The sequence below is a fragment of the Phalangium opilio genome, unplaced genomic scaffold (assembly GCF_054372755.1).
Source record: "Phalangium opilio isolate 3A_F unplaced genomic scaffold, DU_Popi_V2 ptg000078l_1, whole genome shotgun sequence".
Classification (NCBI taxonomy): Eukaryota; Metazoa; Arthropoda; class Arachnida; order Opiliones; family Phalangiidae; genus Phalangium; species Phalangium opilio.
This window is the reverse complement of record NW_028324186.1, coordinates 1,657,591-1,729,679: the sequence shown is the minus strand read 5'-3', so window position 1 is coordinate 1,729,679 and position 72,089 is coordinate 1,657,591. Positions and strand designations below refer to the sequence as shown.

Sequence of the window (72,089 nt, the reverse complement as noted above, 5' to 3'; positions counted from 1 at the left end):
TAACTGACAAAGTTTATCTAATGGCTTATCCACTTTAGTGAGGTCATAATAAAACGGAATAGCCGGTAATAGAATTTCAGAGACTGAAACTACTTGGTTCAAAGTAAACGGAGATGTTGCTGTGTTCACTGTTCTCGCTATTGGTGATGTTGCTGTGTTCACTGTTCTCGCTATTGGTGATGTTGCCTTATCAATGCGCTCATTTGTCATTGGTGAATTAGTAATGGAAATGTCAATCCTCCCAATGGGTTCATTTACATTTTCCACATACACTTCAGGAAGTTCGGGCTCTAGTTGAATTGATGTTTCTGTTTCTTCAGAAATACTACTTTCATCTTTCTTACTTTTAGCATATGTATGATCCATCAAACAGGTACTCTACAAATGTATGATACCAATTATATAATGTTTCATAATTTGTAAGTTTCATTATCCTACCGATAGAGAAATTAATAAATTTTCATAAGTTTTTACGTCTTCCGGAAGAGGGTCTGGATATTCGCTTGTTGGACCTTTACCTCCCACAAAGTGTTTTGAACAAACATAGTGGTTTTTTTTTATATTTTCCGCCGTAAGACTCTTATTATTAACAATTTTCAACCATCTTTCGCACTTTCGATCGCTTTTTTTTAGGAAAAGGAATAAAAAATACTCCTATCTTCCTACTTTTCGTTTCATAGTTTTTACAACTCTTATATGTGAAGACCGTTCCAATCGCCCTGGTGTTGGGGTGTTTATTTATCTCCGTCAAGATTTAGTTTTTCATCAAAAAACTTCCCATGTGAGGTACTTTGAAGCTGTTTGACTTGAATTAAAACCTCGTTCCTCAACCTCCTGGATCATACTTGGCTGCATATATCGTTCTCCCAATACGTCTGTGACAGCCACCTCAAATCTCTACCAGGACATCAAGTCTTTTTCTACTCGTGCTGGGGAAATTATCATTACGGACGACTTCAACCTACCTATAATACGCTGTTCTACTTTATCATGTACCATAGGATCGAAAAAACTTCATCGAGCTTCCACGGCTCTCCAGCAGCATTTTAATTTCCCCACTCGTTAAAGCCAAAGCCATTTAGTGAGTGCCAATACACTAGACCTTATATTAACCAAACTTACTATAATACCAACGGTAGCCGCCCTCCCACCACTAGGAGGTAGTGACCACTCGGTACTACACGTTGAATATATCCCCTTCTTGGCACATCTCAATCTAACTCTGTCCATTTCACCCTGGACTTTGACTACACGCGTCCGCCATCTCCGGAGGTGTTTGTACTTATTTTAAAAATACACTCTTTGACTACATTGCCAAGTCTAACCCCCTCTTTAACCACTCGGATGCCCGTTCAACCCGTCCTTGGATATCGGTATCCACCAAACGCGCGATCCCCAAAAAAGAGAGACTTTCGAAGAAACTATGTCGGCATTCAAAGTCTGGCAACTCACTTCGTCATAATTTAACGCAAATGGCCTACAAACAAGAATCACGGCATGTCAAAAAACTCCTCCATGATGCTGCTGCAAAATCTCATGCAGCAAATGTTACCCTTATCTATAAGGGCTAGGGAAAAAAGTGATGCCGATAATTACAGACCTAATAGTCTCACTTATACAGTTTGTAAAATGCATTCGCGCCCCGCTGTTAAAGCTCGTTAGCCCCGTCCTAAGTAGTTTTGAGCACGGATTCCTTAGTAACCAGTCAGTGAAATCAAACCTGCTGTCCGCCTTTAATACCTGGTTGGCCGCCTATGATTCAGGCACACGTATTGATGTTGTATATCTTGATATTGCCAAGGAATTCGATACTGTCCCCCATTCACGGCTTTTGGCCAAGCTCGATTCTTTCGGCGTCCGTAACAATATCTTATGTTGGCTTAAATCCTACCTCCAAAACAGATCCCAGTCAGTGCGCTAATGCTTGACTTGGCAACCCCGTTCCTGTTGCTAGTGCGGTCCCCCAGGGCAGTGTTCTTGACCCGTTATTATTCCTGATCTATATCAATGACCTTCGGGGCACCTTAGCATCCCCCCTTTGTTTATTTGCAGATGACCTTAAAATTTACCGCGAAATTTCAGTGATATTAGTCTTCTTTAAGCTGCCATTACTCGGCTTAAGACCTGGTCTGTTAATAACGATCTTACCTTCAACAGTCATAGAAAGGGATGCACCGATTTCGGTGCAGCCGATATATCGGCCGATATTATCGGCCCATAAAAATACAGTATTTCTCGATGAATATCGTTTCCAAGAGTAGATCAGCATTATTTAGGAACTTTCACGTTTTTACTTTGATTTATTAGAGTCATGTGTCACATCTCTTTTGTTTAATGTGGTACCGATACATATTTTAGCCTTAACCCCCTTCCTTAAAAAATGGCACGGTCTAAGCTAAATCCTTGCTTGGTTTTTAGTAAAAATGCAGCTTCTTTCCTTGACAACATGAAGTAGCGTTATAAGCAAACTTATGGACCACAAGTGAAAAGTTCCAAGCGTAAATTAGTGACACCAAACACATTAGAGAGCGTCAGTGTCGACTTCGAATGTTTGCTGGAGGTATAGGAAATTACTTTCTCATAGTCGTTAACAACGGGATAAAACTGAGATTGTGTAAGACTTTGCATTTATAAAGCGAATTGTTAAATTGTGGGAATAAATTTGTGTGATGTGTTTCAATTAGTATTCATTGAGTACCTTATATCTTGTCAAACTTATCCCAGAAATATCGGTTTACATAAAGCCGATATTGGCCGATACCGATAAGAATAAGATAGGCCGATATATCGGTGCTTCCCTAGTCATAAATCCATGGTTATTTCAATTGCGCACGCCAAAGCTAATCCTGCGTTACCATCCCCGTACTTGCCGGGAAAAACATTCAACGTGTTAATGAATGACGGGACTTAGGTGTCCAGGTCACACATGACTCCACTTTCCACGCGCATATTAACAAAACCTTCCGTCGTGCCACGGGTCTACTTGCAACAATTAATTAGAGCTAATTTCCCAAAAAATTCAAATAAGCTGTTAACTATGCTCTTTCAATGCTATGTTCTCCATGTAATTGAATTTGGCAGCCAAATATGGAACCCCTATTACGTCGCTGTATTAAATTACTAAATAAAATCCAGGCCAAGGCCTCAAAAAGCCCCTTCATGTTCGAAAATTACCTCGTGAGGCGCGATTATCCACTCTAAATTGGTTAATTCTCGGATCTCGACCTACCTACCTATATTTCTTATAATTAAGAAGACTGTACTCTTCTTGAACGCTGCATCGCTGAAACCGAGGGAAAAGTTTGTAATTATTCAAGCTGGAGTTAACGGCTTAATCGGGGTGGGCTGATAATTTTGAAGCCAAAAGCTTTTGGTTTTTTATCTTATTAACCAATTAACAGCCGCAATATTCGAACAATCAATATTGACTGATAAACAAAACAGAAAGAAAAAATTTTAGACGTTCTCAAAACTAATGTAGTGACAAATAGAAGGAATGATTTATGGGGCGAGGAGAACGTAACCACAAGGGAAAAGTGCAAAAAGCTAGTAATAGATACGTTTTTCAATTGCAGAGCAAAAGCAATGAAGGATTTTTTTAAAAGAAAAGTTAACAAAGGACCATCTCTTAAAGAGAATGACCCGAAACTAAGGTTATAAATTTAATTCCTATTTCTATCTTTAGTCCAGTCATATTTTCCATTTAGAAACCAACAGGTTTAAGGTCAGTCAAAACATAACTGTCACATCTTTGGGTTATCACTCGCACCTTCATACGTCGTAGAATCTTGACTAATGCGTCTTGTATAATAGTATATATTTCATACATACTAGTATGATCTAAATTGTCCTCTTCTGACGAACTTGAGAGAATAATAGTTGAGGAGCAATTGGAAGCATTGGTTGATGGTTCAAAAGATCCAGAGGTTGATGGATTAAAAGCTCCAGAGGTTGGTCGTTCAAAAGAGCCTGAGAATGATGATCCGAAACAGTCAGAGGCGGAAGGTCCAAAAGAGCCAGGAGTTGATGGTTCAAAAGAGCCAGATGATGATGGTTTAAAAGCTTTAATTATAAGGGCAGATAGCTATCGCTATAAATACTACCCCATTGTAGTACATTTCTAAGTGACCTCAGTGGAATGATAACACTGTTGCCATCTTGATTGGTGAGGACGTTTTCGACACCATTTGAGTGATCAAGTAAAACAAGGTGGTAAAGCTGGTCTATTAAATTCAAGGGTCAAATGTGCCACTCTTGACAGAAATTCTGTGTATAAAATCCAGACGCTAAATATTGAGGAGCTCTAACTAGGCTCCTGTTATTGGTCAAGAAGACATGATTAGGAGCACGGCTGATGTTACCGGCAGCTTCAAGTATTGCCCGAGTATCACTGGCTTGGGAAAATTCCAATTCCATTAGCTTTTCTAAATGAAACTTTTCACTATTGGAATTGAAAATAACATCAAATTCAATCGTGTAATCGCACTTAGAAATATCCATTTGTGTGGATGGGCTGTTTGGATTTTATTTTTTAAAACGTGATTGTTTGTTCGTCCTTCGTCGTTGATTTCAATATAAAGTAAGTCGTTCTGAACCTATGGTCTGGTACCACGTTTTAACAATATATTCCCTCAGCTCGATCAAAGGGTGCAAGGCTTTGTTCTTAATAACTAAATCTTTTATTTCTTGAGTGAAAAACGTAATGGCTTTGGGAATTTGTTTGGCTGTAGTAGCGCCATGCCCATAATCATCTTGATAATTTTTTTGACTCTTGGTAATTTCCCTAAAGAACCTTGTTAGAAAAAACATTTTAGAATTTCTTCTTATAGCCTATCACAGTTAAATTTCATCTTGCAATTATTAGTTAAACGGCGTGGTTGATATCTACTGATGAATGGATACACATCTGACAATGAATAAAAACATATAGATATTCTGACAGTCCTAGGAAATACATTTTTAATGGCATTCATAAGTGCCGCCTCGAAATCGCTTATAGCCAGTTGTGGCACGATATTATGTAATTTTTCACGTATTTTTTGAAAGTTGGCTTCGTAAGCTATTACGCAAATTAAGCTCCCCCCTCGGAACCGCGTATCGGTAAGAATAGTTTAAAATTCTCCAATTCGTGGGTCTTTATACGCGTACTGGCCACCGTGGCCCTGGTTGACAATTTTTTGTCTCTTCTTACCTTTCAAAAATTCCGTGAATTTTAGTGTTATTAACGCCATCTATAACTAATAAAAAGACTTCATCCTAAAAATATATTTTCCAAAATTTTGTCCATTGTGGGACAATGTCCAAGATTTTTTGGTCGTATAAGTTGTACAATTCCTATGTTAAAGCATTATATGTGCACAGAATAAACCTTCAATTAAGGATCGCTTAACATGGTAAGAATATTTAATTTTTTACACCATATTCAAATATAAAATCCAGTATTTCTGACTTGAAAGTAAAAACTACAAAGTGCCACTGCCAACAAAGGAAAGTCAAAGGTAAGCTTAATTTGGTCATTTTCTATGCTAAACCCTGTTGGATAATGCTGAACTATTATTGTATGCCGATGCAATGAGAAATAATGAAAATTTAAGGAGATGAAGAGGAATTGTGGATGTTAGGTCAAATTCGGAATTTCAATCCACCAATGTATCGACAAAGATTTCATTTACGAAACCTTGCGGAAGATGTTGCTACGGTAAACTTTAGGTTTGTTTGTTTTTTCATTTCAGAACTGTTATTTTGTTTTTCATGCTATATTTATACTATGCAGATTTTCCATGGACGATATTTATGGGCTTGTCCAATTTTTGCGACTACCCGATTATATCATCTGCGAAAACAGAACCAAAGTTGACAATGTTGAACCTTTGTGCATTTTGTTGAGGAGGTTGGTTTATCCAAATCGCCTTAGCGATTTAACTCCGTTATTTTCTCGTTCAAAAGCGGAGCTCTCGTATATTTTCAAAGCTACGTTGAACTTTATTTATGATCGCCATAAGCACTTATTGCAAGATTTGAACCGACAATGGCTCTTGAAAGAGGATTTAAAGTGATACGCTAATGCTATAGCTTCAAAGGGGGCCCCTTTGAATAACTGCTGGGGTTTTTAGACGGCACAGCCAGACCAATTTGTCGTCCAAAATATGATCAACGCCTTTTTTACAGTGGTCACAAACGCATTCATGCACTTAAGTTCCAGTCCACCACATCCCCCGATGGGTTGATGGTAAATTTATTTGGGCCAGTTGAGGGACGTTGACATTCCCAAATGCTTCGTGTAAGCAATGTAATTCATGACTTGGAGAATGTTTGTGGTGCTGATTTTTGCATATATGGTGACCCTGGTTATCCAATGAGGAATGTTTTGATTGTTCGTTTTCGTGGTGCCCAGCTTTCCCCTGAAGAGGAAAGGTTTAACAAAGCCACGAGCTCTGTTCGGGAGTGTTGAATGGGGATTTGGGAAGATCATACAAAATTTTGCTTTCTTGGATTTTAAAAAAAACTTAAAATTGTTCCTTCAACCTGTCGGAATCTACTACATAGTAGGTGCTCTTTTGACTAATGTGCACACTTGTTTATATGGTAGCACATCATCGTCTTATTTTGAAATATAGACTCCAACTGTGGAGCATTATTTAGAGTTTGACCAAGATTAAAGTTATCCTCAATGAAAAGAAAAATGATAGAAATAGCCGAAGTAAATCTTAAAATTGTACAGTTTTTATTGCATGTTCATTAATTTAATTCCTCCAGATTCCTTGAATAATTTTCTGACTATTTTAGATGTTGGAATCGTTATGCTGCAGAAAGGTTTTACAAAATTTATTTAATTAGTATTGGTTGGAAGTCTAATTGTTTTAGAGTTTCGTCGGTAAAACTCATCAAGGTAGTATCATATATTTTAATTAATTAGTATAGGTTGGAAGTCTCTAAGTGTTTTCGAGTTTCGTCGGTTAAACTCAGCAAGGTAGTATCATACATTTTAATTAATTAGTATAGGTTGGAAGTCACTAAGTGTTTTAGAGTTTCGTCGGTGAAACTCATCAAGGTAGTATCATACATTTTAATTAATTAGTATAGGTTGGAAGTCTTTAAGTGTTTTAGAGTTTCGTCGGTTAAACTCATCAAGGTATTATCATACATTTTAATTAATTAGTATAGGTTGGAAGTCTAATTGTTTTAGAGTTTCGTCGATTAAGCTCATCAAGGTAGTATCATACATTAATTAGTATATGTTGGAAGTCTAATTGTTTTAGAGTTTCGTCGATTAAACTCAATTGACCTTATAATCAATTCGTATAGGTAGGCAGGGCAGTCTAATTATTTTATAGTTTTGATTAAATTTCAAACCATTTTCTCTATAGCTTGGCAATCTAATAGTATTGCATTTTTCAGCAAAAGAAATAGAATAATAATTTTTTTCTAACATTTAATTATAAAAAAACTAATTCACAGTAAGAAAAAAGTGCAATTAAGAAAAAGATTCAAGTTACAAAAACAATTTTTTGGAAAAAAAAGCATTCAAGTATACAATAAAAATCATAAGAACAATTCAACTAAAAAAAGTATTCAAGTTTACAACAAAAAAATCAAAAGAACAATTCTAGTTAAAAACAATTATTCAACTTTACAAAAAATGAGAAAAGTAAAACAAGGCAAACAAAAGGCCGAAGTTTTTGCCATTAATTGTTGAATTAAGGCTAACATAGCCTTTCCTTTCTTTCACTTTCTTCTCTCTTCTCTCTTAATTCCATTTCCTTTTCCCTTAAGTCCAGTTCCCTAGCTCTTAAAGCTATTTCTTTTTTAATTTCTAATTCAGAAGCATTTTTGCTACTGAGATATTGGAAGATATCTCTTTTTACCCTCCTTGGGTTTGAAGTTTCTGGACTGATGTCCACATCTATATTAAAGGATTTTATTTTATAAATGTATTTAAAGTGTCAAATTTAGCAATTTACCATTGGGATTTAAAGGCGTTCTAGAACGCATCGCTTCCTTTCTCAATTCTATTCCTCTAGCGGAGTCTTCAGCTTCTTTTTTTTCTTTTTCGGCTTGCGGCAGTTTTTTCCACTGTAGCACCAGCAGTTACCATTTTGTTTTCCCCTTCTTCTTTTAACTCCTTAAACTCTTGAAGGAGCTGGCTTCTCTCACTGAACTCCTCTTCAGTTCCTGATTTACGGAGGTGCTTGTTGTCCTCCTTAATGTAATCACTGAGGATTAAAGTTGTCCTTTCACGACAACGTCGAGGGCATATGTTTGGATAAAAAACCCATATTTTTTCGGCCACTGTGGCCCAAACATTGGACACTTGGTTCTCCAAGAACATACCTGATTCACAACATGGGTTTGTGAAGGGAAAATCTGTGGAAACCAATCACTTATCTTTCTTGAACCAAATAAAGCCAAAGGTCCTCCAGAAAGGGCAAGTTGATGTTTTATACATAGACTTATCAAAAGCCTTTGACCGCGTAACGCATCCGCTATTACTAAAAAAGCTTCATCACTACGGCATGGATGGAAATATGCTATGTTGGGTGAGGAACTACTTAACCGATAGACACAACCAGCTAAAGTGTAATGGGGAAATAACCTCCGTAAAATACGAAGTGTCATGTGGAATACCACAAGGATCATCCCTGGGTCCTCTTCTATTTAATATCTACATTGCAGATCTGCCAAATAATATTTCATGCTCACTATATCAATTTGCCGATGACCACAAATTAGCCAAAACTATATCAAATCTGAAAGACTGCTATAACCTACAAAATGATCTAAACATTTTAGCCGATTGGTGTCAAAGGAATAATATACCAATAAACCTAGATAAAACGTTTATTATCTCATTTACAAGGAAAATTAGATCGGCATTATTTAGCTGTACATTAAATGGGAAACCCATAAAGAGAGAAACATCCATTAAAGACCTAGGAGTGATTATCGACTCCAAATTACGATTTAAACCACATCGATCATACATAACACAGAAATGTAAAAGGACACTTGGATGTATCCTAAAGATCACAAAACCCTTAAACTCAGCAACGGCTTTTCATCGTCTCTACCTCTCTTTAGTCAAATCATGTCTTATATATGGAGCAACTACCTATAATGACAATGTAAAAACCAACATAAAGTCCATAGAAGCAGTCCAAAGGAAATATATAGAACATTATCTTACCCAATTTATCAAGGATGCATCCTATGACTACGAACTAATATTGAAGGAACTTAATATGGACTCAATCGCAGAAACATTTATAAAATTAGACATCATCTTGTTACACAAGATAATAACTTACAAACTCAAATGCCCCTCAATATTATCTAGCCTAAACTTCAATACCACAACCCACAAAAGTAGAGAAAGAAGTTTATTTCAGCGGCAACCACACGACATATCACCCATATCAAGAATAGTTCACAATTATCACACCTATGGAAAGTATATTGACATTTTAAAAAAAAAACCTTCTTCTTAAAGAATTGACGTTAACATAAAGAAATTAAAATTAAAATAGGGAATTTTCTCCCTTAAAAATAATTTATTCCACTATTGCTTAAAATTTTTAAAATAAGTCACCACCTAATTTTAAATTAAATTAAATTAACGACTAGACTGACGAATGTGTTATAACTAGTTGGCACGAATGTACTGTTTTATAACACAATAAACATTGTTATTATTATTATTATTATTATTATTATTATTATATTTAAGTGGAATTCATGTGATATCATTCCAAAAATGCGTCTTAACTTTTGAATGCGTTTTAATATGGTAGAATGAAGCAATAATATTTTAATCGTCTATTCCTTAATAATACTTACTCTCGATCCATTCAAGTTCTGAAACTTTGTTAACTAATCCTATAACTTTTGGATCAACCACATCTTTTCGTGTGGTTTTGTTTATTTTAGCGATATATCTGTGTTCAATACATTGAAAAAAATAGGCAATAATAACTCTGAATTGACTAAAGGTTTCTAGAATTACAAATTCTACCTTTGAAAGAATTCCATGGTTGAACGAGATGAATGTGGATACATTATATTGTGAATGTAGAAAGTCCCAAAGAGCATCGCCAAAGCTACAGCAAGTTTATCCACTTGAATATGATTGTTCATAATTTTACCGTCAGTTGCTAGCTTGAGAGCTACGGCTTCAGGCAAGCTTTCTCCTGGAAAATTACAAAGATTACATGGACATCCTAAATTTAAGTCCTAGCTGTTTCTACCAAAAACAATCAAACATGGGTGTAATGGAACACTTTTCAGCACAGTTTCATCGGTAGTACCTGGCTGTAGACGTAAAATATTATATTATTATTATTATCATTTTAATTTTATATTATAACTATTTTAATAATAATGTTCTGATTAGTTTCACCTCAAAAAGTGGGAAAATGCTTTTCGAACATTCTTTAAAATGGTTTATTATGAGCAATATGAGGACCCAATGACTGCTTTCTCATCTCTCACGTGTTTCTCTTTAAGCTCTTTAAGTTTTGCCAAAGTGGTCTTACAAAACTCTTTATTACTCTTAGCGAAAAATGAGCAAAACGTATTGCTTATTTTTAGAAAAAAGTTTTCAAAAAATTTAAAAACATCTTTTCCCACCAATTCCATTAAGGTGGACTTTCATTCCTGACGGCTCAAATAAAAATGGCCATTGATTTTTCAAAATTTCAACTGTGCTTCCCTGGTTAATATACAGCCTCTGAAGAGTAAATGTTTGAAGCATCTTTGCTTCAATAACATTTGGATTTGGCTCCATTTCCAAAGCCATGTTCATCAAACTTTCGCGAACATCCTCGTAGGTTTTTTTTCTCCTTCACTGATTTCAGCGCTGATTTTAAGCTTCGTTGTGGTCAAGTCAACTAACCGACCTTTTTTGTTCTTCTTAACATCCTTTACTCTAGGCATCACTTGGTCAACTTGTCGAGAAAGGTTTTCCAGCCTTGTGTACAATTGAACCACAAAGCTATAATAGCCTGTTCCTAAGACCTCGCCGTCAATTTCATCTTTAATTGCATAAGGAAAGCAACGCGTAAATTTTTCAGCAATTTTCCTCATATCACTACAACTAGGTCGATCGCATAGTTTTATAGCGTCATCAACGAGGTTTCTAACAATTATATTTCTGATTTTCGGTGTCAATTTGCCACTCTTTGAGAGATTCGCTCGAGTCTGCTTGTTAAATATTTCTTTATTCAAAACATAGTTGTCAGCCCATGTGTCATGGTTACTGACTGTGGTCCTCGACTCCAATAAAAATAAAATAATATCAGCGATACACCATCCACTGTTTTTAAAAAAATTAAATTTAGTAAATTACCAATAATGAATTGAAATTTGAAGCTGTATTGTTTTTTAGAGTGTTCATTGAGAGAACTATCTCCGTCTTGTTCAATGATAACAGTTGATCCGTTCGGTGATTGTCCTGAAATGTAAATTTTATCCATATACTATAAGCATTGAACTAAAGCTCAACATTAAAAGAATATAAGCTTATTTCAAAATGTTTTGATATGTATAATTTGCATAGCGTTTTCGTTGTTTCGTCAATTGCCACTTTGCAATACAGAAATGATAGGAAGAAAATGTAACTCAGGCTTGCTTATGTCTCACGAGTCTGTCTTGTGTTAAAGGAACAGATCCCGGTTCTACACATTATACCTTAAAAGAACAGCTTAACTAAATATAAAAGGGAAAATGTTAAAAAAATAATTGGCATTTAATATGTCTTAAAAATGTTCACTACTGCCTTGCCATTGGTTTAGTGGCGTCTTCTAGTTTGAGCTCCTTACCCCTACGGGATTGGTTGAAATAATCCCTTGCGGGTTCAGGCTAGCAGACGCTTCTAAAAATGGCGACTAATTAAATGCTAATCATTTTGTAATAAGAGATAATTTTTTTAATATTTTCCCTTCTATTATTAGAAAAAAAGCCGTGCTTTTAAGGTATAATGTTATTACCAGCTGTAGAAGCTCGTATACTAGTCGACATTCTCTACTAGTAATTTTCCATATTTAAATAGCTTAATAAGTACATCTTACCAACCTGTTTCTAATGATGGCCCGGTAAAAAGTGAGCTTATGGATCCCAAAAGTTTCCTTGATTGAATTGGTTTTAGAGAAGTTTTACTTAGATCCGCCAGAGTGATAAACTTCATATCTTCTATCTTTTCCACACCTATTTCGTCACTGGTTAGATATTGAACTATAGCTTCGATGTCGCTTTCTATCAAACTTGGCAACGCATCCAATAACAAAGTTTTAATTTTCTGCTTTTCAGAGGTTTCAAAAATATTTGTGGCCATCTTAAGACAAAAAAAATGCAATTTATGTTTTTTAATTCAGTATTTAATCTTTTGGTTATACGAGTTCTATATTCTATGAGCGTTACAATTATTTGGAATTGTGAAAAACTGGAACAGTATTGTTGAATATCAAATTAAATCATTATTTTAATAAAAAAATTTAGATGCTATTTTAAATTATGCTACAATGTATTATTTAAAATTTTTACTTCCAAAGTTTAAGGGTGGAAAACACTGTGTTTTAGAGTAACAGTTTTTTTCCCGAAAATGTAATAACAGGGAAGAGGGTAGTAATCCGATAGATCCGTAATCTTTACGATACGTTTTTCAGTAACTTCAGTTAATTCAAAGGCATGCAATTCCAAGTTGTGCGTGGAATGGAATAGAGAAACACAAATATAAACTTCATCAGATTCATTTTTATGAATAATCAGAATTTCGATACGTCCAAACAGTAAGTCATCATCAAATGACTCCAAAACCACAAATTTTCCGCGCTCGTAAAGAGTGCCTTTGTACTCTAGCTTTGTTGAGCAAACAGCGTTCTGGCTTGTTAACTCTAAAATTTTGATTTTTTCCATAAGATCCAGTGAAATTATCTCTTAACGAAAAGTCGTAGAAATATGACGTTTCATAACGGGTGTGAAGGGAGAACCAGATAAAAAATACGCTTGCTGAAGTTGATGTTTTTCGGATAATGTTTTAGTTATATTTATAAAGTTTTTCGTGTTTTCAGCAAATTTTTTATATATTGAATGCTTGCCTTCAAAACGTAGTGTCCATACCCGAATCAAGGGGCCAAAGTGTAAAATTAGTTCTGGGTAATGCCTAATCAGGTAATGATGCTTGGCTTTTAATTGAAAATTCGGAAATGCATTCAAAAGACCTTCATTATACTGCAAAAGCATATGTGCCAAAGAAGCAACTTCGTACTTTGATATCTTTGGCGCCGTCACGATCTCTACATTTTTTTAAAATTTAAATAAAGCTGCCATACTGGATCATTATAGTCCCTAATTTTCTCTCTAAAGACTAAAGATAATAGCCTTAGTAGGCACCTTATTTGGGAAGCATCTCCACATAATTTAATCCCACTAGCACTACCACTACATGGCTTATTGCAAACGTCATTTCCTTGATATTGAAACTGATTTAATGCCCAATTGTAATAATTCCACGAGAACCATTTTTTATCTCCTATGAAATATACTAAAAAACGGTGGAGATCGTACGCCACTACGCCTTCAAACAAATCATGTGCTAAGCAAAGCGCTAAAGCCGGTGTGCAAACGTGAAAATTGTTTAACTTGTTAAAAACAGAGTGTACCCGGACACCCTGGTCACTTTTCATGTCAGAGTTTAATCTGAGGGCATTAACATTTTTACTGTAGCTCTTTATCGTTCTCTTTGGAGATACTTTGTTCTCGTTTAGCTCAGATGCTTTTATGTGACAAAAACGACAAATGTAGCCTTTTGAGAAACTCATATTAAATCCTCCAATTTCGTGGTTGCCGAGGTTATCACCAACAATACTTGTTACAAACACTTTGTGGTTTTGGCCATTTGTCATTAATCCTTCGGTTTCTAAAACTTTAAGATCAGTTACCAGTTTCTCCAAGCATTTATTACTCCCGAAATTTTTAAAATTTGAACTTTTGCTTAGAATCATTAACTGTATATGATCAACTGTTGATCTATATTCTTTAGGAATGTTTAATATTGTATAATAAACACCAATAATTTTGTGTATATTTTTAGCAGAACCCAGTGGGTTCACAGTTTCAAAAGCGTCTTGGAATATGAGTAGATGTATAACGTTTTCATTCCCTTCAGTAATAATATTATTTTTTTGAAATATTTTTCCGTTACTAACATCCTCCAGTAGTTGATTTTGTCCATTCACGTATGTTGGTTTTGGGAAAATTAATAACTTTTTTACTTCCGTATTTGAAAGGAGAGCAACTAAAGTATCTTTTACGGGTACATAGTGATAAAATTGTTTTTTTCCTTTATGATATCCAATCAATATGGCAACAGGATGAATATAACATAGATTCGTTTTGTAAAACTTGTGCCTTTTATGAACTGATTTAAAATTTTCATTTGCTTTATCAAATGCAGTTTCTTCGGAACATATTCCGAGAACCTTATGTATTATTTCGTTAATAATCCCACTGTTTTTCAACTCAAGGGCTATTTTGTTAGACATGAAATGTTTCTGTAAATATTTCAGATTAGATATTTCCTCGGCTACAAATTGCACAGTTGAACTTGGCAAAACCTTTTTAGCTTGTAATTTTAAATAAAAGATGCCTAGATTGTTTGAAAACTCTTCATTTGGCAATTTAATCTCATCTACCAGGGAAATTGGTTCTGAAATCAGTGTTTGGTCATCCATATTTGGTTGCGTACGATAAACCGCGTTAGTATTTACAACTCTAAAACCAGAAGGTCCTTCCTCGTCAAAATCGACATTAAGCGAATTTACTCGTCTAGATTGAAGCTTATAACTTGATTTATGATTTCGACTAAAATGGCAACTTAATGACGACAAAGATTTGTATTTTCGTGCTACACATTCCTTAAACGGGCATTCAATTGCCGATTCAGTTTTAAAATGTTCTTTACAATGGAAATAAAATGATTTTAAGTTATGACATTGATAATCGCAATCAAATACTTTGCACGCAAAGATGTCTAAAACTTTTTCATTTGATACTGAAAATTCATTATCAAACGTGTTTAAAAGTTCTTTATGTAGTCTAAAGGCATGACTTTTGAAAGATCCAAAATTTGAAAAAACTTTTCGACATTTTTTAAAACTACAACGAAATTTCATATTGGGAAGATGTTTGTGCAATGAACAATGCCTGAAAAACGATCCATAAGCATTTGACTTAAATGAGCATTGAATTGAAGGACATTTAAAAATCATCCTTATTCCAATCTGCAAGTGAATTAAATTCTCAAATAAGTTCCATCTATTTAATGAGATGTTTCGAGGAATTACAATCTGTAAATTAACTGTCTAAACTAACTAAATTTCATATTTAATGTAAACATCTAAAGCCCGTCATACAGGGTGTTTTTGAAAAGTCCATCAATAATGAAGGGACGTGTTTAATGGAACATTTTGAGTCGAAAATGTTCTATGACTATTTTCCGTCCGAGCCACTGTTTTCAAGTTGGAATTGGAGTAATTTACGTATGACCCCTTAAATTTAATTAGAAAATTGAAATAGAACTGTAATTTAATTAAGGGATCATCACTAAAACATTCAAATCATAACTCGAAAACAGTGGCTCGGACGGCAAAATGTCATAGAACATTTTTGACTCAAAATGGCCCAGTAAACACGCTCCTTCATTATTGATGGACTTTTCAGAAACACCCTGTATAATTTATTTTTTAGTGTTATAGCGATTTCCACTGACTGCTCGCGGAGCGCTCCCATGGAGCCATATAAATGGGAGAAGTAGTTCTCGGCTTCGTTAAAGACTGTTTTTGCTAAATCAGGGTCTCCTATATTTATTGCTCCATGGGAGCGCTCCGAGAGCAGTAAGTGGAATTCGCTATTAATATCTAATAACAATAATAATGATCCAAATCAAAATCTTAAGAAATTGAAGTTAAAACATGGCGGGAGCTCTCTATTAAGCTTTGAACCATAAAAGAAGCAAACCAGTCAAAACTCCCAAGTTTAGATAGTATGGTACACTAGATTTTAAGATAAGAATGCATAAATCTGTATTATAAGTCAGTCTATCACTATCAGATTATAAGTTAAAGTGTTTCAAAGGCAGAGTGCAAAGGTGGAGGATTGTGTGATCATGGATAAAGAATGCGCGTGAGGAAATTTGTTTTCAGGATAGGCAACTCCTTATCTCGGACGACAGCTTATTCTGTATATACTCTGTTACAACATCGGTTGTCAGCACGCGCAAAGCTAAGTCTCTATGTAACGTAGCTTTGTACGTGCTGTCAAGACAAGAAAAACTTCAAGATTTAAAATATCCGCGAGTTTTTTTAGCTCGAGTGCACTGACCTCTAGGCCTTAGTTCAAATACGTGTAGTAGGCTGTAGGCAATTTCACGCGTATTTGAAACAGAATAAGCTGTCGTTCGAGAAAGGGAGTTGCCTATCCTATAGCGTGAAAACAAATTTCCTCACGCGCATTCTTGATCCATGGTAAGATGTTGTTAGCGCAAGATGTCCGTACATAAGTATATGCTATAAGTTTAAGACTATAGGGAGCTAAAAACTGGCTAGGGGGAAGAGATAGTCTGACGTCACGCAGCCCCCACTCTGGCTGGTATTTTTGCACGTAGAATACTGTTGCCAACCGTTAGAACTTAGAGGGGATGAAACTCCAGTAAGAAATAGAAGGGTGTGACGTTTCAGTGCCAGAACTGTTAGCTCCCTATACTTTAAATATAAAATTTTGTTATAAGGATAATGCTAAATTATAAGTGTAATTTGATAAGTGTAAGGTTCGTCTCAATTATAAGTCCAAGTCTGGGCTAAGTCTATGTCTATAATACGTCCATTTTATAAGTCTAGGTCTATAATACGTCCATTTTATAAGTCTAGGTCTATAATACGTCCATTTTATAAGTCTATGTTATAAGTCTAGGTCTATAATACGAACATTTTATAAGTCTATGTCTATAATATGTCTATTCTATAAGTTTATGTTATGTCTATAATATGTATATTCTATAAGTTTATGTTATGTCTATAATATGTCTATTCTATAAGTTTATGTTATGTCTATAATATGTCTATTCTATAAGTTTATGTTATGTCTATAATATGTCTATTCTATTAGTTTATGTTATGTCTATAATATGTCTATGCTATAAGTTTATGTTATGTCTATAATATGTCATGTCTGTCTATACTATAAGTTTATGTTATGTCTATAATATGTCTATTCTATAAGTTTATGTTTTGTCTATAATATGTCTATTCTATAAGTTTATGTTATGTCTATAATATGTCTATTCTATATGTTTATGTTATGTCTATAATATGTCTATTCTATAAGTTTATGTTATGTCTATAATATGTCTATGCTATAAGTTTATGTTATGTCTATAATATGTCATGTCTGTCTATTCTATAAGTTTATGTTATGTCTATAATATGTCATGTCTGTCTATTCTATAAGTTTATGTTATAAGTCTCGCTCTATTTTAGAAGTCTGTAAGTTGTCCGGTCATAAGTCTGTGTTATAAGTCTAGGTTTATTTTACAAGCCTATAAGATGTTGCCAGACAGTTTGCGAAACTAGAGACTGTAGAGCAAAAGTCTGGCAGTTTTGTAAGAATAGACCATTCCTGTAATTCCATAGTAAAAGTAAACAGCAAAAGGACCGGGCCGCCATATTAGGCTAGTTCTCTCGCGTTTAGAAGTACCGCACGCGGCAGTGTGAGTCGACTAGCCTCCCGCGTGTAGCGAACGCGAGCTCCATCTGGCGTTGCCTCTTGGAGCGAGGGAACTAGCCTAACATGGTGGCCCTTACCTTCTGCGTTGGTTTCTCGGCAATATTTAATGGAATGGTCTATAGGTTTGTTTTTCAATATATTTCACGGAGAACCTAACCGAAAGGCTGCACTGAATTGAATGCTGAAACGGAAGGAAATTTCTAACCCCTTTCATGATCAACCCTTTTCATATATTAAGTGTAAGAAAATTCTAGTGCGGAGTAATATTCTATAATTCAAGTATAGGCAAACAAAATGGCACCCATTTGTAAACGTCGCGAGCTTGGATTGTTTCAGTCTTTTAAACAACAACTTTCTATGTTTTAATTGATTTAAGGCAACTGACCTAAGTCATAAATTTATTTGTACATGTTAAATGACCTCATGTGTTAAAATGTATAAAATGATCTCATGTCTTAAAATGTATAAAATGATCTCATGCGTTAAAATGTATAAAATGATCTCATGCGTTAAAATGTATAAAATGATCTCATGCGTTAAAATGTATAAAATGATCTCATGCGTTAAAATGTATAAAATGATCTCGTGCGTTAAAATGTATAAAATGTTCTCGTGTTAAATGTATAAAATTATCCCATGTGTTAAAACTGAAAGCATAAAATTATCTCATGTGTTAAAACTGAAAGCATTAAATGGTCTCATGGGTTAAAAAAATTACAAATAATTTTTTTTAAACCTTAAAAAATATATAAAGTTATTGAATATTATCACCTTTGAGCTGTCCGTTACCCGCTAAGTTTCTACTGCTTCAAAAGTTCGCGCCTTAAAATTGATGATTTGTAACGCCATCTAGGTATGAGATGCCCTTTTCTATACAAGCTTCTGCCGCCCCTTACCAGAGCAACGTGCACCAGCCGTTATTTTATCTAGGGAGCCTTGCGAAAGCTAAGGTTTGAAAATACAAGTTGGGAAAACCAAAATTTTACCTCTCCGTGTCGAGAAGATTATATAACCTTAAGTATCCAATGAAAACGTCGACCTTTTTGCCCTCATCCATTCCCGCGCTTGCGCTTCCGCATTTCATCCTTACTCTCAACATTATCTTCCTGCATTTTACATACAAAAATCAAATACTCACAAAAAGAAGTGGCAAAAACCTGCTGGCTCTTTACAACCACTTAATTTGACTTAATATCCAAATACCAACAACAATAATATACCGGTAGTTTAATTGACAACCTACTAGCATCGAAATTCTCATTAAGAATGGCTCCCGCGGATAAAAAAGGGCAACTTTCAACTAGGTGGGCGTTATCTCATTAGATTTGAAAAATATCATCATGCCTAACCGTTTGGATTTTTTTAAAGCAATCTTAGCACCAAAAAATATTTTTTGATACAAAATAAATGTTTTATATCCTTATTAAGAACAAAACAAGAGGATAAAAAAATGGTCTGTCCTCTCGTAATTTTTTAAGCATTTATCATGATTACTCTATACAACAGTAACAAGGAGTATAAACCCATTAGTGGAAGCAGTATTTTTTTCGAAACAATCTCGCTTATGTTTATCCTCTCTAGACTTCGCTAAAAACGTATTACTCTTACGCAAAATATTAATAGACAGGCAAGGATTCATACCATTAAAGGAGCGCAATATTATCCATATTTTCATTTCATATACAGAGAAAAGAAATTATTATGTTTCTGAGAGGAGCTTCCCATTTTTGTTGTTGTTTTGAAAAATATATCGCAATGCACGGGCCTTGATTGATATAGGAGGCAATGAATGAAATATATCACAATGCACGTGCCTTGATAGATATAGGAGGCAATGAATGAAATATATCACAATGCACGGGCCTTGATAGATATAGGAGGCAATGAAGGAAATATATCGCATGCACGGGCCTATAGGAGGCAATGATAATCTCTCTCTTTGCACGAGAGGTTTATCTTTAATATTTAAATAAACATAATTATTTTTAATTATTTTTATCTTCAATAATTAACATTGATAATAGTTAAATCGTTTAAAATAAAGTTATACCTATTATCTTCTCAAACTTTGCTAATATTGACGTTTAAAGTGAAGGGTACCCCTCTTGCCCGCTTTTCTTCAAATTTTGGGGTATATATACGATTCGTTTCCATTATAATAGTAAGGAACAAGTTGGGAAAACCAAAATTTTACCTCTCCGAGTCAAGACGACTACTTACAAACTTATTTACCCATATATGAAAATGTTTCTTATGTTAAAATTTATGAAATATTAAAGCAGTATACAAAGCATAGCAAATATACTGTAAATCAGACGACATTTTACATTCAATAATGATATACTTGCACACATTAAAATCATCCGATGGGGGAGAAACGGGAAATGAAGAGATAAAACTTTGGAGGGATACTACCTTTACGTGTTTGTAAAGGCCCAATTTTCTACTCCTCAACTGTATGCCCTCTATGTTCAAAGCCATATTCACAACAGGGTTGCCATATAAACACTATCCTCTCGTTTCACCTCAACGATTTTCTTAGTTTGTCAACATGACTGTTAACGTTACATAACACCAAAGCTTATTTGTGGCTACACACACTGAAAGTAAATGCGTACCATAAAAAGCATGAAAACACGAAGCTATTATCCGATTACGATCAGACCTTTCACTGGTCTGGGCTGCGTTCAGCAGAGCTCACCAAAAAAGACAGCGGATTTTGGAAATGTTTACCGTTGAGCTCTGTCGTCATAGCTTTTCTCCGGTCATCGGCGTTTTATAAATGACGCTAGCGCAATAAAGCGTGCAAGGTACCAAGGCTTAACAAAAATTGTATGATAACATATTTATAGAGATAGATAACAACTTTTATAATTAAAATTAGAAACTAACATATCTCTTAAAATTCTCGCGTGATCAACTGGTTTCACGCCAATTTAATAGCTATAGTCCCATAGAGCTATTTGTATTAATTCCTCCATGGTTTTTTCGCCAAGCTGAGAACTACACGTTTTACGTCACGTTATCCAAAAAGCCGATTATCTTCTTTGAAGACCGCGCTAGCTCAGCGCTAAGCACCGTGACGTCAAAATTCAAAAACAAAATCCCGTTATGTAGGACACTGCTAACAGCGCTGGGCTCTGCTGAACGCGGCCCACATTTCCAACATGATTATAAAATCTAAGCCTAATTATTTAATAGTGTATTTAACTTTCGGCTCACTCTGAACCGTTAATGTCTCTGCATTACAGAAACGAAAACCAAACCCAAGCGTTTACTTTTTGGTTCACTAGGCCTATTGACAAATAAAAGTTCATTTGACCAACATAGTAGCGTTGGGCTTGTATTTACTTTAGGAAGGATTATCCTATAAACAGATGTAGTATAGCTTAAGTAATATATAAACATCCATTTTAAATAATAATATTAAAAACAACTTTGGAATATCAAAATGAAATAGAGCTTTAAAGCTACAAAAGTACTAAATGCATCATAATTACGAAAAATATTTCCACATATTCATTTTATATTATGGAAAACGGGAATATTAAGTTCTGAAGGATTTTTTTACACATCAAAACAAAACGAACTTCTAAAGCAGCGCACTAGTGTAACAACGGACGGACACATATAGACAAACACATAGACTGCTGTTTTACCCTTTCCGTATTAATTTTGAGTTCAGAGACATGATTATCTTAAATATTAAAATAAATATAATTAATATTAAATATTTTCTTCTATAGTTGTTCGCCTTATTGAGCGTTACATCGTTTTGAAAAAGAATAATTAAACATTCTTGTGAGACTTGACTAATATTGGCGTTTGAAATGAAGCATACGCCGGTTGCTTCGCCTTACTCAAATAGGTAGTATATAAGGGTGTCGAATCGCAGCTATGGATAAAAACAGCGCAATTGCGTGAACCTTTGGTGGAAGCCCCACCATTGGAAGGCCAGACGTTTCTCGTAACCCTGGCCGATCGCCACATATGTCTTAACCTTAACGATGATGATGGAGTAGAAGCCAGGTGTACAGACTGGTGTCCATGCGGGACAAAAACAATGACCAGAAGATGGTGGTGTGTAGAAACCAGTGTGTACAGACTGGTGTCCATGTGGGATGGACAAAGACTTGAAGATGGTGGGGATTTGAAGCCAGTGTTTACAGGCTGGTGTTCCATGTGGGATGGACAAAGACCGGAAGATGGTGGTGTGTAGAAGCCTGTGTGTACAGACTGGTGTCCAAGTGGGATGGACAAAGACCAGAAAATGGTGGTGTGTAGAAGCCAGTGTGTACAGACTGGTGTCCATGTGGGATGGACAAAGAGCAGATGAAGGTGGATAATAGAAGTGAGTAAGATGGACAAATGGCCTGAGGATAGTGGTGTTAGATAGGCAATGGATAATAGCCATTGTAAGTGGAATTCAATTTTCCAAATTTCCGGGAACTGTAAATGCGGTCCGGAATTTGGGAAAACGTTTGCTCCGATTTTAAAACTGCGAACGCGGTCCCCTGGGGTGTAAGTCAATAACAACAGACTGACACACAGACAGACAGACAGACACGTCGAAATTAGAACCTCTCCGTGACATACGTCACTCGGAGAGGTAAAAATTTATGAAATATTGAACCAGTATTCCAAACATAGCGAATGTACAGTAAAGCAGACGACATTTTACATCCCATAAGGATAAATCTTGGACACATGGAAATCAGTCAATGGGGAAAAGAACAGGAAATGAAGTCTACGCTTCAGCTATTTACCCTATATTCTGATAGCTACATTCACAACTGGTTTGCAGTGTAAACACTATCGTCACGTCTCACCTCAACAATATTCTTAGTTTGCCAAAATGAAGTTTTACGTTAAATAACACCAAAGCTAAATTGTAGCTAGACGCACTAATAGTCAATGCGCACCATTATGAGAATAATAAGTCTGTAGCTACTACCCGTTTACCATTAACCCTTTTACTAATCTAATTGCCACCATGATCTTTTCTTCTACTATAAAATCTTCACCTGATTATTTAAGAGTGTATTTAACTTTCGTCTCACTCTGAACCGTTAATGTCTCTTCATTTCAGACACGAAAATCAAAGCCACAAGTTTACTTCACCTCAGGCCTCAATTATTTACACTTTGTTTCACTAAGCCTATTGCGGATAATATTTATTATACCCGCCGGAGTCTAGGTCTTAGTCTTCTTTATGAAGTCTCTAAACCAAGGATTATTCTATATACAGATGTAGTATAGCTTAAGCAATATATAAACAGCCATTTCAAATAACAATATTAAAAAAAATCTTTGGAATATCAAAATGAAACAGAGCTTTAAAGCTACAAAAGCACTAAATGCATCATAATTACGAAAAATACTTCCACATATTCACTTTATATTATGGAAAAAGGGAATATTAAGGTTCTGTTTGATTTCTTAACACATCAACACAAGGCTTACTGCTAACGCGACGCACTAGTGTAACAATGGACGGACACACACAGACAAAAACATAAGCTGCTTTTTAACTCTTTCCGTATTAATTTTGAATTGAGAAACAAGATTATCTTAAATATTAAAATAAATATAATTAATATTAAATATTTTCTTCGTCAGTTGTTTGCCTTATTGAGCGTTACATTTCTTTGATAAAGAACAATTAAACATTCTTGAGAGACTTGACTAATATTGGCGTTTGAAATGAAGCATACGCCGGTTGCTTCGCCTTACTCAAATAGGTAGTATATAAGGGTGTCGAACTACACTTTAAAGCAAGAACAACCGCAATTGCGAAAACCTTTGGTGGACAACCCACCCTAGGGAGGCTAGACGTTTCTCGTAACCCTAGCTGATCGCCGCGAATGTCTTAAACCAAACGATGACGATGGAGTTAGAAGCCAATGAGACAGATTGGTGTCTATGTGGAATAGACGGAAGACCAGTAGGTGGTGGTGTTTAGAAGCCAGTATGTACAGACTGGTGTCCAAGTGGGATGGACAAAGACCAGAAGATGGTGGTGATTAGAAGCCAGTATGTACAGAGTGGTGTCCAAGTGGTATGGACAAAGACCAGAAGATCGTGGTGATTAGAAGCCAGTATGTACAGACTGGTGTCCAAGTGGAATGGACGAAGACCAGAAGAAGTTGGTGATTAGAAGCCAGTATATACAGGCTGGTGTCCATGTGGGATGGACGAAGACGAAAAGGTGGTGGTGATTAGAAGCCAGTAAGTACAGACTGGTGTCCGTGTGGGATGGACAAAGACCAGAAGAGAACTCAAGTAGAGGAGCCATTTCTGTGACTGTGAAAGCAGTTCGGAAATGGCGAACACGTTTGCTCCGATTTGGAAACTGCGAACGCGGTCACGTGGGTGTAACAACAGACAGACACACAGACAGACACGTCGAACTTAGAACCTCTCCGTGACATACGTCACTCGGAGAGGTAAAAAGCGCAATTGCGAAAACCTTTGGTGGCCGATCCCACCTTAGGGAGGCTAGACGTTTCTCGTAACCCTAGCTGATCGCCGCGTATATCCTAAAACGAAACGATGATAATGGAGTAGAAGCCAATGATACAGATTGGTGTCTATGTGGAATAGACGGAAGACCAGTGGATGGTGGTGCTAGAAGCCAGTGTAAGTGCAGACTGGTGTCAATGTGGGATTGACAAAGAACAGAAGATATGGTGGTGATTAGAAGCCAGTATGTACAGACTGGTGTCCAAGTGGAATGGACGAAGACCAGAAGATGGTGGTGATTAGAAGCCAGTAAGAACTCAACTCAAGTGATGTGAGAACTCAAGTAGAGGAGCCATTTCCGTGACTGTGAAAGCAGTTCGGAAATGGCGAACACGTTTGCTCCGATACGCAAACTGCGAACACGGTCACGTGGGTGTAAAAACGGACAGACAGACAGACACACAGACAGACACGGCCGTTACAGAACCTCTCCTGGACTACGTCACACGGAGAGGTAAAAAGGTTTAGACTGGAAACCGAGAGTATTCAAGCTAACATCATGACCGAAGTGAAAAATTGCAGCCTGAAAATAATGACTAGTTTTGTTTTTTGAAAACATGCTCAAGCGAAGCATGTTCTACTTTACTGTAGATAATTTTCTAAATGCCATGATAGGTTGTTTGAATAACGTCGCCCTGTATTTCGATTATTTTCAATGCTCAATTTGGCATGCACTTTCTTCAGGACGGGATGAATTCTCTCTGATTATTGTATACTCCTTTGTGATTTTATAGTACTCATTGTAGATATTATATTAATTCATTTTCACCAAAGTTTCTTTAATATCCAATTTGACACGTACTTTTTTTAGCTTTTTAGCGCCATCTATTGATAGGCTAAAAAGTAATGCATTTATACCGAAGATTTACTACCCCCACTTTTACCCCTTTCACCCCCACTTTTACCCCCTTTTCCCCCCATGTACGCCTTTTTTAGTGTCTTTCCCCCCTAAATTACCCCCTTTTTTCTCCCATTATACCCTATGTTACGGCTGGCTGGGAGTCTTAACCCCGCCCTATCCCCGCCCATTTTCGCGTTATTTTATTCAAATTTATCCATAATTCATACATAATGCTCTAAAACGCGAATAGATGGACCTAGGGTAGCTAAATTTTATATTGTTTTATTTCGCGAATTTCCAAATCCCCGATTGGACACGAACGTACCAACGTTAACGCTACGGTTCGGAAAACCGGCACGCTACGACTGCGCCACCGAATTCTTATATAACTCATTGCTTTTATAAGATAAGAGCTGGGAGTGGGAGAGACAAATCCATCTAGCGTTTCGCGCTAAGAGAGAGAGAAATTAAATAATCGCCCACTGCCACGTTAATATAACGTTCAGTCGGCCTCAAAGTCACGTCTGAAGCTTAGAGTTCTTTTCCTAAAACCTTATCAGTCTTGAATGTAGAGAGAAACGAATTAGCAGGCAAAGTTCACCATGAGTGAACCAATGATATCGTCTCTTGAAAACTCGACTGCTTAAGCGAGCAGTCCACGTTCACAAGTGAGATTAATGATATCTTTATAAATAATGATGTAGTTTAATTAAGTTTAAAATTAACCGATTGAGGAAGTTACAATAGTTCAATATATATTATTCTGTAATTTAATTAAGATGAAAGTAAATATATATTCATGAGTGAGAATTATGATAATTATAAATAATGAAGTTTCAAGTAAGTTAATTGAGGAATTTACTTTAGATTAATTAATATTGTACTTTAATTTATGATAACTTTAAAATAATGATGTAGTTTATATAAGTTTAAAACAAATCGATTGAGGAAGTTACTATAGTGTTGGTACTGGTAATTGTAAACACTTTTTGCAAACTTCCGTGGAGCTAACGTTAGACACCAGAAACTTTCAGGATATGAAATATGATTCTTTCACAACAATTCGCTATGTTTTCAGCTTTTTAACTCTCTTAAATTTTGCACAATATCCTATTTCCCAAACCCCTTAGAGGACCCCAAATGTGAACAATCGCTGGTAAATGTAAACACCCTGACTCTAAATACTGAAGGAGGTAGTGACAGAACACTGGAATCCAAATGTGAACAAAAATGATAATCACCCCAGTAGCACAAGCCTTCCGCATAACAGTCGGTTAAAGGTCGAATAGTCGGTTTACGGTCCAGTCGGCTGTACCATGCTTATTCCGACTCTTTTCCGACTCATGAAGCCGACTACTTCTTTTAGTTGGCAATGCCGACATCTATCTGACAGTTGGAACAGAGATGGTTTAAAGTAGGCTTGCCTACCGTCTAGAAAGTTCCAACACATTTTTTGCCAATTGATTACCAACTCCCTCGCGCTAGTCGGTATTGGGACGTTTAAGAAGAGTACATTTAAAAGCAAAGTTATTCTTTGGCCGTTTAGTAACCGACATTTATCCGACAGTTGGAACTGTGGTGGTTTGAAGTAGGCTTGCCTACCGTCTTAAACATGTAACCCATTTTTGCCAATTGATTACCAACTCCTTCACGCTAGTCGGTATTGTCACGTTTAAAAAGAGTAAAATGAAAAACGAAGTTGTTGGTGGGCCTTCTTTTTCCGTGGGACGGTTTTTTTGACTTTTACTATTCCGCATATGCCACCAAAGTTATATATTTAACTTATACTATATTTCGACCCACAAGCAGAAGTTAATAATACTATATTTTTGGCAACACTAGAAACATAACGTTACAAAAAACTGCAAAGCAAGAAAACACATCTGATTTTCTAGTTTGAATTTTCCCTCCTGTAATTTCTCGGGTCAGGTGACACGCCTCTGTTCCATTGGCGTAACTAAGGTAACGCCATCATCGAAGAGGGCGCTGCTAGTGCGAAAGCAAGTCAGCCTTTCCAGTATCTCTGACGCGGCTGGGTCGTTAGAATGTTTAAACGAGATTTTTGTGGTCGAAAATGATTAGTTATAGGCTTGCTAACTTTTAATTTCATCGCTAAGGTTCTTTGTCACACTATATAAACTAGAAACGTCTTCGTTTGTCACGAAAGGTTTGAATTTTCTTATTGAATTATGAATTTATCTACCTCTTAGAGCCAGTTTTATGCATAAGCCTTTGCTTTTTTACCTAGCTTCTCATCTGCTGGGAACCACACCCCTATAAAGTGAAACCAAAACTTAAACGTTTATGTATACCTTCAGCTTCTTTGTTTGAATATAAAAGAAGCAAGTGCTTTGGGGCGCTTGGAGTTCAAAAACATTATATATTAAAGATTTTTGGTTGTGAAAATAATACTGAATTCCAAAATAGATCTCAATTTGTCAGACGCGTAGGAACGTTTCGAATTTAGGGGGGTACAGTCTAAACATGGATTTGGGCGCCCCCTCCCCAAAGGCAAGAAAAATATCGAAAAATACATTGAACAACGTTGAAACATTGTACTTTAATTACAGTGAAATGGTGAATTATTATGATTTTCCAAAATTCGGTGTCAGTAGTGAACCACCTAAAATATGGAGTGGAAATTAGGTCATTTAATTGGGTCGCCAGCCTTCTAGCGCGCTAGACTCGCGCGTGTATACTCGCGCGAGTCTAGAATGGGGGAACACTGGTTTTTTATCCGGGGGGGTTTCTCTGAGTTCGTTTATTGGTCGAGAGTGGGGGTCGCCAATTGATTAGGTCTTTGTTAATTGGTTAAGGGCGTGAACTTCTTTAGTCATGACGTAATCGTCAGATAGAGTTTGTCTGATAAGAGAGTGCTCTCTTTATCTCGGTTATTCGCCTTGAAGAGAGCAGTGACTTCTAATGGAGAATAAGGAGCATCGAAAATATTCCCCGGAATGTCCGCTTGTTAAAGGGTTTTCAACATGTAACATACCTATAAATTGTTCTAACGACGAGTCTGGGAGAGATGTGTCAGTAACGGAGAAATACGTTTCAAGTACAAACAAATCCAAGACTAAAGAATATTGTAATAATAGATGTTGTATATTGCGGGTTATACAGGTTGGAATCAAATATTCTTTTATAGCTGTAACATACAGGGTGTTTCTGATAAGTCTGCCATAAATCAAGGGGCGTGTTCTTTGGGTCAAACTGAGTGGAAAGTGTCAAAGAACATGGGGTGTACAAGAATTTGCAACGAAGATATGGCCCCCCAAACATTGGCCCCTAAAACAAGAAAATATTCGAAAATGTAGACTAAAACAAATTCAGCCTTATCAACTTGTTTAGAAATAATGAGACAATTTCAATAGTTTCCCTCTAACATCGTTATTGAACTTTCACCTGGCAGAAGTGTATTAAATGAGTAGAAGTATGCCTACTCTAGTAAAGTAAATTCAAAGTATCATGGTACCTTTCGGTTGGTATTACTTTTATTCTTAACAAGTTAACATGGACGTTACAGGTATTGTTCAAAATGTCCACCAACGGCGTTAAGACAAACATGAACCCGTCTTTCGAAAGATTCTTGGACATGTTGGAAGATTCCTGGCATGTTCCTGATTGTTTGACAACCTTCAATAATTCGTCTTCGCAAGTCTTCCTCATCACGGACTTCATTCTTGTACACGATGTCTTTGAGATGACCCCAAAGATAGAAATCGCACGGATTTAAATCCGGAGATCTGGCTGGCCACGCAACTGGTCCTCCGCGCCCAATCCACCTCAAATTAAACGTAGCATTAAGATGTTCTCTAACTGCACGGCTGAAATGTGGGGGTGCCCCGTCGTGCATAAACCACATGTCACGAAGTAATGCTAACGGTATGTCCTCGAGTAGTTCAGGTAAAGTGTCTCTTAAGAACGTGAGATATGCTTCACCATTTAGTCTGGGTGGAAGAAAATGCGGACCTAGTAAATGATTACCGACAATGCCGCACCATACGTTTAAAGAAAATTGCTGTTGGTGACTTCTAACACTAGTTGCGTGTGGGTTTAATTGGCGCCATTCGTGGTGGTTGTGATAAATCAGAATTCCATCCCGGGAAAAATGTGCCTCGTCGGTTACTTAAAGGACCCGTGGAAATTGATTGTCCTCTACTCTGGCCAAAAACCACTCGCAAAAGTCGATGCGTCTTGGATAATCTGCCGGGTTAAGAGCTTGCACCTTTTGAATATGATACGGGTGAAACTGATGTCCGCGGAGAATTCGCCAGACCAAAACGTGATTAACATGTAATTGTCGTCCAACTTGTCTGGTACTTGTCTTACTCGATTTCCTCCATGTCTTCTGGAATGTCTCGCTCTCGAACGTTGTTGGGTTGTACTTGTCCGATGTCCCTCAAGCGCCTGTCAACAGCCTCGAACGTACGACGATTTGGTATGCGTCGTTGCGGAAATTGTTCCTGGTATCGCCGCTGTGCTTCCACTGAATTGCCCTGCGCCAGTCCATACATGAGATGCATGTCTGCATATTCTGCATTGGTATACGCCATACTGTACTACCACACGTTCGTTCGAAGTGATACTGTGACGTTATCAACAACATCGCGTTACTTTATAGCAAACCACCGTTTAGTTTTTACGTTTGCGTCATGACTGTCAGCATTGTTTTTTATTCACAAACGTAAACAATAAACGGTGGTTTGCTAAAAAGTCTTGGGGGTCATCTCAAAGATTTTTTTGACATCTTGTACAAGAATGAAGTCCGTGAATAAAAAACAATGCTGATGAGGACCCCTCGACAAGTACCAGACAAGTTGGACGACAATTACATGTTAATCACGTTTTGGTCTGGCGAATTCTCCGCGGACATCAGTTTCACCCGTATCATATTCAAAAGGTGCAAGCTCTTAACCCGGCAGATTATCCAAGACGCATCGACTTTTGCGAGTGGTTTTTGGCCAGAGTAGAGGACAATCAATTTCCACGGGTCCTTTTAGTAACCGACGAGGCACATTTTTCCCGGGATGGAATTCTGAGCTATCACAACCACCACCAATGGCGCCAATTAAACCCACACGCAACTAGTGTTAGAAGTCACCAACAGCAATTTTCTTTAAACGTATGGTGCGGCATTGTCGGTAATCATTTACTAGGTCCGCATTTTCTTCCACCCAGACTAAATGGTGAAGCATATCTCACGTTCTTAAGAGACACTTTACCTGAACTACTCGAGGACATACCGTTAGCATTACTTCGTGACATGTGGTTTATGCACGACGGGGCACCCCCACATTTCAGCCGTGCAGTTAGAGAACATCTTAATGCTACGTTTAATTTGAGGTGGATTGGGCGTGGAGGACCAGCTGCGTGGCCAGCCAGATCTCCGGATTTAAATCCGTGCGATTTCTATCTTTGGGGTCATCTCAAAGACATCGTGTACAAGAATGAAGTCCGTGATGAGGAAGACTTGCGAAGACGAATTATTGAAGGTTGTCAAACAATCAGGAACATGCCAGGAATCTTCCAACATGTCCAAGAATCTTTCGAAAGACGGGTTCATGTTTGTCTTAACGCCGTTGGTGGACATTTTGAACAATACCTGTAACGTCCATGTTAACTTGTTAAGAATAAAAGTAATACCAACCGAAAGGTACCATGATACTTTGAATTTACTTTACTAGAGTAGGCATACTTCTACTCATTTAATACACTTCTGCCAGGTGAAAGTTCAATAACGATGTTAGAGGGAAACTATTGAAATTGTCTCATATTTCTAAACAAGTTGATGAGGCTGAATTTGTTTTAGTCTACATTTTCGAATATTTTCTTGTTTTAGGGGTAAATGTTTGGGGGGGGGCCATATCTTCGTTGCAAATTCTTGTACACCCCATGTTCTTTGACACTTTACACTCAGTTTGACCCAAAGAACACGCCCCTTGATTTATGGCAGACTTATCAGAAACACCCTGTATATTATTCTACTGCCTATAACTGTACCTGTAGGAATTATTTTGGGAATGTTGACGATGAACCCAGTAGTTGCGCTTTTTGGTCTCTATCCTTTATTTTTACCATATTCACTATTTCCCGACACATATATAAACACACGAATATGTCAATGATGTAAAAAACAAATCAAATTTTGAAATAAAATGTTAAAATCAATGTACTGATTACATCATGATTAAATTCTGCGATAATGAATCCAAAAATTTGGAAATAATTTAAAAAGTTCCCCTCTATATGGTTAAACGGTTTTTAGGACGTGTCTGTACTTGTCTTTAGTCGTGACGTAATCGCCAGACTTAAATAAGAGTTTGTTTGATAAGAGAGCGATCTCTCTTTATCTCGGTTATTCGACGAACGCCTTGAAGAGAGCAGTGACTTCCGAGGGAGATCTTACAAAATGCGTTATATAGTGACGTATCAACGATTCAAAGGGCGCGAGGATTTCCAATATATGGTCGCGTATCTTTTAGATCAATGCGCTATGTATACAATATGTTTCGAACACCCGAGTATCTGAAAGTGGGAAAATCGCTCGTGTTACGAAGAAATGCCCGATGTTTAAAGATAGAGAGCCTCAAGTAAAAGATATCGAGTACCAGAATCAGGTGGAAATTTTGAAACGATTCATATTACATAGAAGTACCATTATTTTGGAGGAATTAGATGACGGGCTGTTATTTACCCGATTGGGTCACGGATTAAATCAAACAAGAGTTAAAGCCCCGGAAACGGATTCACCGGCGCCATTGTGTTTAGAAGAAAAAGCCGAATTTTACGGAAATGACTTTATAAAATACATACAGGAACAAATGAGTAAATTCGGTACTCCCGATAGTTTTTATCATGAACATTTACCCGTTTTATTTCCAAGTATATGTTAATGTAATCTTCTCTATAACGTAGGAAGCGATTAAGGTTGCTCTCGGTGTAGTGGTTAGCGCGTTTATTCGCCAATCAATAGGTCGCGAGATCGAACCCCGCTCTAACCATCACATCGAGTTCAACCTTTTATTTCTAAATAAAATTGAATAACGTGTAAATCCTCATTCATTTTTAAATAAAATATCAATTATGTCGGTCAATTCTTTTTTCGTTACTCTGTTAAGTGATAAAACTGATGAATATCCCGATATTTCACAATCGTCTTTCACGGTAAAATTAGGTAAACCAATTATTCTTTCAAACGAATGGGAAATTGGTTTATCGGAAATATTAATACCGAAAATTTCAACCGTAATAGACAATACCTGTAACTCTTTCGAAATACAGGTACCTGAACGATATTTAACGAATGATGGCTGGGACGTTAGAAGAGTAGAGTTAATACCGCAAAAGTACGAAGGTTCGAAAGATAAAAATGGAAACGCCGTATTTTTTTCAATGCAGAAAAACTGGTGCGTGACTTAACCGTTCAGCTTGAAAAACAGAATTTTCCCGTGAAAATACAGGTTATAGATATGTCAGTCCCGACTGGGCCTCCTATCAAGAGAGTTAAATTATCAGTCGATGCCGGTCACCAGGCCAGGCTAGCTCCTGGCCCTCTGGCTCAGGTTTTAGGATTCGAAACGGACGAGTACATTACTGGAGAATACATTTGTCCCATTCCGTTGTCTCAACAAGCTAGAAATATTACGATAAACTACACCAATAATTATATCGAGATAAAATTGAAAAAAACTTTAAAACTTCAAAACTTCAAAATCGTATGGTAACGGTAAAGATTCCTGAGGGACCCTATAGTGTCGACGCCTTATTGGAAGCTATGTATAGAGCGATACCCGAAGCTCATCAATCTCGGTTTAATTTCTCGTTAAACGATAACGGTACCGTTCGAATAATGACTGATAAGGAATGCACCGTGCTTTTTAGAGGCGTTCGTAACAAATTAGGTTCTATGTTAGGATTCGGTGACCAAACTAATCGTCTATTAGGGTCTGCAAACGCCAACTTTAAACCGGATTTAGTCAGTCAATATTTATACGTTTACACTGATCTGATATACCCCCAGTTTATAGGCTCTGGTTTCAAACCTCTTCTACGCGTCATTCTAACTAAAAACGATACGTCGGAGAAAATTATCACATACGATACTATAGACTATTATCCTATAAGATCCAACGAAATTGAAACTATCAAAATTGATATTAGAGACGAAGCCGACGCTCCTATATCCTTTATATCGGATCGCATCATTATCAAAATTCACTTTAGACGACATGTCTCGACCTAATAGGTACGTGTCATATTATCAGGAACAGTTCCTTGGATCTCCACCAGATGTATTAGTGCAGAAAGGATTTGGATTAGGAGGCATTTTTAGAGCTTTGATGAGAATGTTAACTCCTCTAGCGAAACCGATAGCTAAGAGCATGGGTAAAGAAGCTTTAGGACTTGGTGGAAGGTTTATTCAAGATATGAGCGCTGGAGAAGAACCCAAGAGAGCGTTCAAAAGGAATCTAAAAATAGCGGGCTCAAATTTAATTCATAAAGCGGGTGATAGTCTGGCTAATTCTCAGTACGGGTCTGGTATTCGACAGAAACGTCAGAAGATTCGAAAGAAGAAAAATAGATCAAAGGCCAATTTTTTATCGTAAAATAAGATGGCCCAATTCGAAGGCATGATGGGGGAATTAGACCTATTCGCGACACCCCCTTTGAACGCTAACATTATAACTAGTAGCGACGAAAGTTATCAACCTTTAAGCTCCGTAACGGATAGTGGACCTTTGGAATTTTTTGTCCCTGGCACGAGCGAACATTATATCGACCTTTCTAAAACTAGGTTAAGGCTGAAGGTCAGGGTGCTTCATTTGGACGGCACCGCCGTACCAGCGGCTGAAAAAAAAGTAGCTCCGGTTAATCTTTTACACGCCGCCCTCTTTTCCCAAATAGACGTCTTTTTAGGAAACACGAGCGTTCAGTCCCCTAACCAAGGAGCCCCTTATATCGCTTATCTCGAGAATTTATTAAATTACGGTACAGATGCTAAAGAAAGCCAACTAAATCTAGGCTTATATTATAAGGATAATCCGATCGATCCCGATTCCGCCTGGGTGGCAGCCAATAATTATCTTACTACCAATGGGATATTAAGAAGAGCCGAGAGAGCCAAGGTATCGAGTACGATAGATTTATACGCCCCGTTACACGTTGATATTTGTCGCTTAAATCGTTTCCTATTGAATAATGTAGACGTTAGATTTAGGCTTATTCGATCCAAACCAGAGTTTTGCGTAATATCGAAAGAAGCCGCTGATAAGAAATATAAAGTGGTTATCGATAATGCCTCATTGTACGTTAAAAGACTAAAAATAAATCCCGAAATAATGTTAGCCCACGCTACGGTATTAGAGCAAACCAGCGCCATCTATCCTTTGAATCAAACAGTCGTGAAAACCTTTTCAATTCCAGCTGGAATGAACGACGTTAATCGAGAAAACGTCTTCTTAGGTAAAATACCTCAAAGAGTAATCGTAGGCCTAGTTCGAACCTCGGCCTTTAATGGTAATCATTCTTTAAATCCCTTTAATTTTGAAACCTTTGATCTTAATTACCTATCCGTCAACGTCGGTACTGATACCTATCCTTCGGAAGCCTTTACGCCTGATTACGAAAACAATCTATACACTCGAGAGTACATGTCGTTATTCACCTCTTTAAATACATACAGAAAAAACAAGGGAAATTTTATCACGTACGAAGAGTACAAAAAAGGTTACGCTTTGTATTGCCTAGATTTAAGCCCGGATGAAAATGCGGGGGCTAGTCATCTTTCATTGCCCCGACAAGGAAATCTACGTATCAATATGAAATTAAAAACAATTTACCACACAATGTCACGTGCATAATTTATTCCGAATTCGAAAATTCTATCATGATAACTAGGGATCGCTCGGTGTTATTTAATCCCGAGTAAAAAGGCTCTATATAACCTCGGATTTAAGAAGCATTCTCTCATAACCGGTTAGAGATGAATCAAGTACACTACCTATCGGAGAAGCAAAACATTTACGTTGGAAGCGGAATTCTTCCCGTCTTCAATGTCAAACGACTCGATACTAAAACCGAAGCGTCTTTCGACAGTTGTATTTGGAATAGTATATGGACTTTCGAAGCGGATATTGACGCTTTCTTTAACGGAATAACGGGACGATTTCTGACTTGGTTAGTTGACGGTACTCAGAGAGTTAAACTAGAAGGCTTCGTATGTCAGAGAGGAAAAATAGTTGATATTCGTCAATATATTAGAGGATCGAATAATAGATATAATATTCTATTCTCAACATCGAAAGAATTTTCATTAAATAAGGACAGTTGGTTAAGGTTAAAGAACTTGAAAAATGTCATTGGTAGCGAATTAAAGCGAAAAGAAGAGGCCAGAGAAATAATGAAGAAGATTATCTTGGACAGTTTGACCAATATTTTATTTAATTTCACTGATTCGTGCGAAAATATCAGCTGTCATAACGAAATCGCCCACGATATCACTTGTTTACCCACGGATACTAATTGGAGCGAGAGAGTGGAGAAAAACCTAATTAGAGCTATTCCGTTGCTTAACTACGAAAGAATTCTAGAATCCTTTGTCGAGGAATACGGAGATTACGAAGACGACGTCTCAATTTTATTTAACGATATTCTCGGAAACTTTGTCGGTCTAAAAACTGAACTAATGTACGGTTAAAAAATAGATATCACTCTTATCTCGCGTGTATTGGGTCATGGATTACTCTAAGGCGTCTGAAAATATTCCGAGAGGATTTGAAATCGTTGGAATGCGTCACCTCGGAGAAGAGCAAAATGAATTTAATATCGAGATTACTCGATAAACGGTGCCAAGGGACCAGGAGATATTCGCCAGAGAACAACCACTACCGAAGCTAATGTCCTAAATGATCCAGTGTTTAATGATATACCTACGTTATATATCAATTTTTTCCTTATTTAGAAAATATTCCAGAAAATTGTATCTCTCCCTCTTATATAATACCCTACAACAACGTTATATTATCAGATATCATTTTCGATCTTGTTTAGAAAAAATGTCTCTCTCAAACGCGCATTACGACCCCGAAAATCCCTCCTCTTTTTCGGGATTGGATAAATTAACGAAAGGAGTTCCTCAGTCTTCGAGGAAAGAAGTGGAGAGTTTTCTATTAAAACAACCCACCTATACTATTCATCGTTATCGTCGATTAAAGTTTCCTCGCAATAAAATTACAGTGACATCTATGGATGAGACTCATCAGACTGATTTAATAGTTTTAGATAAACTTTCCAGATACAACAAGGGTATGAAATATTTGTTAAGTAATATAGATGTTTTGAGTAAATACGCCTACGTTATACCTATTAAAAACAAGATTTCCGCGGAAGTTATAAGAGCTTTCAAAATAATACATAAAGATGTTGTACCCACGAATATAAATACGGACGCTGGCTCTGAATTTTTAGCTAAACCAGTTCAGCAATATTTTAAAGAGAAAGGTATTCATCACTACGTAGCTTACGGGAATAAAAAAATTGCGATCTGCGAGTGATTTAACAGAACGGTTCAAGAGAAAATACACAAATTCATGACTAGCGCGGATACTCGTAGCTATCTGGGTGCGTTACAAAAATAGTTAAGGCTTACAATCACTCGATACACCGCTCAACGGGTATCGCGCCAGTCAATGTTAACCTATAAAATGAGCATAAGGTGTGGTACCGTCTTTTCGGTACCATTAAACCTGGGACAAAACCAAAGCTAAAAGAAGGTGATTTAGTAAGGTTGAGTAAATTTGAAAAAACCTTTTCAAAGGGATATAAAGGCTACTTTACAAAAGAGATCTTTATTATTGATAAGGTTTTGTACCGTAATCCTCCAGTATACGTTGTTAATGACAAAAATAACGAAATAATTAAAGGAACGTTTTACGAATACGAACTATCTAAAGTGATATGAATACGTTACAAATAAATCAAATATTATCATGCGACCAGAGGACAAAACCCTACTACCTAGGTACTTTTCCTAGAGACATGCTTCCCTGGAAACCTAGAAAGAAGAAATTTTGTTTTGTTCTGAACACGGAGAGAGCCGAGGATCCTGGACTTCATTGGGTAGGCATTTACGTTGAAAATGGCGAAGGTAATTTTTTCTGCAGTTACGGGCAGAGCCCGGATACGTATAAAATTAACCTGGCCAAATACGCGTCCAGATGGATCTATAACGATAAATTAATTCAAGATATGAGGACCCTTTTTTGCGGTCCTCATTGTATATTCTTTCTTATTCAAAGATGTCTGGGAAATTCGTTTCATAGAGTTCTGAAAATGAATAAAAATAAAACGGAAATTAACGACGCCATATCTTTATGGAATATCTGCCTTCACTTGTTAAGACATAGATATGAAAAATGTAATCAATAAAATATTAAAGTTGTAATGTTTAATAATCAGATACATTTGTATTGAATGCGAGAATAAAAATATTTATTATTCGAATATATTCTTTTTATATAAATTGTAATTATCATGCTTTTATATATAATCAGATACAAGCTTTTTTATATACGCAGATACATGCTTTTATATAATCACATACGTGTTTTTCAATATAATGAGTTAGAGGTTTTTATATAAAATGTAATAATCATTATTAAGGTTATTTTTTTGCCTTTCTATAAGTTACCCATTCGACATTAGATTCGGGCTTTTGAATCTCTTTCAAGCTAGCTTCGCGATCTTTTTTTATTTTGGCTTGTGTAGGGTACGGTTTTGATTTCGTAGATAGAATTTTCGCGAGTCTTTTTTTCGGCGAAGTCTCATCGTTAGGGCTAAGTTTCCGGAACTTTGAACCAGAAGCGCCCTTAGTTGATAAGGCCTGTTGAATTTGAGACGCCACGGGCTGATTCAGTACCATGGGTGTTAAAACTGGCATACTAGGCGTTTGAGACGTCCCGGACTGTTTCGGTACCACGGGTCCCATGGGTGTTAAAATAGGCATACTGGTCGTTCGAGAGAGTGACGCTGGCGTAGTAAACGACATCGCCGGTGTTTGACCCATTGCTGTACTACTCATTATAGGCTGTGGGGTAGTCTGACTCGAGGAGATATTAAAAGGGATACTTTGGGAAGGGGTAGCAACATTAGTAGGGACATTTTGGGAGGGGGTAGAGATATTAATAGGTATATTCTGGATAGGGGTTGGCCACGATGGAGGAATCCAAGACGATGATGAAGGACTTAGAGGCTGCATTTTACTCGACACTCCGGGTGCTGGAAAAGACGAATTCGTTGTAGGTGGCAAGATAGTAACGCTTGGTGGCTCCGCTAAACTCTTTAAAGATAAATATTTTTGAAGAGTTAAAAGGTACTCCTTCAATTTTTCCTCGGCAGAACCAGGTTTTCTCAGTACCTCTTTAATGGCGTTGTCTAAACTGTTAACTTCCTTTTGATTGTCCGTCAGTAAAGCCGCTGGTACTAAAACGCACTTTTTCATTATCTAGTAAAGACCGAAGCTATTGTTGGTATTAACATTGAAAGCAACGCCGGCCAGAATCCTCCTACCTGTTTAAATAACACCTGTCGCCTCTTTTTATCGCTTAAACCTCTCTTGGATAAATACCTTATAACGTTTTTGTAACGTTGAAGTCTTCTCTTTTTATGTCGATTCAATGGAATACCGCCGTTCTTCAAATTATAACAAATACCGCTTATACAATCCAATTGGGGTCGCGTACACTTTGATATTAAAAGTTTTCTTTGTTTCACACCGCTTTTACGCAAGAGATTTAAAAAGGGTAATTGGTTCCTAACCGACACGGGTAAAGGCATGTCTCGAAATGAGGTTAAATAAATTGAGATTTATATTTTATGGATTATTATTTTCTAACGTAGATTACCATCGGTCCTTCATTGGGGAATATATTGGACCGAAGTCTTAAACTATTATCAGTACTTTGTTTTAGATCTATTAAGATGTGTGAATACGCTTTTTCGGTACACTCTTCGTAAGCTTCTGTTAGGCGTTTGGTGTCTGTAGGAAAAAGCTGACGACTTAAATAGCGAACCTGGTTATTATCCCTAGGATTTTTAAACATAACGATATAAGAACAGTTCAATGATATATTTCTAGAATATTTACCTGGGTTAAAGACATTTTGAGACAGCAGCACGATGCTTAAAGATAAATGATGACTCCCGACACAAAAAAGATTACTTATAAACTCCTGTTTGGTACAGGTGTTAGCTAGATCGTCTAGGATTAAAAGATTATTTATTCTCTTATCAAAAAAATCAATATCGTTAGGAATTAGTCCTTCGTGGAATTCAATAGGCAAAAAAAGTTTCAGTTCATCAAAAATGTCCTGATAAACACTATAGCAATAGACTATTCTATCAGGAGGTTTGTCCATGATAATGTCTTTATATTTGAGTAAATTTATTACCCACGTTGTTTTCCCCGAGCTGCTTGGGCCAGCCAGTAAAATGGTCATCGGTGTTTCTAAGCGAAGGCGATATTCTAACCCGTTCTCCATTTTTAAAACGTTCTCTAATATCGTCTATGAACTCGTAGTTGACTCGATCTTCGTACGGTATCACTCTCACTTTAACAAGGTGGGAAAACGTGACCCGATGTTTAGAGGTCCGTTTTTTCATTTGTGGTAGCGGACGGGTCGTGATGGCTTAAATATCTTTAACAAATAAGCCCAAAAAACTAGATAAGGAAGGTACCTGCCATTGGAACTTTACATTTTAGAAGAATAACATCAATTTTTAGAGTACCCTCAAGTATAAGATTACGCTTAGACTGCGCCACCTTTTCAATACTAGCTAGTAACCGATCAGAAGTTAATTCATTTATAGCCATGAATCTTAAATTGATAGGGTTCTCTAAAGCGTCAGAGCTCAGGGCGAATCTTATTAAATTATATTCTTCAGCATTCCGCGTAACATGAGTTATGAGAGAATTCAAAATTTGGGAAAGTTGATCGTGAATATTTATTAATTTAAGTTCTTCTAAGTTGCGGAATTTAACGTTATATTCGGTTGTAACGCATCTATATTTCCTAGATACACGGTTTGATGTTTTATCTATCGTATAATATAGCTCTGGTCGAAATTTAGTAGCTAAATCGACTGGTTTAACCTCATCGTCTGACCCTGAAGTGTCAGACGATGAAGTGTCCGACATTTTTAGCGGGAAAAAACTTCAAATCTATATTTCTTTCCGAAAGCAAATGAATACCAATTTTCCCAGAAATTTAATGATCCAATGATAAATATTTAGTACTCACCAATCTTAAAAACTAGTTGACAGTACCGTTATTTCGACACGAATGAATTTCATCCGTTAATACCGCGCTTTTATATATTTTAACCGTTAGAACTCACCTTCTATTTAGATCTTGGAACACTATTACGATTAATATCTTCCCCGATAAAACCGTTTTCGAAGAGATGATTATAGAACCGTATGGGAAAAGGAAAAGGCATGGGCGTTACTAACCAATAATAAAACCCAGGCCTTTTCCTTCTCCTCAATGGAACCTTTTCTGGTTACGAGGCTCGAACCGTAAAAATGAATCCATTGTTAAGATATTTAAATAGCACCATGATGGAGCGGAGCCTGTATGTGATTAACTGTTAGAACGCATCTTCTATAGTTGTTAGTAAAGTATTTTTTCGGTACGAATGAATCTCGTCCTTTAAGTCTGATCTTTTATACTAAATGGGTGTTGTCTTTTCTAGCTTTAAGTCAAAGAGATCTATTCTTTAATGTAAGGGCTGTGAATAGCTCGTTACACTTAAACGGAGTCATATTACTTACTATCGTTACTGTGGTATGGATTTATTAATTTTCATTCGTATATCTTTTATTTTTAAACCTTCAACCATATCTGCTTCTCTTTAGTTTTATCCAACTAGTTCGAGTGAAACCTTGGGTCAAGATTAAACTTAGTTATAAACAATTTATAAAATTTTCCCATCGCCGATGAACGCCTTTATTTTTCATCATTATATCTATACATATACAGTGATATTAAATTTCATCTTTTATTTTTCCAAGTCTTCAACCATATCTCTTTATTTTATCCAGTTACTCGTTCATTTATAACCATAGGGCTAAATTATGTTATCAACAATTTATAACTAACTTGTCCTATCGCCGATGAACGCCTTTATTTGCGTCATTAAGTCTGTATAGATACAATAATATTGAATTTCATCTTTCATTTTCTAAACCTTAAATGATATCTGTTTCTCTTAATTTTCTATCCAACTCGTTGTTAAGCTTAGGGATAAAATTAGTTATCGACAATTTTATAACTAACTTGTCCTATCGCCGACAAAGGCCTTTATTTACGTTATTTTATATATGAAAAATAGGGATTCTCTTCAACAAAGCGCTGTCAATACCATTAAACGTATTCGCGACATCTTGTTTAGTCAATTTTCTGGTAGTAATATCTTTCTAGCGCAATGACCGAGTAACGGATAACATGTAGACGTAAAGAAAATTGTCTCGAGTGAAATTCGAGACGTTAACAGATAATAAATAAGTTAACATACAATACATAAGCGAACACTCTCTTATCTAAGTCTGGCGATTACGTCACGACTAAAGACAAGTACAGACACGTCCTAAAAACCCCTAAACAATTAACAAAGACCTAATCAATTGACGGTTATAGAAAAGATTACATTAACGACTACCGGGAAATAAAAAGGATAAATATTCCTCGTAGATACTATCGAGAGTCCCTAATTTCCTCAATTCTTCCCGTAAACATTTTATAAAGTCATTTCCGTAAAATTCGGCTTTTTCTTCTAAACACAATGGCGCCGGTGAATCCGTTTCCGGGGCTTTAACTCTTGTTTCATTTATACCGTGACGCAATCGGGTAAATAAAAGTCCGTCATGTAAATCCTCCAAAATAATGTCACTATTATCAAATATTAATCGCTTCAAAATTTCCACCTGATTCTGGTATTCGATATCTTGATGTTCAGGAGGTTTATCTTCATATATCGTGCATTTCTTAGTAACACGAGCGATTTACCCACTTTCAGATACTCGGTGTTCGAAACATATTGTATACATAGTGCATTGATCTAAAAGATACGCGACCATATATTGGAAATCCTCGCGCCCTTTGAATCGTTGATACGTCACTATATAACGCATAGTGTGTAAGAAGATATCCATTAGAAGTCACTGCTCTCTTCAAGGCGAATAACCGAGATAAAGAGAGCACTCTCTTATCAGACAAACTCTAATTTAACTCTGGCGATTACGTCACGACTAAAGAGAGACAAGTTCACGCCCTTAACCCTTTAACCAATTAACAAAGACCTAATCAATTGGCGACCCCCACTCTCGACCAATAAACGAACTCAGAGAAACCCCCCCGGATAAAAAACCAGTGTTCCTCCATTCTAGACTCGCGCGAGTCTAGCGCGCTAGAAGGCTGGCGACCCAATTAAATGACCTAATTTCCACTCCATATTTTAGGTGGTTCACTACTGGTGTCCGATAGGTGTTGGTTGTGGAAATATTTCTGAACATGAAATTTTAATCAATCTTATGAATCCTCTCTGGATATGTTTAGACAATTGCTAAGTGATTTAGTTGTTTTCACGTCATTGTTGTTCGTATGTCAGGGCACCAACCCTTGAGACAATTTTTAATATGAAAAATATGATTCCCTTTGTAAGACCAGGATTTCATAATAACCCCCCTGATATGACTCATAAATGATAAGACCTGAAGTGTGGATAATTCTATTTTAGTGTGAATGTAAGATTCATGAAAGTGCGTTACATCGCACCTTGATCTAATTAAATACTGAAGGGCTCACGCAGAAGGCGAAAAGGCTAATAATTAAAAAAACCATAAGAAAAAAAGGCTTAAAAGTGACTAAAAACTACCAAATCAAGCTATTTTAAAGGGTCGGGTAGGAAGAGAGGTTTTTCAGTGAAAACCGATTTTTATAATTAAAGATATTTAAAGGTCTGCATGTGAACTTAATCTGCGAGCTTTGACATTTCAGATCTCAGGCGAAATTAAATTGAAGTGCAGCTCAGAATTCAAAGTAATTGCTATCATTTCAAATAAAATCTTCAATAATTCTTTAAATTTAATTATACGAAAATCTCCTGAGCGAGCGAAGCGAGCTCCGCGATTTTTTATGTGAACAAATGAGATGTCGCTAATTCTACGTTTCAAGCGTCATACAGCTGAGATTATAAATAATTACTCCAAAATCCCAAAAATATAAGAATATTAGTGAAATTATGGGATAAAATAGGATAATTTCTAAAATATTCAGTATCATTTTGGCGCCCTTAAAATATAAACTTGGCCCCCTTTCTGACCTATTTAGGCGCCCTAGTAAAATTTAGGGGGGTACAATGTACCCTTGTACCCCCCCGTTCCTACGCCACTGCAATTTGTTTTAGTTACAGAATTTTTTTGCGGTTTCAAATATTTTAAAAGAAAAATGTGTAAAATAATACCCTTTAGAATTGTATGTTTTTCTTTTTCCTTAAAAAAATCTGTAAGTGTATATCAGGGTTGCCACAATACCTGGAAATCCTGGAAAAGTCAGGGAATTAAAATTTACTCTACCAGCCCTTTACCGACGATTTACCGTTCCTATACTAAACAGCCGCGAAATCGTCGGATTGAGCGCGGCTTTAGGTAGGCATAATGACGCCGACATATAGTCGGCCAACAGTCGTTTTATAGTAGCCTCAAAACAGTAGGAAAACCGGCGGGCTGTCGTCCCTCCAGGCGGACATTTCGACTTTCAAACCATTACTCTCCCGACTTATTAGTGACTTTTTACCAACTCGTCGGTAACACACAAAGCCGACCATGTAGGCCCTACGTCGGCAGTGCTACTAGGGCCAACCATTTAATCAACCCCCTTTTTAATTACTTTTAACCCCCCAAAAAAGTGATTTTACAATTAGTACGTTTTACACTCTTCACATGGTTATTTTTACCCTTTTTAAAGTGGATCTTTACCGTTCAGTAAGTAATTTATACCAACAATTACAAAAATTGTGAAAAATTGTGTTTATTTCACTGAAGTCTACAATAAAACAATACAATAATAATAGCAATTATTATTATTCCTAGCCCTTGAGGGTCATCCTCTTTTCCGCTTCTCACCAATTGGAACATTTTTTGCTTCTGGAGGAACTGTTGCTAGTTTTTAACTCTCCGAGTGACGATGACGTCACGGAGAGGTATTACACTGGACGTGTGTGTGTGTCTGTGTGTCTGTCACACCCCACGTGACCGAGTTCGCAGTTTCCGTATCGGAGCAAAGGTGTTCCCAATTTCCGGACTGCATTGACAGTTCACGGAAATTTGGAAAATTGTGTTTGTCTCCGCTGGCTAATCTACTTGAGTTCCCACACCACCAGTTTTGATTTTCGTCCACTCCACATGGACACTAGTTTGTGTAGGATCATTGCAGGTGCATTTCAGATACTTTGCAGCATCATTGCAGGTGAATTTCAGATACTATGTATGATAATTGCAGGTGAATTTCAGATACTATGTATGATAATTGCAGACTCGTTCCAGATACTTTGTAGGATAATTGCAGACGCGTTTCAGATACTTGCAGGATCATTGCAGGCGCGTTTCAGATACCTTGTAGGATAATTGCAGACGCATTTCAGATACTTTGTTGGATAATTGCAGACGCGTTCCAAATAATTTGTAGGATAATTGCAGACGCGTTTCAGATAATTGCATTACCATTGCAGGGGCGTTTCAGATACTTTGTAGGATAATTGCAGACGCGTTTCAGATACTTTGTAGGATAATTGCAGACACGTTTCAGATACTTTGTAGGATAATTGCAGACGCGTTTCAGATACTTTGTAGGATAATTGCAGATGCGTTTCAGATACATCGCAGGATCATTGCAGGTGCATTTCAGATACTTTGCACGGTCATTACGGTCGCGTTTCAGATACTTTGCAGGATCATTGCAGGTGCGTTTCAGATACTTTGTAGGATCGTTGCAGGTGCGTTTCAGATACTTTGTAGGATCATTGCAGGTGCATTTCAGATACTTTGTAGGATCATTGCAGGTGCATTTCGTATACTTTGTAGGATAATTGCAGGCGCGTTTCATATACTTTGTAGGATAATTGCAGGCGCATTTCAGATTCTTTGTAGGATAATTGCACGTGCATTTCAGATACTTTGTAAGATCGTTGCAGGTGCGTTTCAGATACTTTGTAGGATCATTGCAGGTGCATTTCAGATACTTTGCATTATCATTGCAGGTGAATTTCAGATACTATGTATGATAATTGCAGACGCGTTCCAGATACTTCGTAGGATAATTGCAGACGCGTTTCAGATACTTTGCAGAATCATTGCAGTCGCGTTTCAGATACTTGCAGGATCATTGTAGGCGCGTTTCAGATACTTTGTAGGATAATTGCAGACGCGTTTCAGATAATTGCATTATCATTGCAGGCGCGTTTCAGATACTTTGTAGGATAATTGGAGACGCGTTCCAAATAATTTGTAGGATAATTGCAGACGCGTTTCATATACTTTGTAGGATAATTGCAGGCGCATTTCAGATTCTTTGTAGGATAATTGCAGGTGCATTTCAGATACTTTGTAAGATCGTTGCAGGTGCGTTTCAGATACTTTGTAGGATCGTTACAGGTGCATTTCAGATACTTTGTAGGATCATTGCAGGTGCATTTCAGATACTTTGCAGCATCATTGCAGGTGAATTTCAGATACTATGTATGATAATTGCAGACGCGTTCCAGATACTTTGTAGAATAATTGCAGACGCGTTTCAGATACTTTGCAGAATCATTGCAGTCGCGTTTCAGATACTTGCAGGATCATTGCAGGCGCGTTTCAGATACCTTGTAGGATAATTGCAGACGCGTTTCAGATACTTTGTTGGATAATTGCAGACGCGTTCCAAATAATTTGTAGGATAATTGCAGACGCGTTTCAGATAATTGCATTATCATTGCAGGGGCGTTTCAGATACTTTGTAGGATAATTGCAGACGCGTTTCAGATACTTTGTAGGATAATTGCAGACGCGTTTCAGATACTTTGTAGGATAATTGCAGACGCGTTTCAGATACTTTGTAGGATAATTGCAGATGCGTTTCAGATACATCGCAGGATCATTGCAGGTGCATTTCAGATACTTTGCACGGTCATTACGGGCGCGTTTCAGATACTTTGCACTATAGCAATAGACTATTCTATCAGGAGGTTTGTCCATGATAATGTCTTTATATTTGAGTAAATTTATTACCCACGTTGTTTTCCCCGAGCTGCTTGGGCCAGCCAGTAAAATGGTCATCGGTGTTTCTAAGCGAAGGCGATATTCTAACCCGTTCTCCATTTTTAAAACGTTCTCTAATATCGTCTATGAACTCGTAGTTGACTCGATCTTCGTACGGTATCACTCTCACTTTAACAAGGTGGGAAAACGTGACCCGATGTTTAGAGGTCCGTTTTTTCATTTGTGGTAGCGGACGGGTCGTGATGGCTTAAATATCTTTAACAAATAAGCCCAAAAAACTAGATAAGGAAGGTACCTGCCATTGGAACTTTACATTTTAGAAGAATAACATCAATTTTTAGAGTACCCTCAAGTATAAGATTACGCTTAGACTGCGCCACCTTTTCAATACTAGCTAGTAACCGATCAGAAGTTAATTCATTTATAGCCATGAATCTTAAATTGATAGGGTTCTCTAAAGCGTCAGAGCTCAGGGCGAATCTTATTAAATTATATTCTTCAGCATTCCGCGTAACATGAGTTATGAGAGAATTCAAAATTTGGGAAAGTTGATCGTGAATATTTATTAATTTAAGTTCTTCTAAGTTGCGGAATTTAACGTTATATTCGGTTGTAACGCATCTATATTTCCTAGATACACGGTTTGATGTTTTATCTATCGTATAATATAGCTCTGGTTGAAATTTAGTAGCTAAATCGACTGGTTTAACCTCATCGTCTGACCCTGAAGTGTCAGACGATGAAGTGTCCGACATTTTTAGCGGGAAAAAACTTCAAATCTATATTTCTTTCCGAAAGCAAATGAATACCAATTTTCCCAGAAATTTAATGATCCAATGATAAATATTTAGTACTCACCAATCTTAAAAACTAGTTGACAGTACCGTTATTTCGACACGAATGAATTTCATCCGTTAATACCGCGCTTTTATATATTTTAACCGTTAGAACTCACCTTCTATTTAGATCTTGGAACACTATTACGATTAATATCTTCCCCGATAAAACCGTTTTCGAAGAGATGATTATAGAACCGTATGGGAAAAGGAAAAGGCATGGGCGTTACTAACCAATAATAAAACCCAGGCCTTTTCCTTCTCCTCAATGGAACCTTTTCTGGTTACGAGGCTCGAACCGTAAAAATAAATCCATTGTTAAGATATTTAAATAGCACCATGATGGAGCGGAGCCTGTATGTGATTAACTGTTAGAACGCATCTTCTATAGTTGTTAGTAAAGTATTTTTTCGGTACGAATGAATCTCGTCCTTTAAGTCTGATCTTTTATACTAAATGGGTGTTGTCTTTTCTAGCTTTAAGTCAAAGAGATCTATTCTTTAATGTAAGGGCTGTGAATAGCTCGTTACACTTAAACGGAGTCATATTACTTACTATCGTTACTGTGGTATGGATTTATTAATTTTCATTCGTATATCTTTTATTTTTAAACCTTCAACCATATCTGCTTCTCTTTAGTTTTATCCAACTAGTTCGAGTGAAACCTTGGGTCAAGATTAAACTTAGTTATAAACAATTTATAAAATTTTCCCATCGCCGATGAACGCCTTTATTTTTCATCATTATATCTATACATATACAGTGATATTAAATTTCATCTTTTATTTTTCCAAGTCTTCAACCATATCTCTTTATTTTATCCAGTTACTCGTTCATTTATAACCATAGGGCTAAATTATGTTATCAACAATTTATAACTAACTTGTCCTATCGCCGATGAACGCCTTTATTTGCGTCATTAAGTCTGTATAGATACAATAATATTGAATTTCATCTTTCATTTTCTAAACCTTAAATGATATCTGTTTCTCTTAATTTTCTATCCAACTCGTTGTTAAGCTTAGGGATAAAATTAGTTATCGACAATTTTATAACTAACTTGTCCTATCGCCGACAAAGGCCTTTATTTACGTTATTTTATATATGAAAAATAGGGATTCTCTTCAACAAAGCGCTGTCAATACCATTAAACGTATTCGCGACATCTTGTTTAGTCAATTTTCTGGTAGTAATATCTTTCTAGCGCAATGACCGAGTAACGGATAACATGTAGACGTAAAGAAAATTGTCTCGAGTGAAATTCGAGACGTTAACAGATAATAAATAAGTTAACATACAATACATAAGCGAACACTCTCTTATCTAAGTCTGGCGATTACGTCACGACTAAAGACAAGTACAGACACGTCCTAAAAACCCCTAAACAATTAACAAAGACCTAATCAATTGACGGTTATAGAAAAGATTACATTAACGACTACCGGGAAATAAAAAGGATAAATATTCCTCGTAGATACTATCGAGAGTCCCTAATTTCCTCAATTCTTCCCGTAAACATTTTATAAAGTCATTTCCGTAAAATTCGGCTTTTTCTTCTAAACACAATGGCGCCGGTGAATCCGTTTCCGGGGCTTTAACTCTTGTTTCATTTATACCGTGACGCAATCGGGTAAATAAAAGTCCGTCATGTAAATCCTCCAAAATAATGTCACTATTATCAAATATTAATCGCTTCAAAATTTCCACCTGGTTCTGGTATTCGATATCTTGATGTTCAGGAGGTTTATCTTCATATATCGTGCATTTCTTAGTAACACGAGCGATTTACCCACTTTCAGATACTCGGTGTTCGAAACATATTGTATACATAGTGCATTGATCTAAAAGATACGCGACCATATATTGGAAATCCTCGCGCCCTTTGAATCGTTGATACGTCACTATATAACGCATAGTGTGTAAGAAGATATCCATTAGAAGTCACTGCTCTCTTCAAGGCGAATAACCGAGATAAAGAGAGCACTCTCTTATCAGACAAACTCTAATTTAACTCTGGCGATTACGTCACGACTAAAGAGAGACAAGTTCACGCCCTTAACCCTTTAACCAATTAACAAAGACCTAATCAATTGGCGACCCCCACTCTCGACCAATAAACGAACTCAGAGAAACCCCCCCGGATAAAAAACCAGTGTTCCTCCATTCTAGACTCGCGCGAGTCTAGCGCGCTAGAAGGCTGGCGACCCAATTAAATGACCTAATTTCCACTCCATATTTTAGGTGGTTCACTACTGGTGTCCGATAGGTGTTGGTTGTGGAAATATTTCTGAACATGAAATTTTAATCAATCTTATGAATCCTCTCTGGATATGTTTAGACAATTGCTAAGTGATTTAGTTGTTTTCACGTCATTGTTGTTCGTATGTCAGGGCACCAACCCTTGAGACAATTTTTAATATGAAAAATATGATTCCCTTTGTAAGACCAGGATTTCATAATAACCCCCCTGATATGACTCATAAATGATAAGACCTGAAGTGTGGATAATTCTATTTTAGTGTGAATGTAAGATTCATGAAAGTGCGTTACATCGCACCTTGATCTAATTAAATACTGAAGGGCTCACGCAGAAGGCGAAAAGGCTAATAATTAAAAAAAACCATAAGAAAAAAAGGCTTAAAAGTGACTAAAAACTACCAAATCAAGCTATTTTAAAGGGTCGGGTAGGAAGAGAGGTTTTTCAGTGAAAACCGATTTTTATAATTAAAGATATTTAAAGGTCTGCATGTGAACTTAATCTGCGAGCTTTGACATTTCAGATCTCAGGCGAAATTAAATTGAAGTGCAGCTCAGAATTCAAAGTAATTGCTATCATTTCAAATAAAATCTTCAATAATTCTTTAAATTTAATTATACGAAAATCTCCTGAGCGAGCGAAGCGAGCTCCGCGATTTTTTATGTGAACAAATGAGATGTCGCTAATTCTACGTTTCAAGCGTCATACAGCTGAGATTATAAATAATTACTCCAAAATCCCAAAAATATAAGAATATTAGTGAAATTATGGGATAAAATAGGATAATTTCTAAAATATTCAGTATCATTTTGGCGCCCTTAAAATATAAACTTGGCCCCCTTTCTGACCTATTTAGGCGCCCTAGTAAAATTTAGGGGGGTACAATGTACCCTTGTACCCCCCCGTTCCTACGCCACTGCAATTTGTTTTAGTTACAGAATTTTTTTGCGGTTTCAAATATTTTAAAAGAAAAATGTGTAAAATAATACCCTTTAGAATTGTATGTTTTTCTTTTTCCTTAAAAAAATCTGTAAGTGTATATCAGGGTTGCCACAATACCTGGAAATCCTGGAAAAGTCAGGGAATTAAAATTTACTCTACCAGCCCTTTACCGACGATTTACCGTTCCTATACTAAAAAGCCGCGAAATCGTCGGATTGAGCGCGGCTTTAGGTAGGCATAGTGACGCCGACATATAGTCGGCCAATTGTCGTTTTATAGTCGCCTCATAACAGTCGGAAAACCGGCGGGCCGTCGTCCCGCCGGGCGGACATTTCGACTCTCAAACCCTTACTCTACCAGCCCTTTACCGACGATTTACCGTTCCTATACTAAACAGCGGCGAAATCGTCGGATTGAGCGCGGCTTAAGGTAGGCATAATGACGCCGACATATAGTCGGCCAATTGTCGTTTTATAGTCGCCTCATAACAGTCGGAAAACCGGCGGGCTGTCGTCCCGCCGGGCGGACATTTCGACTCTCAAACCCTTACTCTACCAGCCCTTTACCGAAGATTTACCGTTCCTATACTAAACAGCCGCGAAATCGTCGGATTGAGCGCGGCTTTAGGTAGGCATAATGACGCCGACATATAGTCGGCCAACAGTCGTTTTATAGTAGCCTCAAAACAGTAGGAAAACCGGCGGGCCGTCGTCCCTCCAGGCGGACATTTCGACTTTCAAACCATTACTCTCCCGACTTATTAGTGACTTTTTACCAACTCGTCGGTAACACACAAAGCCGACCATGTAGGCCCTACGTCGGCAGTGCTACTAGGGCCAACCATTTAATCAACCCCCTTTTTAATTACTTTTAACCCCCCAAAAAAGTGATTTTACAATTAGTACGTTTTACACTCTTCACATGGTTATTTTTACCCTTTTTAAAGTGGATCTTTACCGTTCAGTAAGTAATTTATACCAACAATTACAAAAATTGTGAAAAATTGTGTTTATTTCACTGAAGTCTACAATAAAACAATACAATAATAATAGCAATTATTATTATTCCTAGCCCTTGAGGGTCATCCTCTTTTCCGCTTCTCACCAATTGGAACATTTTTTGCTTCTGGAGGAACTGTTGCTAGTTTTTAACTCTCCGAGTGACGATGACGTCACGGAGAGGTATTACACTGGACGTGTGTGTGTGTCTGTGTGTCTGTCACACCCCACGTGACCGAGTTCGCAGTTTCCGTATCGGAGCAAAGGTGTTCCCAATTTCCGGACTGCATTGACAGTTCACGGAAATTTGGAAAATTGTGTTTGTCTCCGCTGGCTAATCTACTTGAGTTCCCACACCACCAGTTTTGATTTTCGTCCACTCCACATGGACACTAGTTTGTGTAGGATCATTGCAGGTGCATTTCAGATACTTTGCAGCATCATTGCAGGTGAATTTCAGATACTATGTATGATAATTGCAGGTGAATTTCAGATACTATGTATGATAATTGCAGACTCGTTCCAGATACTTTGTAGGATAATTGCAGACGCGTTTCAGATACTTGCAGGATCATTGCAGGCGCGTTTCAGATACCTTGTAGGATAATTGCAGACGCATTTCAGATACTTTGTTGGATAATTGCAGACGCGTTCCAAATAATTTGTAGGATAATTGCAGACGCGTTTCAGATAATTGCATTACCATTGCAGGGGCGTTTCAGATACTTTGTAGGATAATTGCAGACGCGTTTCAGATACTTTGTAGGATAATTGCAGACACGTTTCAGATACTTTGTAGGATAATTGCAGACGCGTTTCAGATACTTTGTAGGATAATTGCAGATGCGTTTCAGATACATCGCAGGATCATTGCAGGTGCATTTCAGATACTTTGCACGGTCATTACGGTCGCGTTTCAGATACTTTGCAGGATCATTGCAGGTGCGTTTCAGATACTTTGTAGGATCGTTGCAGGTGCGTTTCAGATACTTTGTAGGATCATTGCAGGTGCATTTCAGATACTTTGTAGGATCATTGCAGGTGCATTTCGTATACTTTGTAGGATAATTGCAGGCGCGTTTCATATACTTTGTAGGATAATTGCAGGCGCATTTCAGATTCTTTGTAGGATAATTGCACGTGCATTTCAGATACTTTGTAAGATCGTTGCAGGTGCATTTCAGATACTTTGTAGGATCATTGCAGGTGCATTTCAGATACTTTGCATTATCATTGCAGGTGAATTTCAGATACTATGTATGATAATTGCAGACGCGTTCCAGATACTTCGTAGGATAATTGCAGACGCGTTTCAGATACTTTGCAGAATCATTGCAGTCGCGTTTCAGATACTTGCAGGATCATTGCAGGCGCGTTTCAGATACTTTGTAGGATAATTGCAGACGCGTTTCAGATACTTTGTTGGATAATTGCAGACTCGTTCCAAATAATTTTTAGGATAATTGCAGACGCGTTTCAGATAATTGCATTATCATTGCAGGCGCGTTTCAGATACTTTGTAGGATAATTGGAGACGCGTTCCAAATAATTTGTAGGATAATTGCAGACGCGTTTCATATACTTTGTAGGATAATTGCAGGCGCATTTCAGATTCTTTGTAGGATAATTGCAGGTGCATTTCAGATACTTTGTAAGATCGTTGCAGGTGCGTTTCAGATACTTTGTAGGATCGTTACAGGTGCATTTCAGATACTTTGTAGGATCATTGCAGGTGCATTTCAGATACTTTGCAGCATCATTGCAGGTGAATTTCAGATACTATGTATGATAATTGCAGACGCGTTCCAGATACTTTGTAGAATAATTGCAGACGCGTTTCAGATACTTTGCAGAATCATTGCAGTCGCGTTTCAGATACTTGCAGGATCATTGCAGGCGCGTTTCAGATACCTTGTAGGATAATTGCAGACGCGTTTCAGATACTTTGTTGGATAATTGCAGACGCGTTCCAAATAATTTGTAGGATAATTGCAGACGCGTTTCAGATAATTGCATTATCATTGCAGGGGCGTTTCAGATACTTTGTAGGATAATTGCAGACGCGTTTCAGATACTTTGTAGGATAATTGCAGACGCGTTTCAGATACTTTGTAGGATAATTGCAGACGCGTTTCAGATACTTTGTAGGATAACTGCAGATGCGTTTCAGATACATCGCAGGATCATTGCAGGTGCATTTCAGATACTTTGCACGGTCATTACGGGCGCGTTTCAGATACTTTGCAGGATCATTGCAGGTGCGTTTCAGATACTTTGTAGGATCGTTGCAGGTGCGTTTCAGATACTTTGTAGGATCATTGCAGGTGCATTTCAGATACTTTGTAGGATCATTGCAGGTGCATTTCGTATACTTTGTAGGATAATTGCAGGCGCGTTTCATATACTTAGTAGGATAATTGCAGGCGCATTTCAGATTCTTTGTAGGATAATTGCAGGTGCATTTCAGATACTTTGTAAGATCGTTGCAGGTGCGTTTCAGATACTTTGTAGGATCGTTGCAGGTGCATTTCAGATACTTTGTAGGATCATTGCAGGTGCATTTCAGATACTTTGCAGCATCATTGCAGGTGAATTTCAGATACTATGTATGATAATTGCAGACGCGTTCCAGATACTTTGTAGGATAATTGCAGACGCGTTTCAGATACTTTGCAGAATCATTGCAGTCGCGTTTCAGATACTTGCAGGATCATTGCAGGCGCGTTTCAGATACCTTGTAGGATAATTGCAGACGCGTTTCAGATACTTTGTTGGATAATTGCAGACGCGTTCCAAATAATTTGTAGGATAATTGCAGACGCGTTTCAGATAATTGCATTATCATTGCAGGCGCGTTTCAGATACTTTGTAGGATAATTGCAGACGCGTTTCAGATACTTTGTAGGATAATTGCAGACGCGTTTCAGATACTTTGTAGGGTAGTTGCAGGCGCGTTTCAGATATTTTGCAGGATCCTTGCAGTCGCGTTTCAGATACTTTGCAGGATCATTGCAGGCGCCTTTCAGATACTTTGCAGGATCAATGCAGGCGCGTTTCAGATACTTTGCAGGATCAATGCAGGCGCGTTTCAGATACTTTGTAGGATAATTGCATATGTGTTTCAGATACTTCGCAGGATCATTGCAGGCGCGATTTAGATACTTTGTAGGATAATTGCAGATGCTTTTCAGATACATCGCAGGATCATTGCAGGTGCATTTCAGACACTTTGCAGGGTCATTACGGTCGCGTTTCAGATACTTTGCAGGATCATTGCAGGCGCGTTTCAGATGCTTTGCAGGGTCATTGCGGGTTTTCTTATCAATTATTGTGAATCAGTCGCCTTATATACCCTAAATTTCCAAAAATTGTTAAAGAGGCTTACGCTTGAGTTAAAACGTCAACAATAGCTATGTTTAAAATGATTTTAGGAATAAAGTTTCTTATAACGATTTAACTAGAATTAAGGTAAATTAATGATGATTAAATGAATAAATATCAAATATATTTATTTAAATAATAATATAATAATAATAATATTTATTTAAAAATAGCCTCTAAATTGCGCCTTGACTTGGAGAGGTTTATTTTGGATTCCCAACATGTACTCATCCCTTACAAAAATATTAAGCTGTAATCCATCTGCATACACGCTTTTTCATCGCTACCACGCTTTAATATGTATACATTAAGGCTAAATTTTCTGCAGCTCGAAAAACGGGAAAATTTCACAGCATTTCTAGAACTGCAAATTGACTGCCGTATTTACATTTTCTGTTTGTTAACTGTTAACTGTCTAGCCTGGCAGAAATATGCAGCGCAATTCTGCAAACGCTAAGCAAAAGTAGAAATACAGCTGCTAATTTAAAACTGCAATTTGACTACATTTATAGACATGTTAAAGGTCTGCAAAAGTGATGGAAAAGTAGAAATGCAACTGCTAATTTAGAACTGTAATTTGATCATTTTTATAGACATGTTACAGGTCTGCAATAGTGATAGAAAAGTAGAAATCGAGCTGCTAATTTAAAACTGCAATTTAACCACATTTATAGACATGTTACAGTTCTGCAAAAGTGATGGAAAAGCAGAAATGCAACTGCTAATTCAAAACTAAAAATGCATTTAAATTTTGTTGCTGCATAATCCTACAAACTATTTAGCTGCTTAGGGAAATTTTAGAAAGAGAACTATTCGTTTAAGAACTTCGAAATTTTTGCACGATAATTTAAAACCTTTTAATATGCATCTCACTAAAATTTCCAGAGATTCGAACCAGTGAAACTGAAGGAAAGAAATTTAATCTGTTTGAAACTAAGCCATAAAATTATGGCTAATTATCGTTTTAATGTTCTTACAAAAAACTATGAAAGAGAAAAACTTTGCACAAAAATACCAAACATTATTTTGCAAATCTCATTAAAATTTCGAGAGATTTCAACCAGTTTTTTCAAAATTAGGACCAAAAAACGGCGTTCCTCCCATTGACGGCAATGCTAAGAGTTAATTCTGATTTTTGACATAATTTTGTGTATTTAGCATTTGTGGCCAATTCGAACGGCTTTTAAGCTTGATTCCCACTCGAACGAAAAAAACCGACGGAAATCACACAGCCAACGGTAGAAATTTTAACTTACGCCGGCGTCCGGCGGTAGACCGTTCACACTACGACTGAATTTTCAGTTTGGCGGTAGATCTTTTTGGGTCACGTGACAAATTTGAGTTGTTTCTACAGCATCTATTTCACACTCTTAATTGGTATCTTTGTCCCCTTGTCGCTTAGATCGTACAAGAAGGGATATTTTCAAACCTCCTCAGTAAAGTCTTCCTTATTAACATCTTATCTCTTTTTACTTCCGTTAATTTAATTTTTCTTTCATGGTGGTATGTTTCCGATAAGCCTTGGTCAACCACAAAATGGGCGGCTATCAATCGATCTCGCGTATGCGTGCGCTCTTGAAATTTATGACGTTTTCATTGGGATAATTTCATTGGCTGAGACCCCGGCGTGAATGACTGCACTTAACGTTAGTGTACACTGCAGTTGTCTCCGTTAAAAACGAAGTAGCAATGAGTTGACCGTGGAAATGGTTTTAAAGGCTTATGTAAATTTAAGGGAATGCTAAAATAGGCCGTAAACCGTAACATTTTCTTTAATGTTACTTTAAAATGATACTTAAAACGAGGGATTTATATTTATATCAAGGTGAATAAACATATTACACTATATTGTTGATTCTAAAATTTTATTTTATGTTTTGTTTGTAATACAGATCCAAGTATCTTTGATTTGTCTTAAAACATCAGAAAATAATATAAAGCTCCCTATAAGTATGAAACGTAGTACACTTTCATACTACAGCATTTGCTCCCAAATTTGGCACGCTTACGCTTTTACGCCCCGTGGGAGAAGTTTTGGTACTACGAGTAAAAGGGGGGCGAAACCATCGTCGCCACCTAAGGTGCCCGCGAAAGGCACGATGGGCCGGGCAAATATCGCCGCGCAAGTAGAGACACAAGATACTCCTTACCTCGAACCAGTGTCAAAATCTCGCGCCATCTATTAATTTATTATGATAATTTTGCAAAGTACTTAATCAGTTATAATTATCATAATAATAATTTCAAGACCTTTAACTATTTAATTACGATATAAAATTTGAAAATTTTCTAAAAAAAATTTCAACTTTTTAACGCCAAAAACTCTTAATAGGTGGCATTAGAAGCTTTTTACAAATTGCAATGGAAGAAAATGCTGTTTACATGGCTTAAATGGAGAGTTTCATACTTATAGGGAGCTATATATTATTTTCTTATGCTTAAAATAACTAAATCTATATCGCTAGTGTGATCGGTAGGTAGTCGGATATGCCGACCTCTCGTCCCTTGTTATTTTGATAAAAACCAATGTTAGTTGGTAAGGAGTTGAGCAGCCGACCTAATCCTTTCTTACACCAACTGACATAAAATGTAACTATCAGCCAACTCTATATGTTTGTTCTCTCGTCCGACTTCAAAGCGGAGCTGGTATCTGAAGTTGGATAAGAGTCGGACTTTAGTCGTAGGTGCTGACTAGGCCATAAAGCGAAGAATCTACCTCGAACCGACTCAAACGCGGAAGAAGCTTCATTATAACTATTCTTTAGTGTGATCGGTAGGTATTCGGATATGCCGACCTCTCGTCCCTTGTTGTTATTTTGATAAAAACCAATGTTAGTTGGTAAGGAGTTGAGCAGCCGACCTAATCCTTTCTTACACCAACCGACATAAAATGTAACTATCAGCCAACTCTATTTGTTTGTTCTCACGGCCGACTTCAAAGCGGAGCTGGTATCTGAAGTTGGATAAGAGGCGGTCTTTAGTCGTAAGTGCTGACTAGGCCATAAAGCGAAGAATCTACCTCAAACCGACTGAAACGCGGAAGAAGCTTCATTACAACTAAATCTGAAATTTTCAGTGTGATCGGTAGGCCGTCGGATATGTCGACCTCTAGACCCATATTGTTATCTTTTATTTGATAGAAACGCGTGATAGTTGGTAAGGAGTCAAGCAGCCGACCTAATCCTTCATTACATTAACCGATTTAAAATACAACTATGAGCCAACTCTATTTTATTGTTCTCACGGCCGACTGCAAAGCGGAGTTGGCAACTGAAGTTGGATAAGAGTCGGATTTTAGTCGTAACTACCGACTAGACCATAAACCGACGAATCTACCTCGAACCGACTCGAACGCGGAGCACTCGTGTTACTGGGGTAGATTATTAACTTGCATCGCATTATAATGTTCTAGTTACTGGTAATTACTAACATATATATATATAATTACTTATAGCTCAGCAGCTTCAAGACGAGAAGGGTATAATAATCTTAAAGTCTTGGTTTAAATTAATAGAGTTTTGCTTTATTAGCGCGTCAAACAAATGTTACATTCGAGGTTGTTACTAGAGTGTGACAAATTATTGCATTTACAGTTTCTTTATATATCGTTAAAAGGAAGCATAAAAAACTAATGTCGATATCTTATACAAAAAAATCATATTCATTTTTTGGCCAACTAAAATTATAACTCAACATAAAATTATTCTACACTGCCCGCCGATGAGTGAGGCTCATCCATAATCTAATTATTTTTGATATTTACATATACATATGACTAATTTATCTCCAAGGGATAGAGTAGTTGAAGAGGGCGACGCAGGCGTTGACCACCATTTACTCTAACCATATATGATCGAATGTTGTTGTCTCTCCCCTTGAATGTTTCTTCGATTACTCCCATTTTCCAGGATAGTCTTGGGGTTTTGTCCTCATGTACGAGGACTACGTCTCCGATCTTTAGGATAGTCTCCCTCTTTGGCTGGTTCACATGGTGTGCTGAGCGAAGTTCGAACAAATACTCCGATTTCCATCTTGCCCAATAGCGGTCGAGGAGATTTTGGCGATAACGCAGTCTTTTCATCAAGTGTTGTCTAGTAGTAGGAATCGGCTCTGAGATCGGGAACGTTCTGGAGGGTAAGGCCATGAGTCTTTGTCCAATGAGAAAGTGTCCAGGGGTCAAGGGAGATGGTTCACCAGGCTCGTTATATACGAATGAAATAGGCCTGGAATTGACGATCGCCTCTACTTCCATGAGTGTTGTCTCCAGCTCTTCGTATCCCAAAGTGGCAAGCCCCAGGATTCTTTTCAAGCAGCCTTTCGTTGTGCGTACTAAACGTTCCCAGAAGCCTCCGTGCCATGCCGCTCTTTCTGTTATGTATTTCCAAGTAATACCCTTGTTGCCAATGAACTCCTTAACTTCCGGGCTTCGTAGTTTTTGCCATAATTCCTGGACATCTCGGTCAGCTCGCTTGAAAGTACGTGCATTATCGGAGTACATAGTCTTGGGTATACCGCGTCTTGCTATGAATCTACTGAACGCAAGTAGAAACTTCTCCGTGGAAAGGTTGGCGACCAGCTCTAGATGTAGGGCCCTCGTAACAGCACAGGTGAAAAGGGTGATGTATGTCTTCTCCAGTTTCTTTCCGTTTCGAACGTATAAAGGTCCGGCGAAATCAACGCCAGAAGTTTCAAATGGTGGAGTCTCGGTTATCCTGTCGGCTGGAAGTGGTGCTGCTTGCATTTGGCCTGCCTGGACGTTGAATTGTTTACAGAAAACACATCTCTTAATTATTGATTTGACTTCCTGGCGTCCACGAGGTATCCAAAATCGTTCTCTGATGTCCGAGATAGTTAAACTGAGTCCCGCGTGTCCGTTTCGTTCATGATAATGCATCACTAATAACTTCGTTAAGTGATTATCCTTTGACAACACCCAGGGATGTTTTTCTCGATACGTGAATGCCCCTTTGTCCAGCCTTCCTTCTACGCATATAAGTCCATTTTCGTCTAGTAGTGGATTGAGGTCACGTATTTTAGAGTTCTCTTGTAGTGGTTGTCCATTCTTCAGCAGCTGAATTTCCTTGCCGAAGTCTTCGCTTTGGGCTTGTTGTACCCAGGTCATCTCCGCTTTGTTGAGTTCCTCGGTCTCGAGAGGTCCTTGAATTCTGTCAGTCTTCGCCCTTTGACAGTTTATAACGAATCTCCAGACCCATGCTGATATCCTTAAAATCCTTCGGTAGGAGCTACACGTTTTTAGATCTAGTGGAGCTTCTCTTGGCGATACGATACAGGATCCTTGTGCTACGTCTTGGTATTTCGTTCGTTTTTCTGTCTTGATTGTGGTGTTGCAAGGAGTTTCAACAGTCGACTTTGGCCATAATTTTTCTTCTTGTCTGAGCCAATCCGGTCCATGCCACCAAATACTGCTGCTTGTCAAGGTATCAATATTCGCTCCTCGTGTTGGAAGGTCAGCGGGATTTTCTCTTCCTCTAACGTGGCCCCACATTCTTGGTTCCGTAAGCGATTGCACTTCCGTCACTCTATATGAGATGAATGGTTTCCACTGCACGGCAGACCCCTTAATCCAGTGCAACGCAATAGAAGAGTCAGTCCATAATCTGATGTCATTGAGTTTCTTTAGGAAATTCGGTTTGAGGTAAGTGACCAATCGTGCCGCCAGGATTGCACCCATCAATTCCAGTCGTGGAAGTGTTAGTCGTTTTAGGGGTGCGACCTTTGATTTGGAAGCCACCAGAGATACTCCAATTTTCCCTTCGGTGGTGGTATAACGGACATATGCTACGGTGGCATAGGCCTTCTCGCTAGCGTAGCAGAAGATGTGCAGATCCACTTTATCCAATTCAGTCTCTGAGTGACCTCCGAAATAATGACGTGAAATTGAAATCAGATTCAGGCTTGGTAACTCGTCTCGCCATTGTTCGAATTGATTGGCCAAGGCTTCGGGTAAGGCATCATCCCAGTTTAATCCAAGCTCCCATATTCGTTGAAAGAGCATTTTTACGGTAATTATGAAAGGCGTTAGAAATCCAATGGGATCGAATATCCGTGCGACAGCTTGAAGTACGCTCCGTTTGGTTGTTGTGCAGTTCGCAAGGTATAGCAGGAGGCTTGCCAAGTCGAAGACCCAGCTGTCAGTTTCAGAGTTCCAGATCAGGCCAAGAACCTTTTCATGAGAAATGGTGTCTTTGCATTGGATTCGTTTACTATCGTCATGAATGTTTTTTTTTTTTTTTTTTTATAAGCTTTTGTCTATGAAGGGATATCCACACTAAGCCTGTGGCTTGTTTACAGGTGGGTCCCTTTACAGTGCATAGAGGGGTGGTGGCTAGCCCCTATGCCACAGCTAACCTACAGCGCCCTATACTAACTATTACCGTTAACCTCTGCAAGTTTTGATGGAAAGGAGAAACCGGGTAAGACCGCGGAGGAAAACTCCTTTTAACAAGCGGGGAGAGAACTTGCAAACTCTACGCAGAAGGATTTGTTCCCAGATTTTCACCCGGTGCCACAGTTCGGGATCGAACCCGGGATCCTCTTGCTGCGAGGCGAAAGCGCTAACCGCTACGCCACCCCACTGCTATGTCTTGCTCGTGATTCCATTGAGTTTGGAGCTCCATGTCGTTAGTCCTCCATTTTCTTAGCTTCATTCCGGCTGACTTCAGTATTGCATTTAAATCATGGTAAATGGTCTCCACCTGAGCTCTTCCGTCGCCTCCAGACGGTTAAAAGGAAGCATAATAAACTAATGTCGATATCTTATACAAAAAAATCATATTAATTTTTTGGCCAACTAAAATTATAACTCAACATAAAATTATTCTACAAAGGGAGCCTCAGCAAATGCAGTGGATGGTGACAGTGACAGTGACACTGACATTGACAGTGATAGCTCGAGCGATATGTCCATCGCGTAAGTTTTAGTTTAGGCTTAACCGCCAAGTTACTAATCTACTAAAGTGTATTAAATTTGGTTTCCAGAAAAACACGCAAGAAGCGAGCGAAGTGCAACTCGGCTGGCTCCGCTGGCAAGCCCAAATCAACAAGAAGCAGGTCAAGGGCACCTTGAAGAAGGCTGAGAGTATTGACTGTTTAACACAAAATGAAATTTACTACAGACCTCTGGGTGGAAGGAGAAAAATGACCAAGATTACACCCAAGGTTGATCTCAGGTATAATGGGGGGGAGAATGGTTCTATGTTAAGTAGATGTCCATTATTTTATTAACAATTGCAAATATTTCTCTTTATAGCAAACCTCTAGCGCGTTCAGCAGTGAGACAACCTATTGCCAGTAAACTGTTGCTCTCGTTGGCTGGAAGTCCAGTTGCTTCAAGTAGAAATGCCCAGGTGAAAATTGATAAGGATACAAGTTCTAATCATTGCATTGAAAATAATTACAAGCATTATCATCTTCTTCTTTTCCTAGCCCCAGACTACAATTGCCCAATTGGAGATGGCAGGCGAAATGCCGAGAAAGACCCTGAGAAAATAGTTTTTTTTAATTATATAAATTCGTTCAATAGTTTTTTTTAATTTTATAAATTTCAATTAATAACATGTTAAATATTATTTTCTTTATCTTTAAATTATTCTTGGGAAAAAAATTTGTTCATATCAAAAACGACTAAAGTTGATATTAAAAACTGTTCGTGCATTTTCTACAATAAAGAATGCTGGTTAAATTATATCTATATGCTCTTTGAATATCAAAATCTGAATAAATTATCAATTGCAAGTTAAAAACCACATCTGTTTAAATTATTGAAGAAAATAAAATCTATTAAATAAATTTTTGTTGTAGCCTATAATAAAGTAACTGCATTCAATTTAAATAACTATATAATTAATTTCATGTATTCTAGAATAATTAAATTTAATTTGATCATATCTTCTATAATATTAATGTTTTCATGGATGAGTTTTAATTTCAATAGGGATATCTCAATTGTGACGTCAGTGCAAAGGTAAAATGTCAGGGGCTTACCTTTGACAGTGGGTGGCCGTGTCTGGTACCACTTTGGTTCTATGGGAGAATACTGCGTGGGTGACGTCACACTAAAGCTTCTGAAATGGCTCTATTTTGAATAATAAAGAATTTATACCGAGTAGACAACAAAGACTTCAGACTTCATTACCAATCTATATCTATATAAATCAAAGTCCTGACTGACTGACTGACAGACTGACTGACTGATAATCAACGCCCAGCCCAAACCGCTTGCCCTAGAAGGCTGAAAACTTGCAGGAACGTTACTCGTAAGTAGTAGGCGCGTACTAAGAGAGATTTCCCCCCAATCCGCCGCCATCTTGAAAAATGGCGCCCAGAAATGTAAAAAATCTTCTCTACGCAACTGAATCCGCGCGTTTCTACCGATTTCGCAAATATTTAGTACACTGGTTTCCTTTAACCTATAGACGGGCTGGATGGGTTCTATTTGTTGCCATCTTTTTAAATGGTGGCCAAAAACTCAAAACCCTTCTTTATAGAATAATGTCCGCGTGAAAAATAATATAAAATGTCCCGACGGGCTGACGGGCAACGCCGAGTGCCCTCGCTCCTAGGGTGCTACAAAAATATTACCCCAGTAGCACATCTTTTAACAGTCCGTGTGTCTGCTAGGTGTCTTAAAAACTCGGGACTGATAATAAATGTAAATACAAGCCTAAAAGCAATAAAGTAAACAGTCCATTATTATTACTAATTTTATTAGTTCTTTGACAGCGTCCGAATGCTCTAAATTCAGCCTGTTTTTTCTTACACTAGAATGTATTAAGTCAGTCCGCCGGCTTGACTATATTAAGTCTCGCATTTTCAGTTATAGTCTGGTTACGAGACAATCCGTCGGCTAGACTATATTAAGTCTCGCATTTTCAGTTTTAGTCTGGTTATGAGATGGTCCGCCGGCTTGACTATATTAAGTCTCGCATTTTCAGTTTTAGTCTGGTTATGAGATAGTCCGCCGGCTTGACTATATTAAGTCTCGCATGCTCAGTTTTAGTCTGGTTATGAGGCAATCCCCCGGCATGACTATATGAAGTCTCGCATTCTTAGTTTTAGTCTGGTTATGAGATAGTCCGCCGGCTTGACTATATTAAGTCTCGCATGCTCAGTTTTAGTCTGGTTATGAGGCAATCCCCCGGCATGACTATATGAAGTCTCGCATTCTTAGTTTTAGTCTGGTTATGAGACAGTCCGTCGGCTTGACTATATTAAGTCTCGCATTTTCAGTTTTAGTCTGGTTATGAGACAGTCCCCCGGCTCTACTATATTAAGTCTCGCATTCTCAGTTTTAGTCCGGTTATGAGACAGTCCTCCGGCTTGACTATATTAAGTCTCGGATCTTCAGTTTTAGTCTGGTTATGAGGCAATCCCCTCGTATGACTATATGAAGTCTCGCATTCTTAGTTTTAGTCTGGTTATGAGACAGTCCGCCGGCTTGACTATATTAAGTCTCACACGTTCAAGGTTTAGTCTCGTTATGAGACAGTCCGCTGGCTTCTCTATATTAAGTCTCGCATTCTCAGTTTTAGTCCGGTTATGAGACAGACTTCCGGCTTGACTATATTAAGTCACCCGTGCGCTTGGCTTTGTTAAAGAGCCTGCGCGTGTATTTACGAAGCCGGCTGAGATCCGCGTTCCACCAAGGGACAAGCCTCGAGCGGTTGACGGTCTTAAGTGGGCAGTTTCGGTGAAACGACTCCATGATGGAGCACTGTAAATCACCAGCAGCCCTATCAAGATCCTTAGGTGAAGTAAGTTTAGGAATGTGACCCCCTCCGTAGCGTAGGATTAGGTCTTCCCTATAGCCGGCCCAATTAGTCCGTTTTGGATTGCGTATCTCCGTCCCCGCCGGGACAGAGGTAGTCGCGACAGTAAAGCAGATGTGCCTATGATCCGACAGAGACGGCTCATTAGACACATGCCAGTTAGACACGGAAGACACAAGGTTTTCCGTGGCTAGCGTGAGGTCAATGACCTCCCTTCTATTAGAAGTAACAAAAGTAGGTTCATTGTTTTGATTAAGAATATGGAGTTTACAACCAACTAAATATTCTAGTAAATCATCACCTCTCCTGTTGCAAACAGAACTGCCCCACGTGATGTGATGTGCATTGGCGTCGCAGCCAATGATTATTTTGTACCCTCTCTTTTCACATTGGTCGACCAAATTGATCACCTCAATTGTCGGGAGAGAGTCCGCGTCGTGGGCAAAGTATGCAGAGGCAGCCGTGATAGTCAACTTGGCATGCCCAGTGGCCAGGACTAGCTTCACGGCCGCCGTGTCCTGGGACGTGTACAGCGGTAGAGAGATACAGCAAAAATCCCTCCGAACCAGAATACGCGCCCTAGGTCTAGCAGCAGTTTGGTCATAAAATAGTGAACCTCCTGCAGAGTACCGCATAGGCCGCCTTACTATGGTGCAGATTGATTTGAATTGCACGTAGCGTCCCCATGGTCCTTAAGAGAGGGGTTCAGAAGGGACCTAGCTACACCTCATCGGTCCCGAGAGGGCTAGTGGCACCTCCCCCCCCGACAGGCAAGTTCCCAGTCCCTAGATCCTCCCCCTCACCAGGACCACTAGAACGCACATCGGCTGGATCCCGAAGGGTCCCATCCGATTCTACCAGTAGGGTGGACTCATCCATGGAAGAACAAGCTTCCGAATGAGCGACCCCTTCCCCCTCTGTGCCTAGAGCGACACCAGCGAGCTCCACAGCGAGATCCCCCATCTCGCTAGTCCCACCCCCTGCCGTAGACTCGGCTACAGTGGTTTTGGTGGTTTCCGTGTTCTGAAGGAGTTTGAAGGAACCCTTGTCCACTCCAGTAAAGCCCACGAAACCAGCTTTCTTAATGGCTTCCAATGAGGAGCCATCAATGAGCAGTACCCAGTAACGTACGGCCCTGTCCACGTACGTCCGGATACATTTCCAACGTTCAGTGGCAAAACCTGCATTAAGGGCCTTTAGGCGCCGAAACAGCACCGCCGGCTCTTTGGTGATCTGGTCCTTGGTGCGAAACATTACCTTGAACGGCTTAGGGAGTTCGCTAGCTCTCATAACTGAGAACACCGCATCCCCCACCACCGAGTAGGCTAAGTTGTCCTTCAACCATTGCCCAGTGAACGAATCCTCACAGGAGTATACTAGGGCCCCGGTCGTCAGGCTAAAGTTCGCAAGGCGCGGTAGAGGGCTCCCCGAAGGTATCCCATCCAGCGCCCCTAGAATCGCCTTCTGAATTGGGCCCACGTCTTCCTCCGTGATGACCGCCGTCGAATAGCCTTTTTTGACAATGGCCATCTTTTCTGATCTGGCGGCGTCACTATAGGACTTTGCCTTTTTCGACGCCGCCTGCGAGATACTGGGTGAGGGAGTCGAATCCTCCGCTCTGGGCCTCTTCATTGGGTTGTCACGGGCCGCCGCACCCCCAGCGGGGGTGGAGACCGTTTCAGACCCCGATTTGACCTTTTGCCGAGCAATCTGTCGTTTGAGACGACGACACACGGTACGTTTCGAGGGCTTGCCAGACACACGCACCGATGAATCGGCACGAGTATCGCTGGATACAAGCCCTTGTAAAGTGGTATCAGTGAGGGTTTTGCCCTGAGCAGACCCCTGCACCGTAGGTTTGTTTGGTTTAGTTTTAGGTAAGTGTTTAGAATCCATAAGCATCCCACGAGTAAGGGGGCAAGTAGGAGGTCACCACCCGGTAGTCCCCCACCCGGGTGGAAGGCTAGATACAACGGGGTGTCGCCTGGTGCCCCGAGGGGATCGTTAGCGATACCGTAGTTTTACTTCCCCAGTACCACGCAGCCCTCGGCACGATACCTCAACACCTTGGCTTGGGAAGGACGCGTATCCGCTTAGCCCACACAACGTAGTGGTTACCAGCTCTCACCACCGAGGAGGTGTGATACATCGCATTGTTGAGGACCCAAGCTAGCGTGTGTAAAGTTAAGAACGCGAGCGGGAGGCCAAAGCAAGGGGGAAAAGAGAAAACACTCCATCTAGCTTGCGTCCCCAACTTCGAGAGCCAACCATGAGACTAACCAAAACATATTGAAATATTATTTTTTTATTATTATTATTTCAGGCTTCAAACAAGTCTTTACTTATCATTTTAACCAATGCATATTGAAATATTACTATTTTTTATTATTATTATTTCATGCTTTAAACATGACTTTTATTTATCATTTAATTTAATAGGGTTCGTCTACTATATTTTGCAAAGCGATTAGATTCTCCAATTCATCATTGAATTCTACTCTCTTCGGTTTCTTTTTATTAGATTTTTCCGTCGCTGTGCTTCTCTTCTTTCGCTTCTCCGCAAGTTGAGGTGATGAAGGTGTCGTGATAGATAGTGCAGTGATAGATGATGATGTGGATGGAACTGGGGCTGACGCTGCAATTGGGATAGTAGACGGGAGCTGGGGAGTTGACGACTGTGGGGCGTTAAGGGCAGAGTTTATCAAGTTAACCCACGAGTCTTCTTCATCGGTGATACTTCGGTCCACTTTCTCAACCTTGAATATTAATAAAAATTGATAATTCAATTTTGAAACCTAAAATTAAAGGCCTAGAAAAGTACCCGTATCAGTTGGTTCAATCCACCAAGCTTTCGTCGAATGTTTGCGATGTTTGGATGATAGCAAAGGTGCACATCAATCGTGTTGTTTAATGGGTTTGGGCGGAAATCCACCCAAAACCCATTATTGGTTTTGCGATCCGTCACCTCAAAAAGCCGAAAATCGAATAGTGGCAAATCCGGACGCCCGGGAATGGGACCTAAAGTCGCCGTGTACCGAATTACGGCAACGGTAACATTTTTATTTAACTGAGAGCTAGAGCTGCCTGTGGTGGACATTATTCACAATGAAGATTGATGAATATAATTTTTGATACCGTAATATCTTAAATAAGGGGTGGGGGTCGCAATTCCTAGAGTATTGACTGCTTATTCGTAAATAGATTCCAATTTTCATCAATTCCCACGAAACTACTAAGGTACAAAATTCAATATTGAATTCCACCCATTATCTTCGGTGTGAAAAACAATAATGTTATTAGAGCTCCTGGGAAAGGTATAAGGGTTAATATGTACTAAAAAACTGCAAAGATTTTCACCCTATTGTGGGAGTATTTTATTTTTCTGAAGGTGCAAATAAACCTTGAAACCGTGAAGTCACATTTCCTAACCCCCCCCCCCCCCGGGGGGATCGATTATTTTTAAATTTGAGTCGAAATAAGAGTGAAACCAGATGAGGTTTTGATTTTTATTCATTTACCAATAAAGAATTTATATAATTTTGATGATTATAAATCCACGTGGAAAATAGGATACATTTTTGAAGACCACAAAAGTATTTCTTATTTTTTAAACCGTTTCTATGCTCGGCTAAACAAGAAAACTGTACCTTAAAAATACTTTAATCCATTTAATATGTATATACATGTATATACCCATGGTAATATTCCATTTAGTATATCCCTCATCCATGGCTCATGTTTCTTCTATCACCCTGTACGTATACCCAACTTTCCCCATCTCTTATATCCAACCGCACGCGATTTGTTCAAAAACCGTCAAAATTTAGCTTAATTTTCTTCTTTCCTATAATCCGATTTACCTAATTAAAAAAACACCACCGCCGCAGACAACTGTCTCGTATGGGTGAAAGGCACGATAAACCATTTATGAAATTCCAAACTAGAGCTCGCTCTCTCCTTGCCTTCCAAGAGAGACGATTTAGACAAATCGAGACGAGATTCCAACGTTATTATTAACCCGTCCCGCTCTGTTCTCATTTTACCGTGAAACTTACGTACTCTCCGTGCCGTCCAAGATGCACAAAAAAGCCGCTTCGGAAAAATTCCAGACCGTCCAATTTTCATACCTAATATTAATTTTCCCATAGGGTATCATACCCCATGTTATCTCTATGGCAAATTCATACCCATCCCGTTCTCTTATTTATATACTACTGTAGTACACTGTTTAAGTGCGGATCACTGTATGGTTGTCTCGACAGTTGGTTGTGTCGAGGGAACGGTCCGGATTTTGAATACTGCACCCATCTGCTTTACAAACGAAGTGTATTACCAGATATGCAATATCGTCAAGTATCCGGGCCCTGTCTTAAACGTGGAGTTTGTTAGGGTCCAAGATCAAGAAGACGTCCATAGCTGTGGTCCCTTGTCCTTAGGATTTGCCTACGCCTTAGCTAAGGGTTTGAATCCCAGCGCTGTAGCCTTTGACAAAGCCAAGCAGCGATCCTACATTAGAGCGTGCCTACGCGGGAAGCGGCTTCTCGTGGAGCCGCTCGGCCTCTTTGAAATCTCTTCGGAAATTACGGACGTAGATGTATATAATACAGTTAAACTTCGTCTAGTTTGTCTTGACAGCTGTAGATTGTTCGGAGAGTTTTTCTGTAGCCTCCCCAATTACACATCACGGTTCAAAGATTCAGTTCATTGCCTGATGTGCAACAGGGAATTTCACAAGAAATGCGTGTCCTAGATTTAGGCTTAGGACAGATTTTTGGCTTACCGGTGCTAGCTTTGGCTTTAACGTTCAATATTTATTTAGCTATAGGACCATTAGTAAATCTTGACACTTGCCCTCGCGTGTCGGGAGAGTTGGCGCACTCCTGTAAGCCAAGCATCTGGGCGACAAAATTTGAGGAAATACGACACGTGTCGGCGATCCTACCCTATAGGTGCCGACTGCCCCTTGTTCGCCGGAGGTGACATGACCCCACCACCCCCTTTCGTCACCTCCCAAGTAAACCTAAACTACTTCCCGTCTCGAGGCTCCCATCGGGTTGCTGCAGCGCGTACTTATCAAAGTAAAAACCCTTGCAAAAGTGTGAAAGGAGCTTAATAATATATACCGTGTGGTTGCCTGGTGGTTAAGCGTCCAGCTCTGTGTTGTTTCAACAACATTAGAGTTACCATCCAGGGGTCGTCTTCCAACCAACGGCGCTTTTTGCACATCGTGTCGGCGGGCGAATAGAAGCGAGCGAAAGTGTGAAAGGAGCTTAAGTAAAATAATCCGTGGTCGGGAAGGTTGGCGCACTCCTGTAAGCCAAGCATCTGGGCGACAAAGTTTGAGGAAATACGACACGTGTCGGCGTTCCTACCCTACAGGTGCCGACTGCCCCGTGTTTGCCGGAGATGACATGACCCATCCACCCCCTTTCGTCACGTCCCAAGTAAACCTCATCTCTTCCAATCAATATTAACGTTGGGTTGCCTGGTGGTAAATCGTCTTGCTCTGTGTTGTACAACGGCATTAGAGTAACCAACGCACTTTTCGCATCGCCATTCCCCCCCACCGCGCGCGTTGCCAATCCTTTGGTGACCCTAGACACTGCTGCTGAGGGCGCGAGGGGCAAGTTGTTAAGCATTTCATATATATATATTTCGTTTTTCACCCTAACCGCCATAGCTGTGATCCAGTTTGAGAATCCCGTCAAGGCGTAGGAACGGTAAGCCTAGCTAGCGTCGGCAATTCCGGTTTTCTTAAAATTGGCGCGTTTCTTGTGAAATAACTCGAGGCTATTGGAATAGGTCCATGAAATGTGGATGTAGTTGACCCTTTCTACGGAATTAATTTTCGTCGCGGTTTCAAGGCGGCCCGCGCTCCAATAAAGGATCTTAGCCTAACTAGCCTAATTGCTCGTGTCTTGTCGAAGGTTATACGCTAGCTAACTCGTAGGACAAAAGCTGTCGATAAGTACCGCGGATATGGTTGTCGATTGCGTATCTGGTAGTATACCTCATGGGGTTTAGTATAAAAAGGTCTGACAGATGTATCACTCCCTGTACCGTCTCGTCGCGTATTGTATTGGATTCGGGGAAAGTCATTAGCTATTCAATTGCCTAAGTCATAGAGCTGGAACGACTTTTAAACGCGCTCCGTACTCCTAGGAAGTTAATTACGTTAGAGTCCGACATTAGCAACTATCCCCCCTGCTCTCTCGTCTTTAGCACTGTCTTTAACTTTTTTCCCCTTAACTCACTGTCTAGCGAAGCTACTTATTCCACCATTTCCCGGTCTCTAGTTATTTGTCTTTTGTTTTTTGCCTGCCAGTTAAATCACCGACTTCGCTAATATTTGGGAAGCTAAAAGGCCCTAGTGGAAAAATTGGTTTCGTAGACGTAGAAAGGGTTAGATCGTGGTTATGAACTGAATTCGCCGAGCTCGCGCGATAAGCGATTCTGGTCGGTCCCAATGTGAAGGTCAACTCGCGGTTCCTAGCATTTTGGTCTTTCCTGTAAGTGCTTCTCACCAATCTAACCGCGCAATCTAAAGTGGACTTTTGTACTCTCAGTTTCGTGGCCGATGTTTTGACGTTTTTGAGAATTTCCAATTTATGACGCTTAAACAACTCGCCCGTCTTGAAATCCCGGAACGCCGCAAAGGGGGCTCCAACTCTCCCCCTCGTGCTCCATCGGGTGGTCACCCTGGTGGAGCGGAGCATAAGGCCTTGTCGTGGCTGAGGGGGCCCGAGTTCGGTGTGCTGGTTCGGGAGTTCCTTGGGTTCGCCCTTGGTTCGTCCTGTTCCTTGCCCCGTTCCGCGAACGTTATGCTCAAGTCGTATGACACGACTCCAACCCCACTTGTTCCTTTTCAAAGGGTTCCAAATACTTGAGATAACCCGGCTTTTTAATTTTTCCAGAAAGAATGGTTTGCCAAACGGAGAATCTAGTTCCGATGTACCTTGCCTTGCCGAAAGTCTCGACTTTTGCATTATAACTTATTAACGACTTTGCGTTATGTATAAATACTAGATAGATTTCAATGATCTCTTCTAGAATTGTAAATAGTTTAAAACTTTCATTGCATAATTATAAGTAAAGTAATTGAAAAGTTTCACGTTTTTCGTGACAAATAACACGTAATTCACGTAACGCGATATAAAACAATAAAAATTTATATTCGGTTAAGAAGAAAATTTGAGTCGTTTGTTTATTTACCAGTCCAGAAGTTTGCCTTTATATGTATTAACGTAAGTTTATAAGATATATGTTCCATAAGTATGACACTACTTGACTACCTCCGCTCGGTTCCTTTTTTATCTGTACTAAGCCTTAGACAGCAGCGCCCCAACAAACGTCCCTTCTCACCTCGAATCTATGAACTACCTCAATTACCTTTCCGCCTTATTCCATATGGCCGGAAGTTAGGCTTATCTCAG

At 38.4% G+C, this 72,089-nt stretch overlaps 2 protein-coding genes and 1 pseudogene across 2 annotated transcripts; 2 read left to right on the top strand and 1 right to left on the bottom strand.

The window, feature by feature from the left end:
- Positions 1 to 5,687: 5,687 nt before the first annotated feature.
- LOC149654994 (uncharacterized) lies at positions 5,688 to 6,794 on the top strand (annotated as a pseudogene).
- A 26,956-nt stretch (positions 6,795 to 33,750) lies between these two features.
- On the top strand, positions 33,751 to 34,998 carry LOC149654993 (uncharacterized protein F54H12.2-like). The gene is made up of 2 exons (XM_089844993.1): positions 33,751 to 34,270; positions 34,562 to 34,998. The coding sequence occupies exons 1-2, from the start codon at positions 33,751 to 33,753 to the stop codon at positions 34,996 to 34,998; spliced, it is 957 nt and encodes a 318-aa protein (XP_089701119.1).
- A 23,645-nt stretch (positions 34,999 to 58,643) lies between these two features.
- Positions 58,644 to 60,884, bottom strand: LOC149654992 (uncharacterized). The gene has a single exon (XM_089844992.1). It carries the CDS (start codon positions 60,882 to 60,884, stop codon positions 58,644 to 58,646), a length of 2,241 nt encoding a protein of 746 aa, XP_089701118.1.
- Positions 60,885 to 72,089: the final 11,205 nt, after the last annotated feature.

Bases quoted from the DNA above. Each gene is read 5' to 3' on its own strand.
- LOC149654992 (XM_089844992.1), bottom strand. From the start codon at position 60,884: ATGCTCTTTCAACGAATATGGGAGCTTGGATTAAACTGGGATGATGCC.
- LOC149654993 (XM_089844993.1), top strand. From the start codon at position 33,751: ATGGCCCAATTCGAAGGCATGATGGGGGAATTAGACCTATTCGCGACA. The intron at 34,271-34,561 runs GTACGATAGATT...TTTCAATTCCAG, and splicing joins CGAGAGAGCCAAGGTATCGA to CTGGAATGAACGACGTTAAT.